General features: G+C 35.7%; 1 long non-coding RNA gene across 1 annotated transcript; it reads right to left on the minus strand.

Moving 5' to 3' along the window:
* Positions 1-4286: 4286 nt before the first annotated feature.
* LOC135839107 (uncharacterized) lies at positions 4287-57115 on the minus strand. The gene is made up of 2 exons (XR_010557539.1): positions 56647-57115; positions 4287-4614 (listed from the first exon to the last, which is right to left on the minus strand). It is a non-coding gene; the product is annotated as an uncharacterized LOC135839107 (long non-coding RNA).
* Between the last annotated feature and the right edge of the window lie 14974 nt (positions 57116-72089).

Raw genomic sequence — 72089 nt, forward strand, 5'->3', positions numbered from 1 at the left:
ATGAAAAGTTGTACTTTTTGAAAAGATCTTTGCAATATAAAGCTTAAAAATAAGGAGAGAGTTTTTTCTTTTCCAATTATTGGACTCCTTAGTTTTGGTTCATCTTTTACCCCTCAAAACTTAGTATCCAATAATGTGACCATCTTTAAATCAGCAGAATTTTCGTAAGTTACTAAATCCAATGTTATTCATCAAATTTTCATCCCACCAAATTTCCCAACTAGGGTAAGTGCGCTGGTTTGTGACAGTGTACTGGTTTGTGACACTTTCACAGTTTAAGTCAAAAATAGAGGTAACACTGATTATTTTTATAGATTTTGGTATTTTTCTGTGAAATTTCAATTCATTTTCTATAAGAAACTTCTTATAGTTTCTTCTGTGATATACGTTATCAAACAAAAAATGCTGTCTAAATATTCGCCATGTGGAAAACATCAAAAAACACCCGTTTCTAAGAAGCAATCCCGCTATTACCTCCGATGAATTATGCCATTTTCAGTGGTTAAACATCAATTTAAATTATTGTGAAGTGAAAATATTGTGGAGTATTGTCTAAAGATGGCTAAGATTGAGTTGTTTTCAGTGAAATTTCTTAATTTATTTAATATTTTGGACTGTTACGAACCAGTACATCGAAATTGACAAAACACTAGTTTGTGACGTTTTGTCACAAACCAGTGCAAATTCGAGTCCTCACTAGTACTAGTTTGTGACGGTTTGATTTCTCATTATAAAAAGCGTATAACTGTTATTATTTTCAACCAAAGTAAGTTTTCTTCTATAAAATGACATTAGCTATCAAAAATAACTGGTATAAATATAATATATCTTTTTGAGAACAAAAATTCCAAACTGTCACAAACTAGTCTCTATGTACTAGATACATCGACACTCATCACTTTTACTCCTGATTGATGAATTGAATTCAAAAAAATACATTTTTATTTATAAATAAATGTGAGATTATTCATTTTAATCATTCTTTGCTAGTTCTACACCTTTTTTTATGCCCTGAGTGAGTTTGAAATCATTGTAACATTGGAAAATCATAATTTTGTATCATGTTACTTTAGACCTTATCAGGTATGTCATTTTGAATACTTCTTACGTGAGTTTGGTGGAGATGGATATTGACTTAACTTGAAAGAATAGTGTAGCCAACGTTTTCACTCAATTAAAATCAATCATACACTATCCATTTACTAAATTTATGCTAATTATTCGTTTGTTTTCAAGAGGTGTTATGCACCAACTCTAGTGGGTATATACTTGACTCTGAGGAGTATTTCTGTAATTAGATGATGAAAAAATATCAACTTCTATTCAAATTAAGAGAAAATACTGCTATATTCAATTTTCAGTTCAATAGTATGGTTATTTTGTTGAAAAAGTGAGCGTCACAAACCAGTACCATCTGTCAAAATAACTAGTGCTTGTATGTTACAAACTAGTTCAATTCTCATTTTTTATATTTTTTTAATTTAAAAAAAAATGTGATCAGATATAATGATACTAGATGATTTATTTTGATCACTATTAGTATGACTTACTAAAAAACCATCTCCCAAAATTCTACCTACTTTCAACAATGTTTGAGAGTGATTCAAAGTTGAAAAATGCTTAATGTGTCACAAACCAGCGCACTTACCCTACCAATGGTTTGGCAGAACAGGCTGTTCAAATTATAAAACTCAAGCTGAAGAAAATGGTCGACGTAAAACATACCTATCAAGAAAAAATTGACCACCATCTTATCGAGTTACCGCAACACGCCAATCGATAACAAAGCAACACCAGCGGAAATGGTCTTCGTATACAAACCAACAACATGGTTCAAAACTTTAAAATCAACTCCAAATTCACCAAAATCAACATCTATTCTCAACTCCTGAAAATTGTGCATCAGTGACCAAGTATTCAGCGGTGACTACCGTAAAAACCAATCAACAAAATGGCTGTATGGCACAGTACAAAACGTATTTGGAAATCTTCATTATGAAATCTGTCTTGACAATGGCTGTACTCTGAAACGTCATATTGACCAACTGAAGAAAACTCCAGTGAAACAAGTATCATTTGAGGAAGATCTGCCTACATCAATATGACATCAACGAAATGCAGAAGCCAATGAGCCGATAATCAATGTACCCAAACTAAATATCAAAGATAGAAACAAAATTGGTCAGCCTGGTAACCAACAGGCACAAACTCTGAGAAGATTGGCCAGAGTTAGAAAACCAACAGTTAAACTCGACTTATGAGTCATTATTCATTACATTCAAACTTTCATAATTAATATTATTTCAAATTATTTTATTCTAGATTATTTTACACAGAGGAGAGTGTAGTGTATCAAACTGGAAACAAAGAGAGAACTGGCTCAAGACACCAGAGTCATTTTCCTTGTGGAAAAATTGGTATACATTAATCAACCAGGTAAGTGATTTTTGATCATCCTGCAACATTTTGATGCTCCCCTCACTCATTTATACAATTTCTTAATTTTTTTGAGCTCTAAACAGAATGTTTAGTTTGCACAGAAATAATTTTTCCAGACTTTTTTCATTTTTCAGACAAATTTTTCAAATTTTCTCACCCAAAAAAGTTGAAGGGGAAGAGGGAGGGGTCAAAAATTTACCTAAAAATCACCAAGATTGTAAATGAACTCTTTAAACAAATCGATAATAAGCCACAACTCCATTTTTAGCTCGCCAAATTAATTTCCGCACATTCTGCAGACACAGAAAATTGCATTGGAGGCTCTAGAATATACCAGACACCTACAGACATACGAAATTTGGTTCAATGGAGTTGATATTAGTTTCAGAACTAATTTCCATCATTTTTACAAAATAAATAGATATATTTTTTGAAAAAAAAAAAAAAAAAAACTTAAATCATCGAAAAAGGTCAATTTTGGATTTTCAAAAATCACCCAAAAAATTGGAAAAGCAGAAATTTTGGTCATTAAGTTTTCAGTACATACCCTCTGCAAAAATCCATTTCCTTTCAAAACAGATGATAAAAAAATGAAGAACCAGGGGGAAAAACGGAGCAAAAGAGAGTCAAAAGCTAGGAAGATAAGATCAGTAAATGTTTTAACCGAGTTGATTTCACCTTATCCCATCTGTTAGCTTTCATTTTTACCATCATCTCTTTTTTTATTAACGAAGCAGCACAAAGCATTACACTATACAGTTCAGAATGAAAAAAAAAAACATCCTTCTCAGACGATGAAGAAGGTACATATATAAATAGGCATAATGTAGACTAATGCAAGGACTCGTGAGAGTATACATAAATACAACAACCAGCAGCTAGCAGCTAGCAAGCAGGGATGAAAAAAAAATTACCAAGAATTTCAGTAGTATGCAAAAGGGTATTGGTGGAGGATCTGGGGAGGTATATTCGTCGTGAAATATTAAAGCAATTATATTTATAATCACTTTTATTCTTTTAAGAGGGCGAAATGAGAAGAACGTATTATATAAGTGTACGAGTATATAACATGAACGTAAACCAGGTGAGTACGAATAAATGTTGAATTTTAAATCTTCGTAATTGCAGCGTTTTAATAATGCATAACTAGAATAGGAGCTTTTAATGGGGGGAACTTTATCTTTCATTCCAACAATACATTATCTTTTAAGGTAGGCTCTCGTCGTCGCCGTGGCTCGGCGAAAATAGAAAATTCGCGTAGAAAAGACATCTCCAGCCAGCGCTACGCAATAATTGCGCTGCAAAATATAGTAAATGGCGTCGCTTTTCTTTTCAAATGAGAATGAGAGAGAGTATCATAAGCGCGTCGAGTCGTCAATGAATTCGCAGTGCGGCGATGATGATGATGATGACGAGGACGACGGAGACTTTGGAGTTATGTAGGTATATACGATACTAGTTTTCCAAACGTCAGGTTTATTAAGTAGCTTAATAAAATGCTCGAAGGAAGATAGTGTGCTGTGTGCTAGTTCATCCTTATGAAAAGCAGCGAGAACAGAAGAGTAAAGATGTTGAAAAAGGAAACAGATACGATGTGTGAGAATAAGTAGGTACATATAAGATGAGGTGAAACCATCCGAAAGAGTGGGATGAAAACAATCGACTCGAATTGGCTTCATATAATATCTCATTTACAGTCATTCATGACTCGAGGAGAAATCGACGATTTTCAAAAATAATTTACCAATTTTGAAGAAACAATAATCACAAAACATTGATTTATTTAAATACCATAATTATTAATACCAGCAACTGCATGAAGACGATACTTCAACTGCACAAACGTCAAATCATGTTCTTAATTTTTCAAGTTTTTTTTTTTTTTTTTTTTTTTTTTTGATAAAACTATCTGATATTAAAGGGAAGTAAATTGCTCTAAAAATTGTAAAACTGAACTCGAAACCAGTACTCTGAGATTCTGAAATTACTCAGCATGAAAAATGTCGGAAACACAAAATGTTTTACCAATCATGGCACCGCAATTTACGTCACGATCGAACTAAAAGTTTGAAAAATCATAAGGTCGAATTATAGGAAAATTGCCATTTTGTAACTCACCCACTCGAGTTATCGTTTATATCGAACAATTCTTTACGGAAAATAATCAAAACTCACCTGAAACAAAAAGTTGAAATGTTGATTAGTGAATTGCAAAGTATTTCATTGTTCAATTTTTAGAAATAATAAAATGCATGACAATATTGAAACTTATAATTAATAACGAGTAAGATTATTTTTACAATTTTCTTACGGTACGTTAAACATATTTTCTGAGTTCAAGTTCGTGGAAGAATCATCCATTCTAGCCAGTTCGAAAGTTGAAAGGGAAAATATACGAATAATCAGACGAAAATTCAGCACATTTTCCCCCAAAGTATGAAAGGACTTTATTAAATGCAACACTGCTGAATTCGATTTTTTGGAATTTTTCGATGTTTTTGGGCTCCCTATTGAACCTCGAGGCAAGATAGTTACTGATTGTGACAAGAAACAACATTTTTGAGAGAAATACATAATAATATGTCAACATAGTCACTTCGTTTTTTATTTCATCTGCCTAATTGTGCAGTTTTTGAACCATTTGGGTGAATTCAAACACTCGGTGAGGGTCTAAATTTTTAGATGGAATATATGAAGTTTTTTTTGAGTTACTCCAAACTTCCACTATCGTTGTTAAAATGTTGAGGATACTAAAATATGAACAAAAGCTATCCAAATTCTTTTTCACGATCCATAAGGTTGTATCATTCCGCATTCAGGTGAGATCCAAATCCAAAATTTTGTATCATTTTTCTCATATTAAATTACAAAATATGTAGGTATGCTAAACAGGTTTTCTTTTTTTTGGAGGTGAGGAGGAGGGGGGAGAGGGCGAGGCAGGAGAAGGGTGGAGGTATCAAATAGTTATACTCGCAGTGCCTAAAACACATACTCGTATTTTAATACCGTCTACTGAATGCTCAAAAGTTGACAATTTTGAGTTTTGTTTCTATTTATCTAAGGATTAGTATTTTGGACTCCTTTTTATTTTTCAAGTGAAATAATATCAGAAGCTCAAGACAAATCCCCCCTCCCCCCCCAAAAAACAACATAGTTGGATACCAAAGATGCTATTTTTGGAAAATTTTGAGATTTCATCTTTTCTGGGAGATTTTTGACTTCTGCCTCCCTCTTTTTTGGAAACCATTTTGGATTTTTTAAACAAAATAATTTATCAGAAGAGTTTTTAAGGTGTCAAAAAACATTTAATACCTAACCATTGAATTTTTGACAATTTTGAGTTTTTTTTCCTTCACTTCTCAAATGGGAATCTTGTTCATTCGAGCAATTATTCCCAAGTTTATTTGTGTTTTACAGAAATTTCATCAATTTTTATAGTTTCATCTCCATTTTACAGGTTTTGTCAAAGTTTAGATTCCAATTTAATAATGTTTGATCAATTTTATTGCCAAAGTTTTATAATCCATGGGATTTTCATAAAAATTTTCCCAAATTTTGAGATATTTTATCAAATTTTTAATGTAGGTATTTTTAATTGTTTTTAGCAATATTATTTCAACAAGTTTCAACTTTATTTCAGGCAAATTTCATTGAATTAGTAAAAATTTCAATAATTTTTTAATAGATAATTTTATTTTCTGCAGTTTTTTGTGCCAATTTTTTAGATTTTTGATGATTATTCTTGTACGTGCTTTATGAAAAAAATTCCACTCAAATCCAATAACATTTGATCAATTTTGTTTGTTATTTTCGACTATTTGTTTGATATTTCAATAGAATATTTTACTCAAATTTCAAGACATTCCATCAAATTTTCAATTTTTGGTATTTAAATGAAAACTAAAAGTAAGTAAGTACATCTTATCAACTCGAAACCGGGAAATGAAAAACATGAAATGCAATTTGAAAATTCTGAAAATGGAACCGAAAATTGAGAATTTGAGAATTGAATCAGAAACTAAAGGGTCATTCCATGCCAAATCGGCGGATTTTTGCACGAGGGTTCTTCGATTTTTTTCAAAATCAGATATTGTGTAGAGGTCATCAAACGATGACGAATGACGCAAACCGGACATTTTTTCGATTTTTTTTGACGGAGCTGTGGCGCTTCAAAGTTCTCTAAAATTGCCGAAAATGGAAAATTTCAGTTGCGAATTGCTCCAGTTGTACGTGGTATAGAATTTTGAACTTTTTTTCAAATTGTAGTACTTTGAGAGGGTAATCGACGAATTATGTCAAAATCAGTGTTGCCACTTTCTGAAACCTAAAAAACTCGATTTGAAAACTTATAATTTAAATATAACCACGATGTCCACCAGTAAAAATTCTGAAAAAATTCTCAGTTTTAGTCCTTTTTATGTAGAATAACATATCAAAAAATTGGAGGGGCATTTGTTTTCATTTTCGATAAAAAAAAATTACAAGTTTTATTTTCATTGCAAAAGTACCATCAGAAACCTAAAAAATGAAAATTTTTGAAATATTTTATCAATGTGTAGACGAATATGTGAAAAAAATCCCCCTCACCCCAATTTGTCAACGAATTGACATTTGTCGTGCTATAATTTTATTTTAAGAGTGAAATGTATTGAAAAAATGTCGTCGCCGTTAAAAAATTGGGGTGACGGGGATTTTTTCACACATTCGTCCACACATTGATAAAATATTTCAAAAATGCAAAAATTTTCATTTTTTAGGTTTCTGATGGTACTTTTGCAATGAAAATAAAACTTGTAATTTTTTTTTATCGAAAATGAAAACAAATGCCCCTCCAATTTTTTGATATGTTATTCTACATAAAAAGGACTAAAACTGAGAATTTTTTCAGAATTTTTACTGGTGGACATCGTGGTTATATTTAAATTATAAGTTTTCAAATCGAGTTTTTTAGGTTTCAGAAAGTGGCAACACTGATTTTGACATAATTCGTCGATTACCCTCTCAAAGTACTACAATTTGAAAAAAAGTTCAAAATTCTATACCACGTACAACTGGAGCAATTCGCAACTGAAATTTTCCATTTTCGGCAATTTTAGAGAACTTTGAAGCGCCACAGCTCCGTCAAAAAAAATCGAAAAAATGTCCGGTTTGCGTCATTCGTCATCGTTTGATGACCTCTACACAATATCTGATTTTGAAAAAAATCGAAGAACCCTCGTGCAAAAATCCGCCGATTTGGCATGGAATGACCCAAAGATAAAAAAATTGAAAACAAACAATCGAATGAAAAATTTTAAAAATGGCCATAAACCAAAACTAAAATCGTAAACTCCATAAACAAATTCAAAACTGGAGTTACATGGTTGAAAAAATTCTGAAATTTAAATGAAAAATTGAAAATAAAATCGAAATAGAACTTTGAAAATTAAATCAAAAACCAACTCAAAGTAAAATCGAGAACATTGAAATTGAATTTATAAGAATCTAATGAACATCGAGTCTCCAAAACTTTTACTTCAAATACTGTAAAAAATTCGAAAAACGAAAGTAAAGACTGAAAATTTTGAATAATAAAACGAAAATTCTGGAAATTGAATGAAAAATTGAAAAAAATTCGAAAAAAGAACGTGAAACAGAAAACTTTGACATTGAAATCGAAAATATGACGGCAAAATTCAAAATCTGGAAATGAAAATCGAAATTAAAATAAAATCCAAGACTAAAAATTAAATCGATAAATCTGAAAGTTGGATCGAAAATTGAAACCCAAAAACAAAAGTAAAATAAAAACTACAAAATTGATGATACCAATTTTCTGTAATTTTTCATAATTCAATCCATTATAATCAAACACTTGATTAATTCTTCGTAATTTCTAATACTCATTTTTTTTTGGTACATTAAAGCAATTTTGCAATACTTCGTTCAATTTTCCTAACATTTCATGTACTTACTTAATACTCTTGAAATTGTATTCTTAAACATTTTTAAATAAATAAAATGAAATTTCCCCAGATTTTAGCTATTATTTGCATAACATTTTAACAAAATTTCAAGCAGTTTTCTCAAAACTTTGCTCAAGCCAACACTGATTTTTTATCAATGTGGAAATTTCTAGTCACTGAAAGGTCAATTTTACAACTTTTCGGCTCATTTTCTGAATTTTTGACAAATTATCATTCGAGGTTAAGATTCAAGTATAAATCTTTACTTCTTTCATAATTCAGAAAAATAGCTAAAACCTTATCAATTCTTTAATTTTTTTTCTAACAGACAATAATGACCAAAATTTGGCACCACTGTGTTCCAAAATATTCTCCATGTAGCGGAAATTACATCTTTTGATGTTTTGATATGTATATAATCAAGGAAAATTTGAGAAGAAAAAATTTTCGAAACACAAATTTACCCTAAACTAAGTCATTTGCAAATTTCCAATCAATTACTAGAACTCAAAAAAATGATCTTTGATTTTGATGGCAATGACCTGGGGATATGTAGAATTTCAATACTTTCCTTTGGAACTGGACCCTTTTCCCAAAACAGATTGGGTGGGGGTTAGAGCGAAAAAAAAAACGTAATTTTTTTTTCAAAAATGCTCTCTCACTCAGGACTTATGGTATATCTCTCCTCCAGGGGCACTTCCGAAACTAAGATTTTTTTCTGAGAGACTTTCTACTCGAAATGAAGGCCTCTACCAAATTCGGTCAAAATTCTCTTACTTTTTTTTTGCAATCCATTCTATTCAAAATGCATCCGGAAAAGACAACGATCATCACATGAATTCATTGATTTTTTTCAACTCGATCTCAGTGTCTTCTCACGCTCCAATTTTGACTTTGTGCGATGAAAGGGCAAAGAAGGAGAACTGAATCACCCACTCGTACTTTCCGCGTAGAAACCCCGACTAAATTGCAACGCTTTTAATCATTCGCGAGTACAGTAGTACACATAAGCATAATTTCTTTTCATGGTGAAAAAAAAATTCTCGTACAAATTTCACCTACATTTGAATTCCTACCAAAGTACACAAAATCGATCTACTCGACGTAGGTAAAATTTAATTACTAGATTGAAACGTGAAAAAAAAAAAAAAATTTAAAAGATTTCATTTCATTAAGGAGGAAGAAAAAAAACACTCGCTATGTTTTTCACAACTTGGCCGAGCGAATATTCAACAGAAAAAGCAGCTATGTATATTCTACGTAGGTAGGTATAAAGTCTATGAAATATACGAGTCTTAGACTTCCGTTCTTTGAGTTCAAAACGAAACGGCGCGGCGCAGCGCAACGCGACGAAAAAAGCAGAAAAAATCGCTTAAAATAAAATCGCAATTAAAAAAGACGTATATATAAGAGAGAAAAAACAAAAAAACACGAGCCGGGCGAGCTCTCGAAAAATGGAAGGAAAAAAATGAATACATAGTACTCCGTATACCTTTACCTACCTTACACTACTAACAGGTGAAAGGCAGGGTAGAGGAGGTACTCGTTGTTGCATCGAGTTGAATAACTCGATGAAATTCTAATTACACCAACATTTATATTTCGCAAATTAGTAAAAAAAAAGAGAGAAAAAAAACGAGTAGTACACTGTAAAAAAAAAAAAAAAAATAGAAAAAAGACCGTACAGAGAATTCAACGAACGGAGGGTGGTAGGGAGGGCAAGGTGTAGAGAGACGAGAACGAACACTATAATATACGAAAAACCCAAACAAATTCCCGGTACATTGTTTAACTACATTTTTAACATACGATGCTTCGGCAGTGTGAAAAAGTTAACATTTTGCTCTAAAGCGCGACGACGCGAACAAAACAGGGAGGAAAAAAACACACAAACGAAAAATTACGCCAAGGGGGAAGGTACGAAAAAAAAAGACAAGTGAAATTTATGCTTACCTTCGTACCGAGATATATATCAACATCTAAATTCTTCGGGGTTTGTGTTCGTATATATTATGTGTGTGTGCTGGGGTTGTGTACAGTTTAAAGCTCATAGCTTTCGCGAGCCCTTTGCCCGCCTCCCTCTACATGTGGCAGTCCTCTTTATACCATATCGTGAAGCGAAATGCGAAAAAAAGGTTATAAATTGCCGTTATGTACTATAAATGTATGTATATGTAAACGTCGGCGGTATGTTTAGACTTTAAAAACGCGTGTTTATGTATCGAGGTAACTACCCACAGTAGGTACCTCCACCAGCGACGACGATTTCCTCTCCCTCTCATCTCTATTGTAACTATTTGCTATATAAAATGGCAAATATTTGTGCTGATAGAATAGCTGCTGCAGATCCTCCTGCTGCTCGAGGGGAATGCAAAATCAAAGCAATAAGCAATCGGATCCGAGCTAGGTACCTACTTGAAAAATTACGCTGACGAAGCTGACGCTGGTGCTGTTGGTCGAGAATAATTAACCCGCAAGTTTATAGTGTACTTATGATCTCAACAGAGGGGCCAAGGTTCAAATTAAAACTTTTATTCGAGAGGTGGCACGCAGATTTCGGCTAATAAACCAACAATATAGATTTAAATTGCGTTCGAAGTTGAAAAATTAAACTACTCGAGTTTAATTAGCATTCAGTCGAGTGCCCTTCGACTTCGCCTTTCGCGGTGCGAATTCATTAGCGGGTTGATAATGAAAAAAAAAAAAAAGTTTCGAGATTTCGGTTCATTTGAAATTATAATATAATTACATCGTCTCGTATAATATAATGTTGTTTTATTTTCGCGGGTATAATTGTATTTGAGGTGAGAGGGTGAGAGGAATAGGGGGAGGTGGAGAGGGTGGTTGGAATGTGATCAGTGATGGGCAGAGGCGTGCTGAACGGGAGGGGTGAGGAGGTGTTCCACCCCAAGACAGAAAAATGTAGGCGAAAAATTGGATGAGTTGGGAAAAGTGGAGAAGAAATTGTGTGAGTAAGCAGAGAAAATCAGAGAATTGCCAAAAACCATAGGTTTTTATTCCTTGAATTAAAAAGTTTTAGCACTCGCTTCCTTCGGGCCAGATCATTTTTTTCCTTTCTCTGATAAAAGTTAGAGAGTAGAAAAATTGACTTCTCACATATGTTGTTCTACTTGAAATTTTCCAAAAAAAAAGGGCTTTCCAATGCATTCTAGTCAAAACTGCCCGAAAGTCCCAACTTCTGCTGAAACACATGAAAACCAGCTGTTCGCATCATCAAAAATTCAACAGGGTGTCTAACAAAACCCCCCGACAAAAAACTCATTACTTTTTCATGACCGATTTTTCACACTTTTACCGCATAAAAATACCCCCCCCTCCCTCCCTCACCGAAAAAAAATAAATAACTAACTTAAGACTGCGAGGAAATTTTATTTGATTTAAGGTGCACCGGGGCAAGTCAGAACGATTTTTCGCAATTTCAACTTTGACCGGCGGTTACTCCCCTTCTAATGAACCAATATGGATCAAATTCATTATGTAGGTTCCCATAAGGGTTCTTAACCTATGGTGAAAATTTTAGCGCGATTGACACAGTAGCTTTCGCTCAGTGGAATAAAATATAAACTGTTCTGAGTTCCCCCAATTGGGGGAAGTCAGAACAGGCTAAACTTTGCAGAGGCGTAGATCACAAACGGAGCGTCCTAGAAAAATTGCACGGAAACAAAATTGTAGAGAATTTAATTCTCTTTGAGATCACTCTCATCAGTTTTTCACTAGGACGCACGGTTCGTCCGCTATATGCAAAAAACTAAGAAATAGAAAGTCTGTATTTTAGACCAAATTCAAAACAAGTTCAAAACAACAACAAAATACAATTGAACCAAAGACATCTAAAATGAAACTAAACCGCGAAAATTTTTATGCCGTGATGAAGTAGGGGTAGTACCCTCAAGACACCTTTAGCGGCACTTCGCCAGATACAAACCTCTAGGCGCTAGAGCAAGTTTTCTAACTTACCCCAAATTCCAACTTCCCCCAGTGCACCTTATAGAAAAATGAAAGGTAGGTTAGGTACCTACTCGTATTTCAATTTTTTCATTTTTCTGATTTTTTTTGAACAAATTTCTCATTTTTTAATTTTTTTTTTCATGTCATGGGCTTTTTCAAAAATTTTCAAAAATGAAAATCAACTTTGAAACAGATCATTAAAAAAGTACCAAAAAAAAATCAAATTCTTGGCCTTATTGATTTTTAGAAAAAAAGAGATATTGCTTGCCAAATCAACTTATCTAAACAAAGAGAAAGTTGGAATAATTTCATGTTGAGCATCATCCAAAGCACATCTACAAAAGAAATGTGGAAAAAAGTTCAAATCCTTAAAGGAAGTTATATAGGTACTAGAGCTGATAACGGTTACACTACCTGTTAACCGGTATCTCCGGTATCTGGTTAAAATACCAGCTACACCCGCTAGTGGTTGTATCGGGTTGATTCGGATATAGATAGTAGCGTATAGCGAGTACAACCCACATGTTTTTGCACTTGGTCTGAGCACGCACCCCAAAATTTGATAATGCGTAAGTGGGAGGAGTTATGCTTTGACACCTGTCGTTCATATGTGTGATTGACGTTTGACATGATTGATGACAATGATGATGTCATGCCGGTACACTGGCTACGCATTCAATGCGCTACTAGTTATATTGTGAACTGGTGCGACATTTTTTCAACTTGCTACCCTCTTGAGTACCTACCAGACATCGAACTTGCAGCTTAATTCAGTTCGCTTTATGTTCACTTCTTAATAGACCAACTGTGCAATGGTAATGAAATGGCACCAACATCTCACCACTACTAACACAATGTTTTACAAGAAGTGTAAGGTACTGGGTTTGGGAATGGAAATGGTCATGTGCCAGTTACCCTAGGTTACCCGCTCGGAGAAAGGGGAAGATAACCAACACAACAACATCAACTACAACGACAAACCAGATGACGCGCCTCCTCTCGCCTGTTCTTCTTAAGTCACACATGCGCATTGTCATTCCCAAACCCAGTACCTTACACTTCTGTAAAACTTTGTGTTAGTAGTGGTGAGATGTTGGTGCCATTTCGTTACGTTAGAATCCATATACACAGTTGGTCTATTAGAGGAGGCAACAAGATTATTTACAAGGTCGATGCTACCAGAGCTAGAACCGGTCCGAATACCAAATATACCCAGCCCTGGGTCAGGCAACCCCAGGACCAAGTACTACCCTGGTATCCGCTTTAACCAAGTACAATACCGTACCTACTTGTATTTGGTTCAATTTTTGCTGACAGATACAGTCGGTAACCAAGTAGTCCATGGTACTCTCGCTAGTGTATTACGTCACTCAATGCATTCATTCATTCATTCATTTCTTTTCATGTACATCACACAAACACTTACCCAACACACACACACACCCATACAAATTTTCATCTTCGATTCTAAATTGAAATGAGTCATAGCTGATGCGTACGTCGTCAAAGGCCAACCTGGGACAGGATAGTCCCAGTCCTGGGTTCCTCTTCATCAAACTGGGTACCAGGAGTACTCGGTATTCGCTTCAACCAAATATGAATACGAGTATACCTGGGTACTACTCTGTCCCAGTTCGAGCTCTGGTACCTACTAAAGCCCGGAACGATGTCGTTAGTGATGTAGTTATAACAGCTATCGCATCGTTTAAAAGCGATACCCGTTAGTAATCGGTATCGCCAAATAAAACCCAAACCTGTTAGTTGTTACAATCACTTTTCATAAAACGATTATTTCAGCATCGCTTATGCATCGGCACAGAAATCCTTATCTGTTGCATGAATATATGAATGGTTGCGCACGCTTATATGAGCGCGGGGGTGTGTGAGTGTGTGTGAGTCATATTCAAAAGCGTTAGCGATAGCGATGCCAAAAGCGATACTAACGACATCGCTTCAAATAAACTTGTTAGAAAGCGATGTGAATAATTCACTGATAAGAAAAACCTGTTACTAACAGTATCGTTAACAGGTTTGAAGCGATGTCGTTGTAACGACTAACGACATCGTTCCGGGCTTTAGTACCTACCTACTGAAATACCCTACTTAGTAGATGGCAACACTGAAATAAACTCAATAGATGACATTGCAATCACCTTAGCTACATAGATCTCTTGCAAAAGCTTCTGCAACTGTCTCTATAGCTCTGTGTTCCAAACACTAAAAACACAAATATAATCCACCCCCTTAGACTTTTCACCTCAAAATCTAGAACCATACAACTCTCTTTTTTCTCTTGAAGAGCTAAATCATTGTTTAAGCTACAACATTATAAGATTCATCCCCTGGACCTGATGAAATTCACCCTCACATGTTAAAGTACCTTTCAGACACTGGAAAAGAAGACTTACTTCAGTTAAGTATATAACAACATTTAGACTTCTGATTCCTTCCCAAAAATGTGGAAAACTGCAACAATCATTCCAATATTAAAACCTGATAAAACCACAAATCTGGAATCTAGTTATCACCCCATCTCCTTAACTTCAGTTCCTTGCAAAATACTTGAAAAAGTGGTTACGGTATTAACCATCTTCATTGGTAGTAGGTATATTGATTCCTCAAACTCTCTTAGCATTTATCAAAGTGGTTTCAGAAAGAACAGATCTACCCTAGACTACCTCTTTAGTCTCCAAAAAGAAATTAGTACAGCCTTCCAGAATAAAGAAAGTGTTCTTTCAGTCTTTTTTGATTTTGAAAAGGCATTTGATAAAGCCTGGCGTTATAAAATTCTCCAAAAAATACATTCCATTGGAATTTGAGGACATTTGGCCTACTTTATTCAGAATTTCTTAACAAACCGTACTTTTAGAGTGAGAGTTAACAATACATAGATAATTAGACATAGGTATAGTCCGCTAACTATGAGAATGCACTCCTAGTTTTGTTGCCAAGTGCAAGGGTGGCCTAAACTACTGTAGGTGGGCTCTCAGGTATGCGCGTCATGCTAGTTAATAACACAGGTAAGGGTTAAAAAAATGGGCCTGTTCACAATAACAACGTTTAGAACTCCTGATTCTACATAAACCAGTTTTTGTAGCATCTCTGTACCATAACTCTTTCCCTTTATACATAAGCAGGTGTCTTTTGTAAGCAGCTGTTTCATCTCCAACAGAGCACTGTAGTGAATCAGAAGACGATCCATCCTCAGAGAGTGAAGATGACGACGATTCTGAGGATGATTTGGCCACCCCCCCCCCCTTCATCAAAAATAGTTTATTTCAAATTTGTAATTTTATTTCCTCAATTTATTGATTTTACCTACCTATGCAGTATGCATGTTGTAAAATAACAGTGATTTTGAGCTGTTGGCCAATAGTGACATTTTGTTCTCGTTACATATTTTCATACCCCCTGAAAAACCGGTTGTCGTGCGTTCAAGGACATTTAACGAGTGCATTCTCATAGTTGGCGGACTATACTCAGAATTTTTTGAAATTGAAAATGGAGTCACCCAAGGTTTAGTTCTTAGCACAGTTTTATTTATACTTTTGATTGATGACATTTCCAATGTTATTCCTAGACCCATTTCGCTGAGAATCTCTGCTGATGATATAAACATTTCCTTTAGTTCAAATAATATTCAACTAGCTCTTCAAGTAATTCAAAAAACCTTTGAAAAAATTGAATCATGGGCAGATTCCAATGGTCTAACCTTCTCAGCTCAGAGTCAAAAACACACTGTATACTTTTCACCAAAAAAATACTCCTCCAGATCTCATTCTCAACTTCAAAGGACACTCTTTAGAATTTAAAACCACTACTAAATATCTTGACTCAACTTTTGATAGAAAACTAAATTGGACTCCTCATTTCCTAAAAGTAAAATCAGATTTCATGAAACGCCTAAATCTGTTGAAAATAATCAAAAATACTAAGTATAATCCATCCCGCAAACTATTACATTCACTTGTATAAATCTCTAATTCGCAGTAAAATTGAGTAGCTATGGAAGCCCATGTTTTGCGAATATATCTCAAATAAGACTTCTAATATCTTAAAAACAATTCAAAATTCAGCCCTAAAGATCTGTATAGGAGCTCTCTATTCCTCTCCAATAGATATCATTTATTGTGAAGTAGCAGAATTACCCCCAGATTTTAGAAGAACTCTTATAACAAACAAATTCATCTCAAATGCATCCAACAACCTTTCCCATCCACTCCAAAACTCAAATAAACCACCCAACCCTCAACATTTTGATCATATAGAATGGCCCATTTCAAATTTCATCACAATGTTGAATGATCTTCAAATCAATCCTAAGACACTCATCCAAAAACCAATATTATATCCTCCTTGGCTCCTCAAACCTCTAATTCAATCTCTGCTTTACAGATGGATCAAAAATACCAACTCTTCATTCAGAGGGTATGCCTACTCCATTAATGATAAAATTTCAAATTTTAAAATCCATCTGGCAAAAAAGTGGGGAAATTTCACTCACTTCAATCGCTACGGAAGGGCAAAAAATTGAACTTTAGTATCATCTTTTTTCGGATCACGATGACATTCGTTTCAAATTGAGTCAAAGACTAATTTTACCATATTAGTATGAGGGGAGGCTCTTTCAATTGTATAGTCCAAATTGAACTAACGTAGTCCTTTTTCCAATCTGTTTGAATTAGTGCAAAAGTATGCCTCGATTTTTTGCCAATTTATTTTTTTCGAAGTTCTTTCATCGCTGTACCTACTACATACAACGAATGATTGGAGTGCTTTTCCATGAATTATTGGCATAGCGTGTTTATTCTATAGGTACAGTACGTCTTGTAATAATAAAGAATATATAGGTAGGTCGAGGAACGTAGCCTAAATTGTCAAATTAACTTTTTATACTCGCGTAATTCTAGTCAGATTACGTATATACGCTCGTTTCGGTAATGTTATTGTTGAAAAACAGGCACCTATATCTTCTATATTATGCATACATCGTGGATTTGTGGTAGGCAGTACAGGTTTGCACTACCTATATACATAGAAGCATACACAGAACGAATTGAGGATAAAATCAACATTAATTTATAGTAATAATACGAAAATTGTCGGTAATTTAAAACAAATATTTATTTAGTCGACGAAATAATAATAAAAAAAAAAAAAAATGAAAAAAGAGAGTAAAAGTATAAAACCTGCGGTTATAGTATTTCATTGATAAATTTCTATATGTGCGAGGGTATGGTTATGGTTAGGTATAGTTGGTAATACGCGAACATATAATATTTTTTCGATATCCACGATGAATAATTAAAGACCTGTTAACAAAAGCGTCGCGCCAGTTAATTGAATTCATCAATGGCGTGCGCTCGCGAGCTCCAAATATACGTTACTAAGGTTACCTTTGGTTTGAGAATCTCAAAACATTTATGAATTTGGTTGTGATGTTTCAAAGAGGGGGTATCTTTTCCAGGAGGTAACTGATTTAAATCCTGTTTTCAGCTTTTACATTAACTGGTGTCGGTTTCAAGTCGTTCATGGAGCCTTTCAAACCTACAAGTTTTTTTTGATGAAAAAAAGAATCTGAACTTGGTAATACCAGATTTTGAAAAATTGGATTAAAATTATTTAAAAAAATATAAGGAATATGTTAATGAAAAAATTTTGGGGACTGAATTTCATTCTTTTACGAAGTTGAATGAAGAATAAAAAATTCAAAAATACACTGAAAAGGTACATTATATTTTTTTCAGTCAAAATTTTAAACATGTAATTCAAGGTCAAAGCAAAGTGGATTAATGGAGTTTTTTGCAACGCATTTTACATACTTTTTCAACTGGTGGCCATGTGAGAATATGGGTAAGTATTTAAAATTTTTGGGGAGGTACAATAGGGAACTGAAGTCTCAAGACCCCTATTTTCCGAAATTGATGGGGAACAATTTTTTAAAAATTCAATGAAGATTGAAGGGAACTCATAAGAGTTTGGTTATGTATTTTTTTGAGTGGAATCAAGGCACAATTACGTGCTACGGCCCTTTAAATGCCATTTTTGGGGAATTTCCTTCATTTTTCGTAAACCCCCCTCCCGCCGATTCAATATGGTTGTCTCCACCTTGTGACCAATCAAGATGAGTTAGAATTTGGCGAGAAAAACGAAAATGCTATAGATTTTCGATTTTGACCTCTTCTGAAAAATTTTGAGCTCAAAATTTTATCTGAATCGAAAAAAATTGATAGACCATCACGTGATCGACTCATCAATGTAGGTTAAAATTTCTCGAAAAAAATGAAAATGGAAGTGATTTTCTTTTTCGACCATTTTCAAAAAAATACTGGGCCCAAAATTGCATCAAATTTTGAAAAAATTGAAAAATCAACACGCGTCGCGATCTATTGACAATACTGGTTGAAAATAATTGAAACTTGGTGTGAAAAACAAAAAAACGAGTAATTTTCCTAATTATTGATCATTTCCCAGAAAGTTGGGGCCTAAAATTTCAGTTAACGTGACGCTGATCTGTGTAACACTGATTCGCGTCAAGTTGATTTTGGGAAACTTGAAAAAAAATTCAGTAGACGCTTTGGGAAAATCTGACACCGGAAATGAATTCGCCATCCCAACCCCCCCCCCTCCCCCCAAAAATTCAACTCGATTACGCCCAAATGTCGATGAGTCATCTTTCGGCTCAAAATGCAGCTTTTTTACTCAATTCGATTCAGGTGTTCAAAAGCCCAGACGAAGCTTTTCTTCTACTCGAAAATAAATGCACTTTTTTGAGCTCAAAAATTACGTTGAAAAAAACACCAAATTTTGTACTTTTAATGACGTTTTCTGACACATCCGGGCCTGTTGGATTGAAAAATGAACGTCATTTTCGAGTTCAGCGACCTCAAATTGATCAGAAAACGTCATATTAAAAATGCAAAATTTGACAACTTTTTTCCAGCTCATCTAGAGCCAAAAAATGGCAAATTTTCAGTGGAAGGAAGCGTTGCCGGAACAATCTGAAACCGGAAATGAATTCGCCGTCCCAAGAAACACCCCTACACGAATTTTCAGCTCTATTGGTGACCTAAAGTGTTTTTGTCAAAAAAATTGCACGACCCATTTTCGTTTTTTTCTTGGATTTTTTTGATTTTCCAAAAAAATCGAGTAAAATGTCGTTTTTGACTAATTCGAGGTCGCCAAGTCCGAATCTGGTGTGCATTTGTGTCGTGGGATGCTGCATCACTGAGAAATTGCGACTATTTCGCGGAATACGAGTCCGATCGCAAAACGAACGTCATTTTCGGATTCAGCGACCTCAAATTAGTCAGAAAACGTTAATAAAAATGAAAAATTCGACGACACCTTATTTCCAGCTTATTTTGAGTCCAAAAAAATGGAAAATTTTCAGTAGAAAAAAGCGTCATGACGTTCTGAAATTATGTCAGATTTTTGAAAAATTTAAAGAGAATAAATTGGCTATAATACTTTGAAAATTAGTAAGTACGAGTATGTCACATTTTCAGAAAAATCTCGAAAATTCATAAATTAACAGGGTGTTTTCCCTGACTTTTTCAGGTTTTCCAGACCATTTTTTCCAATTTTCCATACTTACCACATACATACTTTAATTGAAGAATAACTTTGGGGAGGGGGGGGGGTGTAATTTTTTTCATATGTTTCTCTTCGAACTGGATACTTCTTGGGGTATAAAAAATAGCTGAACTTTGAAAATAAAAGAAAATAAAACATGCAAGAGCAGTTAGTGGTGTAGCGGTCCAATTTTTTTGGTGGAGGGGAGAGGGATGTGAATTTTGAGTGCAAAAATTCCGAATTAAAAACCAAAAATGGAGAATAATTCTTACTGACAGAACTAAGAATAAGTACAATAAGAGCAATTATACGCTTTACTTATTCCAGTATGAAAATGACAAAAAAATAGCAGAGTAGATGCGTGCCTGGGACAGATACATGTTGGGCCCCATATCTAAAAAAGAAGCTATTTTTAGGTTTTTGAGAGGGGGCGGTGTCGAATGAAAATTTGTGGATTGATGTGTAGCGGTAGAAAATGAATGTTTCTATGTAATTTTACAAGATAGTCGTCACGTCATACGCATTTTATTTAAGGTATTCGTGACGTCAGTCACCGGTAATATTCGCGACTCATCAACCCTTCCACGATACCACCACCAATTTGCTACCGCCAATGAGACCTACGCAACGTGCGCGCCGTTATGACCCTACTTTCACGCAAAATATTTGTCATCCCTGCTACTTTTACATTGAACTTTCACCCTTATAAGCTCCTGCACAAGCGTTTTTTCCTCAGTTGTTAGTTCCAACAACTCCTCACGCTAGCTGTTCCAGTTGTTGTACGCATTCCTCCTCACGCTTTCGACTTCTTGCTTCCCAGTGGAATACCTTGGTGATCAAGAATTAAGAATTTGAATTTATGCTGTGGATACGCTTTCTAAGGACGCTTGGAACTTATCCCATTCATCATGGACCAACACATCGAGTCACGCCTTACGCGTTCTTATATCTCCACTGTATTGTGGGATATAAGTCATGAAGGATCATAAATGAGGAACCGTGGAATGTAACTAGCACTCGGGCGTCGGGGTTAAAAGCTTGTCAGTAGACACGGCACTCCAGAGAACGTGATGTCCTTAACCAAGACCCCAACAGGGGGTTGTATATGAGCTTTTCAGTTTTGGGCTCAATATGCAACTGAAAACTTGAAAGCCTGCCACCACAATTACGCATTCGATTTATTACGTTTTCTACTAGAAGTTTATAATTATCATTTAATTATAGAAGTCTCATTCATGTATACGATTTGAGCAACCTGTGATATTACCTACGAGTTTACATTATAAATACATGAATTTATCATTTGGCTAATTGAGATGTCATAATTTCCTTCGTACACTTTAACCCTGAGAAGATCTACCATCAGGGCTTCCTACCTGAACAATTTATGACGTTTTCTACTATTTTATGACTTCGCGCTTCACAATATCAAGTTCGCCGTTAAATCGTGTATCTGTTTCGGTTCACGAGGCTCCTTAGGAAAGAGTCAGAGGACATAATGTTGGTGGATAATTGCGTTTATGCGAAGAAATGCAATTATATCGAGAATCAACAAAAGTAATGCGTTCAAATATGCAATCCACTCCCCCTACATTGCGGACGAGGACCAGATAATTACTTTCTCCCCCAACAGATGTGGTAGAAAAATATCAACTTTGGCCAATTTTATACAATATTCATATGACGTTTGAAAATTTTTCTTTTCTTTTTTTTTGGTTTTGTGTGACCCCAAAATGTGAAATTTTTTTTTTGAAATGTTGAAAATTTGCATTTTGAGAGACATAAAACGAGGTTTCTTTATGTGAGGGTGGGTAGTTTTTTTGGCTTTCAAAATATTTTATAAATTTGAATGATGTTTTTTTTTTTGAAGGATGTTGATTTTGAGAAAGAAAACAGAACAGGCTCAAGTGAGTGCGAAAGCTCTTGTGTGAATTTGTATTTCGAGATGCATAAAAACGATATTTTTTGGCTTTAAAACTTGATTTATATTATCTTGAAATTTCCATCTAGCCTTCGAAAAAGAAAAGAAAACAAGATTGATCGAAGCGAGGGCAACAGCTTTTGAAGATTTGAGTGACCAAATTCCCTGACTTTTCCATGTTTTCCAGGTTTTCCAGGCTTGTGGACACCCTGAATAAACGCAGGTATAATACGTCAGTAGAGAAATGAAAGCTTACACAAAGCAATTTTCACATAATCCCCCCCCTTTCCACACACCAATTTCTTCCCCATCTTCGCCAACTTCTCTCCAACCTAAATGAAAAAAAAACACGCTACACAATCATAAACCAATTAGCACCCTCATCATCCATTTTTTTCCATCCTTCAAAATATAGTATAGACCATATACAGTATACACACATTGTATCGAAATTTTGCCAAAACTTTCAACTAGCCTATTAACAACAACCACAAAAAAAGCGCTATCATCATTCATTTAAATTTTTTCTTCCCTATACTCCGAGCATCCGCATAATTTCTATACACATTCACCTGTTGATTAGACTATATAATCTATCAAATTAACAATTAGGCTGGTCGATGTTCAAAAAAAAAGAGCAAAAAAAAACAAAGAAGACCCATATAGAGCTTGCGGGAAAAAGCGAAGAGGAAATATTTCCCGATGATTTTCAATAATATAATTTAAATCGGGGGTGAATTGATGGTACGAAAATTACACGCGAACGGAATATTCCGAAACATTAGTTCCATTAATTGATGACATCGAGACCGACGATGAGGCAGCCTGGTGCGGCGTTCTTCATCATCATCGTCGTCATCGTCGTCGTCGTTGTTCTGAAAACGACACCATTTTAAATCGTGCTCGTTCGCTGAACAAAAAAATGAACACAGCTTTTCTGCTTCCTGCTCGTTGCAGGTCCTTTTTGCGCGCATTTTTACTCGTACCTATCTCAAGTTCAACAGGAAAATTTGCCGGAAATTGATATACTCTCATAGCCTTTGTGTAGCTGTAGCTGTTTACATATATACAGAGTCGTCGTCGAGCTCGCTAGACGAACAAATTGACCAATCAAGAGCTACGATGCTAAAAAGCTTACGTTCGTATAACAACGTGCGAAATTCTGGAAACAGATTAATCACCTCGTCTACGAGTATGACGCGCGTTCCAGGAATGTTAATACGCTACCGTGCACCATACACGTCGACAACGAGCTTTTCCAAGGAGTCGTAGGGGAAAATGGAAAAAAGAAAGAAGAAAAAAGATATATAACCGATAAATAAAAAACACCGCTGGAGTGTGCGAGCAAGCAGCGGGTGTAATAATGTCTTTGTTAAATTATCGAATTTCACCTTTCGCTAAATAGGTAGCAATTGAAACGAATAACGAAACTAGTGAGAATACTTTGTATTTTTCCAATTCGTGTACCACACGTATATCGTCTCGTGCTGTGCGAGTCGAGTTTTCCTTTTCCTTTCCATCGTCATCGTCCGTCGTCGTGTGCTGTTCGACTGTTTATATAAATACGAGTAGTAGGTATGTAGTATACGCACGTAAGATAGATATTTCCAAAATATACTTACACCGGAAACAATTCGTATATATAAGGTAATATATGCGCGACTATTTACCTATAACAACCCTCGATAATGTTCACCCTCGCGCTCACGATGCTGATGTAGGTATTTGGAGTGAGTGTGTGTAGGGGTAGCATAGCTATGTGTATGTATATTCGATAATAAATCCTCTTTTCGTGCATATACCTACTTGGATTCTTTTTACACGACTATACGATGAGACGCGAAGTTCGATTTATGCTTTTAATAATAGGTATCTATCTACACAGTACCTACGTGTATAGGTATTTGGACGAGGAGTCGAATCGTGGCTTCTTGATGTTCACAAAAAAACCTTCCCTGTTTGCCTCACATACCATATCGTGCATTCCATAGAGCGATTTTCTTTCGCCCTCGATCTCAGTCAGCTATGGTGGGTTTTCGTAAGCTTAAAGCAAAGGCAGCAGGCGTCGTCGTATGCTTTTACGTTTTTAGCAGACCTACTCGTAGTAGTAACTCTATATAACAACGCCACCACCAACGAATGCCTAAATTATTAACTCACCCCTTGTTAAACGTTTCCTCGGAATCGCGTATAACAATAAAGGGACCGAACACCAATTAATGTGTACATTTAGAGCTAATAAAGTATAACGCTGCTAACCCAACCCTAATATAACACTCTCAGGGTTTTCTCTCGGGCCGCCGCCATGCTACCTAATATATCTTCCATTAATTATGAAAATTTTGCTAAAAATAATTTCCAAGCTATATTGTACACGTATCAAGATGGATGTTGGGTGAGTTCAAAGGGGCCCAAATAAGCTATACGAATTGTTCTCCGCGCGTTTTGATTATACACAGATATGGAAGGGCAGTGTTTCGGTGTATAGTTCCGGGCTAGGTAAGTATACATATGATCTATGAGAGAGGGATAATTGAAAAAATATTCATACAGGGTGTCCGCGTGTCGTATACGGTTTTATCAAGGTTTAGGGAAATTTAAGAGGGGACCAAGCAGGGCGTTAGAGAGACAGAATCATAAAAATAAGTCGTATTTTATGTTCCCAAAAATTTAATAAGCCATGTCATAATATGTCATTAGATATTTTCAGTTTTCATGTAGGTAGGTATTTTGCACCCCCCGCCAATTATCAAAAAATCTAAAGACCGATGAAGGGTTTTGGAAGAGTCGAATCAAAAAATGAGCTGATAAACGCATTCAGGGCTTTTAAATACCTAACAAATCGTGGCCTATAAGACGTGATTTTTCAATATTTACGAAGGAAGGACTAAATAATGCAGCTATTGCAGCTGTTGAAGTAAAATGAGATGATATTTCGTGTTCAGCATTTCCAAAAACCTAATATGTATAGTTAGGTAAACCATACGTCGAACGACTTTTTTCAATTTTTACGAAATTTGGGAGAAGGATCAATTGCAGGGCTTCGGAGGAGTCGAATCATAAAATTGAGAGAATATAACTATAGTGCATGTCCACAGCGTTCTTAAAAACCCACAAGTAAATCATATTGTTACACGATTTTCTCAATTTTAGGATATTTTGCGAGTGGGCGAGGGTCGAGGGATGGGTTTGGGGTCAGTATAAGGTGTTGGAGGGGCCAATTGTAAAAAAAAACTTTTGAAACATTTGTACAGCAACAGCAATTGATCTGTTTACAATTGAATTGAATCATTTACGAGCAATTGGCGATTAAGTGAATAAATTGATTGATTTCTTGGTGAATCATTCGATTGATTTGTAGGTGAATCATTCGTGAACGAATTGATTCGTATTAGTGACTCGTTCGCGAACGAATCGATTCATTTACTCAAATGCTGATGAATCATTCGCGAACGAATTGATTCGTATTAGTGATTCATTCTAGAACGAATCGATTCGTACAAGTGACTCGTTCGCGAACGAATCGATTTGTACAAGTGACTCGTTCGCGAACGAATCGATTTGTACAAGTGACTCGTTCGCGAACGAATCGATTTGTACAAGTGACTCGTTCGCGAACGAATCGAATCGTACCAGTGACTCGTTTGCGAACGATTAGATTCGTATTAGTGACTCGTTCGCGAACGAATCGATTCATTTACTCAAATGCTGATGAATCATTCGCGAACGAATTGATTCGTATTAGTGATTCATTCGCGAACGAATCGATTCGTACAAGTGACTCGTTCGCGAACGAATCGATTTGTACAAGTGACTCGTTTGCGAACGATTAGATTCGTATAAGTGACTCGTTCGCGAACAAATCGATTCATTTACTCAAGTTTTGATGAATCATTCGCGAACGAATTGATTCGTATTAGTGATTCATACGCGAACGAATCAATTCGTTCAAGTGACTCGTTCGCGAACGAATCGATTCGTACAAGTGACTCGTTCGCGAACGAATCGATTCGTACAAGTGACTCGTTCGCGAACGAATCGATTCGTACAAGTGACTCGTTTGCGAATGATTAGATTCGTATAAGTGAATCATTCGCGAACGAATTGATTCGTATTAGTGATTCATTTGCGAACGAATCAATTCGTACAAGTGACTCATTTGCGAACGAATCGATTCATTTGCTCAATTTTTGGTGAATCATTCACGAACGAATTGAATCATTCTTTGTGCATCATTCGCGAACGAATCGATTCGTTTTAGTGACTCATTCACAAACGAATCGATTCATTTGCTCAATTTTGGGTGAATCATTCACGAACGAATTGAATCATTCTTTGTGCATCATTCGCGAACGAATTGATTCTAAAAAATTTAAATCATGGATATGTATCGAAATGACACAAAAACAATCTAGAAAGTTTCAAAAAAATTGTAAACACGTAAAAGGTGTCTAAAATATCGTCCAAGTTTTTTATCATTCATGCAAAAAAAAAATTGTTTTAATTAAAAATGGAATAGCGAATCAATAACCAAACTCACCCAGAATGCTACAGATGAAAATATGTTCCTTCTAATAGAACGAACACTCCATTGAAGTAATGAAGCACTCTCGAAGCACCACGCGAACAAATATCATTTGTCGAATAAATGTAACAACGTACGATAATTTCGTAGGTAAAAACTATAAAACCGAAAATTATTTAGAAAAAAAAAACGGAATCGAAGACGAAATAGTACACCGAGTACCATACACGAACGAGTTACTATAGGATCTACGTACTTATTTTAACCACGACGACACGATTAACTACTCCGAATGATGAACACGAATATTTTTGCAATGAAAAAGCCTTGAAAACCTTGCAAGAAAAATCCTCCCAGCAAACAAGCCTATTTGTGCATATATTTAGCTCGACTCGAGTAACGTAAAACTCTTATCTCATTTATCGCTAAGCGATAAAGCGACGTAAAAACCAGAACAAAATAAAATGCAGAATGTTTCAAGTACAGAAATGAAAATAGTCTACGCACTTTCGTACTAATTTTGACCGTTTTTCGAGAAGCGAATCTTATAAAATGATCAAAAAAACGTGTTTCGATCACACTACCCACTCTATAGATGAGCCCAAAAGATCGAAATATTTTCTCATCATCATAAATGGATTCAACGAATCAAATTATTCTAATTCTCACTCGCTACGTGATGATTTCACTCCTCGTTTCATTCTAAAATCCAAACTTTTTCACGAAAAATCGAGTCAAAAAATGCAATTCTGAAAAATTCACTTTGTATTCGGAGCGAGCTGAATTGCCCTAAAATGTGCTTTCTCGCAAATTATAGCACGTATTTTGCTTCATTTTTCGAAATTCGATTATTCATGAAAAATTTCCGATTCCAGGTCGAAAAACAAAGGGTAAGATTGCGTATTTAAATTTTAGCGACATCATCACCAAAGAAGTGAGAATCGAGGTAATTTGACTCGCTGAATCCAAATATGTACTTAATTAAGTACAGGTAATGAAAAAAATTTCGACCGAAAGGAAATCACATTTTTGAGCCCCTCCACCAGAAAATTGCAACGATGGAATCTAATATTAGATACTTAGGTAGGTATCTATCTTTTACCACCACAACTGATTCGCCTAGTTTATTTCTAGAATTTCACAGAACAACTACAAAGAGAAATATTTCAAGCATCTCTCCTTTCTTGAAAAAAATGTCATGAAGTGACATTTCCCTCTCTTTTTTTCGAGGGAGGAGGGGGGAGGAATAAGTCAAAATATACGTTTTCGTTCAACAAATTTTCAAAATTTCGAAACATTTAGATTTTTCAAGGGAGTAGAACCCTGACTAGAAAAGTTCAAATTTTCATTAGGTACTTACATCTTTTTGAGATGACTTTAAAAACGATTTCTCGTGAAATTATGTCAACCCATCCTCCGCTCTCCCCCCCCCCCATCATAAAATGAATGAAATCGAAATGGGGTATATGCTTATTCGTTCATTTGAGGAATAAGTCTCTTTTTCCTCAAATTACATGATTTCATTCACCAACAAAAAAATCCCAAAGCATGGAAGTTTTTAAAAAAAAAACACTTTGTTCCTACTTAAAATAAAATTTTGAAAGATTGAAAAAATTTCAAAAAATACCTATATTTTGAAACAATTTAGCTCGTTGAATAATAATCTAAGGCAGATCAAAAAAGCATGCAAAAAAATATCACCAGCCGCCAAAATTTCAGATTCTAGATGAATTTTTGACTTTTGGTAAATTTTTCAAATCCAGGCTGAAAATGGAAAAAAATCAGAATTTTGTCAAATTGACCTAGAAAGCTGAAATTCGGTATGTTGTCTATTTTCGACCTTCCAAATTGATTGGAAACTGTTTCGAGTGGGTTTGAGCTGTTCATGAAGCCTCCAGCAGATTTTCGAAAGTTGAAGTGGCCACAAAATTTCATCGAGTGCAGTTGGAAAGCCCAAAATTCGTTCTGCAAACTGATTTTAATACGCTATGAAGTCGACTGCGGGTGGATTTTGAATTACTTTGGAGCTTCCAGCGACTTTTTGAAAATTACTGGAGCCTCCAGTAAATTTTTGAAACTTGGAATTTCCGCAAAATTTCATCTATAATGGAGTAGAAAAGCTGAAATTCACATTGCACAGTACGTGCTAAAGTTTATTCGGGCACCTTTTTTTTGACATTTTTTCAGATAACCGAAGTTTTCAAAACGTCGCTGGAGGCTCCGAAACGGATTGTAACTGCCTGCAATCCATGAAGGGTGGATTTTTAGAATTTTCAAATGAGTAAGTGTGAATTCGATGAGCAAAAAAAAAATGTTTCGAGCTGGAATAAACCGATTTTGAAGAAAAAAATAAGGGGTACCTCATTGGACACGAAGGTCATTAACAAGCACCGAACTGGAGCATGCGTGCTTAAGATTATTTGAACAGGTTTCATGGCGTTTTTTTTTGGAAAACTGGAATTTCCAAAATGTAGCTAGAAGCTTCAAAACGTCTCGGGTCATTCCACGTCAATTGGACCAAGAAGTGGTAGGTGGGTTGGGCGATTTTTTGAAAATTTGCCTGTGGAAAGACCTACCGAAGGGACGACCAATGGCGCAAATCGCAGCCCTCTACCCCATTTTTTAACGGTAGCCAGGGGGTGTCAAAGTTTTCAGCTAACCTAAAATATCATCCATTTCAGCAGTGGATTACTCGATAACCAAGATACCTACCAAAATGAACTTTTCTCCATAGTTAGGGGTTTTGAAAGGCTTTTTGGTGATATCATAAAAATCAGTGTTGCCACTTTTTTTCGTACAAAAAATTAGCTCAAAAAGTTTCAAAATGCAGTTTTAATATCGTTCCGACTCTCAAAAATTCTGAAAAAATATATATTATAGACAACTGTTCATCCTGAACAACATATTAAAAAATTGGGATGGTAACTTGTCGCAAAGTTGATTTAAAAAAGTATAAAGTTTGCGAAAAAAATGCAATTTTTTGATTCAAAACATGAAAAAAAGTTTTGATTGGTGAAGTTGACCCATTTGACCCCTATTTTTACGTATCTGTTGAAAAAGTTGAAAACCCCCTCTCACTCGATAAAATGAACTCATCACCAAAAAAATCAAAATTTGAAAAAAAATCAATTTTCAATTCCAAACATTAAAAAAAGTTTAAATTTATTCGGTTGTCTTATTTTGACCTCTTTCTGACGTATTTCATGAAAAAGTTAATAAAAATCACACTTACAGCAAAAAAAAAATAAATTTTGTTTATTTTTTGAATTTTTTCGAATTTTTACTTTTTTGTGATGAGTTAATTTCACCGAGTGAAGGGATTTTTTCAACTTTTTCAACGGATACGTAAAAATAGGGGTCAAATATTGGTCAACATTACCAATCAAAACTTTTTTTCATGTTTTGAATCAAAAAATTGCATTTTTTCGCAAACTTTATACTTTTTTAAATCAACTTTTCGACAAGTTACCATCCCAATTTTTTAATATGTTGTTCAGGATGAACAGTTGTCCATAATATATATTTTTTTCAGAATTTTTGAGAGTCGGAACGATATGAAAACTACATTTTGAAACTTTTTGAGCTAATTTCTTGAACGAAAAAAAGTGGCAACACTGATTTTTATATCACCAAAAAACCTTTCAAAACCCCTAAAACTATGGGGAAAAGTTCCATTTTGGTAGGTATCGCGGTTATCGAGTAATCCACTGCTGAAATGGATGATATTTTAGGTTAGCTGAAAACTTTGACACCCCCTGGCTGCCGTTAAAAATGGGGTAGAGGGCTGCGATTTGCGCCATTGGTCATCCCTTCGGTAGGTCTTTCCACAGGAAAATTTTCAAAAAAATCGCCGAACCCAACCATCACTTCTTGGTCCAATTGACGTGGAATGATCCTCTCGAAACCACATGCAGTCGAGTTCATATTATCGTATTGAAATTAGTTTACAGAGTAAATTTTAGCTTTCTAACTCCATCCATTTGATAAAATTTTATGAAAATTAAAAACTGAAAAATCTTCTTGAGACTCCAGGAATTTTCAGAAAGTTGCTGAAGGCTTCAAAATGACTCGAACCCACATGCAGTCGATCTGATAGCTTGCTAAATTTGGAGTACAGAGTGAATATGTGCTAAAATTTCATGGAAATTTCGAACATTGAAAATCTGCTGGAGGCTCCAGAACTACTCAAAGTGGTTCGAAACCGTTTCCAATCGATTGGACAGGTTGAAAATAGGATACATGCTAAATTTCAGCTTTCCAGCTCGATTTGGGAAAATTTTGATTTTTTTCTCATTTTTGGGCTAAATTTGAATTTTAAAAATTCACCAAAAATCGAAAAATGCACTTCAGCATTTCAAATTTTGGCTGGTGAATAATTCTCGTGTGAGTCCTATGTTGAAAAGCAAAGTCTGCAATTTCGGCTGACGTGCCAATCAAAAGTCAAAACGTTCGTCATTTTATTAATAAAGCCAACTTTTTTTCAGCAAGTTTGCTTTAAAATGTTCCTTAGAATGCCGGAGGATCGGTGGGGGGGGGGGGGGGGTAGTGCAATTATTCCTATTGTCATACGCCGAAATAAGGAAACTGCAAAAACAGTGTGAGAAAATTCACTACAGAGTGATTCGCCTATCTCATCCTGCTACAGAGATTTTTTGCACGAGTAAATTTTCTCCATTCTTTGTTAGTACGATAGGATCAGGGATAATGCCACCATCGGCGTCTATTTCGATTGGAAAAAGCTCCCCTATAAACCCTACACCTAGACCTCATAGGCAACGTTATAACAATAATAAGTAATACCAACGTGCGTGAAAACTGTTGAATTACGCGGGCGATTTTTATAAAAATAGAAAAAGTGGAAAGAAAAAAGAAAACGAGGGCTTTTATCGAGACTTTGTTCAAGTTTTGATTAACGTGAACGGGTACACTACACACTCCACTACCTACGATGCCATGGTGCCTTATTATTGTCGTCGTATATATATCGTATAGAGAGCTCGACGAAGACAGCGATATATGTGTCAGCATACCGGCGAAGAGTTTGAAATGTGATGGCATTTTGGTGTATAAGGAAAGGTACACAACGGGGTAAAAGGTGGAAATACATATAAGGCAACGAAACGGGTAGACCTATTGATAAAACGATGCAATTTCACTTTTTCCGGTTTCGTAGTAATCTTTTCTCGAGGTTTACTTTAACGCTGTCTCTCGTCTCCTTTCCCCCTCCCCCTCCCCCTCTCACTATCACACGGATCGCGTTATCCTCGAAATGAGGAGAGAAAAAAAGATGGAAAAAAAATCAATACACGTAGAAAAAGGAAAAAAGAATAGCGACGACGATAGATACCTATAGTTATACATACAAGGCACAAAAAAAAAAAGATAGCTAGAGACGTAAAATTCATAAAATCATTAGTCAGCTTGTTTGCTATATATGGATTGTTTACAAAAGGGTTGAATTTAGGTTATCGAGAAAGGACATCTGTCAACACGTAGAATAACGACGACGACAATTCAGTTTAATAGAGGTATAGTGTGTAGGAAGGGCTGTGCAAGAAGAAATGAGGAGAGAGGTGATAGAAGATGAACGTTTCCTCTCACCAGCCAGTCTTGTTAGAGTGAATCTCTGCAAGGACCTTTTTTTTCCCTCCTCATGTGCTGGTTATATATGTAGGAAGGGAAGGTATATTTTAAATATTTAATCGTACGATGGTCATGGCTTTCTCGTGTCCATCGTCGGACGTATACGTAAGTATATATAAATGTAGATACTTCACGATCGTGAGACACTGTGAGACAGTCGAATAATTGACATTGCGAGATTCGTCAGCTATATAGGCATCTCTTCTTCTTTTCGTTCTGGTGAGAAATAAAGGCTACCTATCGGTTTATTTGAAACGAGAACGTCTCCGGTACCTATATGGTTATATAGGATTCGTAATTTGGTGTTCGATCGTACCCGTCGTACTCGTATTTACCTTTTGGGAAATACATATAGCGGTATATATATAAGAAAAAGTGACGAAGAGGAAGAGGAAGAGAGAAAAGAAAACTCCACGATTCGGAGCCGCGCAACAACGATGAAGGAAAGACGAAACATATATTTTTCAGTCACGCTATACGAGTGCGTGATTTAAAAGTTAAAGGAATTTAATTTGCCGAAACTCGGTTACCGACTCACACACCTCCCTTCGCCCTTCAACCCCCTCTCGCGGCTGTATATATAAATAAAAGAGAGAAGAAGAAAAAAAAGAAAGCGAAATTTACTCGAGAACAAGAAAGACCCCCGTGTGCTGAGAGAGCGAGAGAGAGAAAAATGTTAATTCTGTGTGCGAGCTCGAATCGATATAGATTGTAGAAAAAAAGAAAAAAACTCGAGCGGTATAATCTTATCGTCGAATAAAACGTAATAATTATTAAGTAACTAGAACGTTTCAGCGCGTTATAAAAATGCGAAACTATTTCCTTTTTGTTCGAGTGAGTATAAAAAATAATGTAGGTTTTTAGTAGCGGTCAATGCCATTGCCCCCTCACCTTTTTTTTTTTTTTACTACGGAATTGTTTTAGTTTTTACCTACCACGCCTTGGCCCCTTTTTTTTCCTCCTCGAGATTTGAAAGGTAGCCCGTGACCGTACACGCAGCCTGGACTGATAATCAGATGTTTCGTGGAATGTGTTCCAAATACGAAATATGTACCTACAATAACACAATAATAGGTATCGAATATCGATGTACTGGGAATGATGTTTCAGTTCGAGCAGAAGGGGTGTGGAAAATTGGCGGAAAAAAGAGAAAAAGCTGTCGAAGTAATTGCAGTAGGTAAACTTGAACAAAAGAATGTCATTTTTTGACCACGGGCCATTCGATTCGTCTTAATTTATCCAACAAATGAGAAAAACACAATGTCTCCATCTCTGCATGTGGAGGTGAAAAAGCTGCAACTGGAACCATTTGTTTGAATTCAAAAAATGTACCCGGAAAGAACCACAAGGACTTCACAGAGAGCTTGATCAAAATTCCATTTCGAGAAAAAAATGTGAAAAATTATCTACGAGTACTTACCTACATATTTTTTTCAATTTTTTGAAATCGGTTAGGTATAATTACAAAAAAAAAAAAATTGGCACGACTTTGTTTCAAAATATTCCTCCCGTTTAAAAAATAATATCATCCCATGTTTTTGGTTGATTAATATGAAATATTTTGAGAAAAAAGAATTCAAAGCATGAATTTAACTCAAATTTTTAACCGTTCAGTGGAATCCTAAAAGAGGTTTGAGATTTTGGTGTTAATAGCTCAAGTCGACGCACAATCTCAAGTAGATCCAATCGTTTGGGACTGCTTCATTTTTCCAAACAATATATTGGGTAGAGGCCACAGTAAAAAAAACATGATTTTTTCAAAACAAAAAAAAAACTTTTCGAAGAGTGAAAACTTTTTCTGGGTGACTTTCAACACAGAATGAATGTCTTTTCATTAGAATTTTGTCAAAATCCTCTTACATTTTTTTCGCGATCCACCCTCAGAAAAAATCATCAGCTTAAGTAGATACAAATTGCTGATGACATCATAAATGAAATCCGGCCCGGAGGACCATAAAAAATCGGAGATGGATTGCATTGCTGTTACATAGAGTACGATTCTCTCAACTATTGCAAGAAATAACGGATTTAGCAAGCAACCTCCAGCAGAATCAAAAAAGCCTCCCCTTCCCCCTCCTTTTTCAAAAAATTCTTTCAACTGATTTCTTTTTTTTTCAAATTTTCTTTACAATTTCGATTTTTTTCTACATACAATAAAATATTGGGAATAAATTTGGAGAAGAGAAGGGGAGGGGATAGTTATTCTCGCATGTTACCTATATTGGCCAATTACATACCTATACATACAAACATGACATCTTGAAGAAATTGTTTGAAACAAAATTTTCAAATAGTCCCTAAGAAATGGAGGTTGTGATAAAACACCATCATAATGTTAAATTTCACGACTGAGACTATAAATTACATACAATCTATCAGTTTTTGTGAATTTAAAAATTTTCAATTTGGCTGATGAATAATACCTTATCTGAATCTGATGCAACTGTCAAATTTTCAGAAGCTTAATTTGATAAAGTTTTAGAATTATGTACTTCTCTATTTAATTTTTCTTTCCTCGCAAATATGATTATTAGAATTTCAGAACTCCTCCAGTGAAACGAAGACAAAAGCTGGGGAAAATTTAGGTAGGTATGACTTGAAAAGTAGTAAAACAAAATCACTTTCAACAGTTTTCTAGCAATTTCCATTCCAAAAGAGAAGAGAAGTAAATTAATCCACACAAAGTGAGAATACGTAAACGCACAAAGGACTTCAAATTTGAAAAAAAAAAACAAAACAAAAATTGAAGCTTTCAAGAATTTTTTGAAAAGTCAAGGTTGAAAAAAAATAGATGAGAACTAGTGGATCAAGTGGATTCAAAACATCTCACGCAAGCTCGTACTCAATTTTCTCCAAAAAAAAAAAAAAAAAAAACACATCAACTTTAGTACCTAACCAAAAAAGCTCGAAAAAGTCACCAAAAAATATCAGAAAAAGTGACAAAATGTATTTTATGTGTAAAAAAAATCACAAAAAAAACAGAATTCTGGTTTTCAATTTTCAGAAAATTTGATGGCTTTTTGAAAAAAAAAACGAGAGACTTTTGGGCAATTTTTTTATAACAAGGTGATAAATTCCTGTAGTTTCTGGCAAAAAGTGACACTTCGACAATTTTAGCAAACAAAAAAAAAAATGTTCAGCAATTTTTGGAAAAAAGTAATACCTGCTTAGGGAAAATTTTTGCAAAATTGCAGAAAAATTGTCATCAGTTTTTGAGAAAAGAAAATTTTCAACAACTTTAGGAAAAAGCAAAACTTGAGTATTGAAAATTATTTGTTTTTTAGACAATTTCAGGCAAAAAAAAGAGGCTTTTACGTAATATAGACTTCTTACTGGCTAATTTTGCTTAAAAATAAAAAACAAAATAAAAAAAACGAGAACTATGAAGCAAGCCTTAGAGTTGAGGCATTTGCGACTTTTTGATGAAAAACGAGACTGTGGGTAATTTATGGCAATTTCTGATCTAAAAGAGCAAGCAAGATGTCTCAATTTCGCAATAAAGCGAGAATTCTTGTATACTTTTGGCAAAAAACAAGATTTACAATTTTAGCAAGAATCGGTCCCTTTCTTTCTGACAATTTTTATTGATACGTGCCTTTATTCCATACTAGATAACAATGAATTTTCAAACGAATCATTTATAAATGAAATGATTAATTTTTTTAATCGTTCGTGAACGATTCACACCAAATGAATCAATTCGTTCGTGAACAATTCACTAAAAATGAATCAATTCGTTCGCGAATGATTCACTAAAAAATGAATCAATTAGTTCGCGAATGATTCACTAAAAAAATGAATCAATTCGTTCGCGAACGATTCACCAAAAAAATGAATCAATTCATTCGTGAACGAGATTCATCTAAAAATGAATTAATTCGTTCGCAAACGGTTCACTAAAAAAATTAATGAATTCGTTTGTTAACGAGATTCATCAAAAAATGAATCAGTTCTTTCGCGAATGATTCACTAAAAAATGAATCAGTTCGTTCGCGAATGATTCACAAAAAAATGAATCAGTTCGTTCGCGAATGATTCACTAAAAAATGAATCAATTAGTTCGCGAATGATTCACTAAAAAATAAATCAGTTCGTTCGCGAATGATTCACTAAAAAATGAATCAATTAGTTCGCGAATGATTCACTAGAAAAATGAATGAATTCGTTCGCGAATGGTTCACCAAAAAAATGAATGAATTCGTTCGCGAATAGAGATTCATCAAAAAATGAACCAATTTTCCACATAAACAATTCGTTAGGGCTTGAAACCACTTGAACCAAATCGATACTTATATCTAACCTAAAATTTCCATAGATTCTTCCCTCCCTCCACCCCACCCGCCAAAAAACGAAAACTTGAAGGAGAGGTGAACGCAAAAATATCGCAAAAGTAATTTTTACACTGTAAATTGTAAAATTTGATTTTCGATCTATTTTCATTATTTTGAAACCACCTAAAATGTCAAAATTTTAAATTATTTTATTTATTTATAGGTAAACATTTTTCCTACAGCTTTTTTTTAAATGAAGAAAACGAAGAAGAAGAAATTTCAAAACAGTTTGAAAGAAAATTCACCTGTGGTTGGAAATTTTTGCAAGTCTTCATAGTATTCACATTTGACAGGTACTCTGGAGAGAATAAGTTGAAAATTTGGAATAGGATGAGTAGGTAGTTTAACTTGGACGAATACCTAATTAACTAATAAATAGTAAAAAATGTACTACATACTTTTTTTGTTCTTCTTATATTTAAATATCTTGTTTAAAATTCATTACTCACCTGAAACAAATAAACAAAATTCATTTTCAATTAATTGCTAATAAGATTACATAATTCCTACACAAGGCATTTATGAAAAGTATCACATGGGGGGGGGGTGTCTCACATTGAAATTCCCCTCTATTGCAAAGTTGCACATAATTATATGGAGGAGTTGGCTCTATCATACCTTCGTATCATCAATTTCTAACACAATTTTTAAAATTATTAAATTATTCTACATTTCATTTCACTTCATAGGGTGTCTGAAAAATACAGTACAAAATTGGGGTTTCAAAAACTTGAATTTAGAAATGAAAATTCAAAGATTCACTAAAAATCAAAAAATCAACTTCAAACCCCCAAAACTCGATTTCAAAGCTTGGTGAACCAAATTCCAGATCGATCAAAGTAGGCAAGTTTCAAAGTTCCTCCTTCAATCGAAGTTTATAATTAAAATAATTCTTGATATTTTTACAAATGGTGAAGAATCAAGAAAATAAACCAATTGTCGAGATTTCCTGCAAGTTTTCCAATCACACAACACTCACACGAATACAAAAAAAAAAAAAACGCATACCTAAGAAGTATACAAAACATCTCCAACTCTTCCATTCTCTCGTACAGGCCTAAATCTCGCAAACTCGACGCAGCAGTAGTCAATTTACCACCTCGACGAATATCTGCTCATAATCAGCTCAAAACTCGTCCGCGTCTCGACAAATTCATATTTCTTCCTCCGACGAAGAAAAAAAAATTTTCTCATTTCGACGATAAAAACTTTATTTTAAAGCGATAAAACACACCGATCGGGTCACCCTCATCCATCGTCTTACACAGTTTTCCATCTGTGCAACACGAGGAAAGCGAGCAGGAAAAAAACACGAGAGAAGAAAACATACCGTAATGAAACTTATCAAGTAGACATACACCATAAATTTGCGTAAAAACGCAAACTTTTTTACTTCGTTAAAATTTGCAACAATTTTCGCAACTTTAATAATATCAAATGAAATTTACAAAAGTTTGTTTTTATTTTAAAAATATTCGTAATTTAGTATCTTTCTACGTCCTATATAGAGTAGGTAGGGGGAGAACGAGTATAGCAGTCGTCTTCGTCGCTGATGCTTGTATTCGTGCAAAAAGAAAAGCTTGCATTTTATTTTTACGATTTTGTATCGGATGAGAGGAGTGAGAAAAAAAAATAAAAAACTAAGAAAAGAAGAAAAAAATGATGAGAAGAGAAAACACGAGACAAAACACTCTACGGGCTAAACTACGCCGGATAATTCATTACTTTATTTTTCTCGAGTGCTACTATTACTTATAGAGTAAGTATAGGTAAAGAAAAACAGCAAAAAAAAAATCCTTATCCCTTCGGCCTTCGTGTTGCGAGTATTTTCTATATAAAAAAGTGTAAAATTTTTTTTTAGCGACAATCGTCTCTCGTTTGTTTCTCTTGTTCTTTGTTTCAACCTGTATCTTATTCGACTGTGTATTGGAATAAGTTGAAAATCACGATGAGCTGCATCTTTTGAGACATTTATACCAGCTTTCGATCCCCTTTCCTCGTATACGAGTATTTCTTTTCATCTTCTACTCTCACACACACCTTACAAGAGTGTATCAAAATCAATTGTCGAGGGTTCTCGTTGCTCTTCTGTAATAAACCGCGATCTTCATCGGCGTTGAAGAAGTTTGAGGAAATTGTGTTACGTGTATCTTGACGATATACATATAAGAGCCAAAAACGGGTACCAGCATAACCACCTTATCCCGAAGCGTAAAAACAAAGTGATTCGTCGAGATTGCGATTTAAAAATATGTCTTCGTCGATTGTTGTCGTTGCTCGAGCATCCACAAAGAAACATATGTGCTTTTTAAACTATTCCTTCAGGCTGAAATCGCATCCTCGTGTGTTGTTGCGAATTCCTTCGTATACAAATTACCCAGGTTCAGGTATTCAAAAATACGACAGTCTCTTTGTGGCAAACATTACGCGTGTCAAATATACTTATACCTACGTAGAGACTTGCTACACTAACTCTGTATTTCGTAAACTTATAAGTAAACGTACAGGTAGGTAACAAAAAGCAAAAATAAATTACAAAAATAACCATCCATTCTAATGGTAATTACTCGACTACTTACGCATATATACCTACGTTCACTACTCATTAGGTAGGTAAAGGTATATAGCATACTTAACGCCTTATACACGATTCGTAGTCGTATTCGTTCTTCGTGTACACCTTTTTGCCGTTCATTATACGAAGGCATAAGGGCCCATTGCGTGATTGCGAACCTAACGTTAGGTAAGATCTCTGCTCCGTCTCCTAATTACTTTAATTTACGATAAATTGAAAATAATCTACACTATTTTCGTGCATATATTCCTTTATTCCCGAGGTAGGTGGGTGGGTTGGTAGGTAGGTAAGTAATGTACTTAGAAGGTAAGGTAGGTACGTAGGCACGTGAAGGTGAGGTAGCCACCAGTGGAGAAGGATTTTTCACCTGTGTACCTTACCTACAGTCCTACACTTTATGGGGAATGCGTTTTTTCACTTCACCTGAGTTGCGGGTTGAAAAAGCGACTATACGAGTATGCTTCGTCGTCGGCACGTGTTCTTTTTAATTACAAGGTGCCTTTTTCGACGCCCTCCTTTGGCGATCGTGAAGATATATTACCTTTCGGGGTGATCTAAATAGGTGCCATTTTGAATGGAATATTAAGTGTTTCGAGTTACAAAACATTTTGCCTTTTTTCATCGAATTTTTGACGTCGAAATGTATAGTGAAACTGGTTTCTAATGTCACTGATTTGGAGAGGAGGGGACAGAGGAGGGGAGGGGAGAAGGTGATTTTAATGTATAAAAAAGTTTAATATTTTTGGAATTGATTTCAGTCTTATGAAATTTTAAAAAGAGCAAAAACCTCAAAGAAAAATGAATACTCGTATTACTGAAAATAAAATGAAGCCTGAGAACATTTTCAGCAAGGAACAAAAGTAAGAATGAGAAAAAATGGAAATTCTTCTTGGAATTGGTAATATAAAATTGGACTTCATATTCGTTTTCGGGGTATATAAAAAAATCTGAACTTTCAATATACTTAGTGAAAATTTAGTTGGGGGCAGAGGCACTGGAGGGGTGTGGATTAGGGTAGCATAAAATTGGACTTCATATTCGTTTTCGGGGTGTTCGATTCATATGAAAATGACACCAACATTATGAAAATAGCTCGACTCCTAATATAGGTATGTAGTAAAAATTGAGGTGAGGGCAGGAGCACTGAAGGGGTGTGGATGAGGGTAATAAAAAATTGGACGCCATATTCGTGTTCGGGGGGTTCGATTCATATGAAAACGACACCTCGTTTACCAAAAACAATAATTTACACCAGAATCCATTTTTACCCCCTCTGTAAGTTTTTTCAATTTTTGACCACGGTCCACCTCTAATTTTTTTTGAAAAAATATATGTTTTTTAGGGGTCAAAAACACACTTAAAAATGCTATTCCCATTTTTGTGCCGAATCACGGTCATCGCTAAAACAGGCAAACAAAGCTAAAAAACACCATTTTGAAAGGAAAATATGGGGGGAGGGGAGTGAAAATTTTTGTGGGGATGTCTCTTATGGATGTTTACAACATACTGAAAAATTAAAAAAATTTGTTCACATGGGGCTGAAAAAAAAATTGTTATTGTTATTTCAGAAGAGGGGGGTTTCTCAAAAAATGGGGGGGTCTGAAACTTTCCTTACGGTAGGTGCTCCAGAGTACCCACCTTCCATGCAAATATCAACCCTGAAGCTCTCGGGGGCAAATTCACATTACTTATCCACCTATAGCATTTACAGTGATTTCAAATAATTGTTTTTTTTTTTAATTTATATTTTATATCATTTTAACATGCCAAATTTTATTAAAATTTAATTTTGTTGGTAATTTTTAGCGATATTCATTTCATTTTATTTATTTTTATATCATCCGATAGATTTTTAGCCATTTTTTATGCAATAATTTTAAATTTTCACAACAGCTTAATTTTTTTAATAATTTTTATTAGGTAGTTTTGATTTTTTTAAAAATTATTTCAACAGGTTTGTAAATTGTAACAATGTTTTATGCACTTTGATGTTAATTTTCACTGTGATTTCATTTGTTGGTAATTTTGATGTTTTTTTTGGTAGTATTTTTTACATCATTTTAAGAGGTTTATTTCAGCAAATTTTTACAGAAATTGCAAACGTTTTTGGTAAGTCAATGACCTTAGGATTCCAGACAGACGACCTTGAGAGGTCATACTGAGCGTTCAATGACCCTAAGAGATCAGACAGGCAGGTTTGTAAAATCAGTCATAGGGATCAATGACCTCAATATGTCAGGTTTTTTTTTTTTTTTTTTTTTTTGTTAAACCCCGGTCGCACTAGGCGCCGAGGGTTTATTTTAATTAAAAAGAAAAACAATCTTAATCTTAAGGCTACTAATATTACTATTTTTAATTATCCTAGATTATAGTTATACCTTCACCCCAAGATTAAGATGAGGGACGGGAAGGGGAATGGGAGGGAGAGTGAGACGGATCGTCCACCCTGACCCAGACCCCTAGGCGGTTGCCTAAGGCTCGATCTCTGCCAAGCTCCAGGAGTCGTTATTCACGCGTACCTGTCTGACAGCAGACCAGGCCCCCGACCCGTCTCTGGGGGAAGTTTGAAGGGGGAGTGATTTCGCCTAGGGGTGATCCCAACAAGTTGGGGCCCCTAGATAAAAGGCCGTGAGTACATGGGGATATTTGTGGGGCGGTCAGCGCACTAGCTGCTTGCTTCTCGCCGACCGCCCACATGAAAGATTGTTAAATTTTCTATACTAAGATTAGGCTATTCTATACAATATTACATATCTTGAATCCAGGATTGTCTTGAATCGCGACTTCTGGATGTTTTGGTTGCTTCTTGTATTACGTTTGGGTAAAAATGTATGGGGATTTATAGCAAAAGAAAGAATATATATAAAGAAAGAAAAAGTTTACAATATTTACAGTTATTTATTAAGTATTTACGTTAAATATTTTTGTTTATTGGGCCATATCTATACAAACTAAATTACATCTGAAACCCTAATTACAAACATTTACATGAAACATAGATATAAGGTGGAGGGTGTCTATTTATAATTTACCGGCACCAACCACCTCTGACAAATTAAATATATAAAATGAAAACTAAAAAAGTAAGATAAAAACTGAAAAATAAAAACATAAAAGTAAAAAGGTATATAGGTAAGTATATTTACATCTTAAATCTAGAGACTAATTCGGGATTCGGTTCCTTCACATGGCACTGGCTACACTATCTTCGCGATTGGGTGCATACTCTGACTGTGATATGGGATTTCTTAAAGAACTCAATGATTGAGTGTCTTACCAGATCCCAGTTCAGCTTGTCTCTTCCGCACCCCAACCTGGGTATAGCCAGCTTTCCAATATTCAGTTCTTTACATTTTACAACTAGATTTTTAAGAGTAATTAGGAAATCTCTCTCTGTTGGTTTATGGTTGTAGCGTTCTTTTGTAACCATATATAAAACGTAGTTTTCGACTTTTTTACCGCTGAGTTTACCTGTCTTTTTGATTTCGACTATTTCCCAGACCAATGCCCCCCTGCCCTTTAGATCGTCTTTGGAGCCAAATTTTCGGGTAATCTGTTTCGCGACGCCTGCGGACATTTCGAAATCCGCACTGACACAATGTGCCAGTGCGTATTCCGGGAAACATACTAGAAGGTCTTCTTCAATTTCCTCCAGAGTGAAGACTCCGTTGGAGGTCGTTACTAACTCCCCCCAGCTTCCCCTCTGGAGTTTCTCGTTCAGCTCCTTTTCTTTCCTATCTAACAAGATCTTGACTTCGGCTGGAGTTGACGGTGCAGCTTCCATGTACTCCTTGTATGGGAGAAGGGTGGCCACGGCCGCCGGCCCAGCTGGTCTAAAAAACCTCTCTTTGACTGCCCTAAGGACTAGGTATTGCATTGGTTCAATAAACTTGTGGTGATAGAAAAGTAGAGAGAAAGGGTGTCCCAACTGCCCACTAACTAGTAGTTGCTCCAGGGCCCTATCCACTATCCTACTGGCATCGTTTTGATGGTCAATATCGTCAAAATATTTTCCTAATATCGATTGGGGGCTAATAGGGTTATCTGTTTTGGTTGGTTTTCGAGCATGGTCGTAGGTTTTTTGGACTGTTGTTATCCTATGGAAGATGTCCTCCAGCTTTTCGGTGTTTTCGTGCGGTCCTTGAGGCATGTATATTTTTCCGGCAACCAGCTCCCTTGAGCCCCCGGCCTCCGCTGGATTTTCTCTGACCACCGGTCGCGAAGCATCATGCCTTTCGGCACTTATCAACACGGCGGTCGTCATGGCGCCATTGGATTCCGGGTTGGTATCTCGGTCATATTCAGAGGCCCAAGCTGCATCTTCGTAAGTGCTCTGGATTCCATCTTCCGTTAGGGTCAGGTTTCCAACGTTCGGGGTATACTGTATGTGCTTGGTAGTTGGTTGTTGTGGGGTTAACTCTCTGCTGTCGGCGTTTCCTTGGTCCGCTGCGGTAGTTTGTTGCTCCTCTTTCTTTTTTGTCAGCCTTAGCGCCCTCAAGGTGCTTGAGGCGCATTGAGACAAGGTTGGTTCATTGGATCTGCTTTTCTGGCTGTCGTTTTCGGGTATTGGTTGTTGATTTGTTGGTGTCGCTGGGAATAGCTGATAGTTTGGTACTGGTCCGCTTGGTATAAGGTATTTTCTATTCGCGTCGCTGGAGTTGATAAAGCTTACCAGCGGATTCACGTATTTGAAACCTATCGGGGTTGGATTGTATGTATTTTGGGATGTTGTAACGTTTATTCTTGTTTCGTTGGTTTCGGTAGGGTTTATGGGGGGGTTAATTGTGGGCGCCGGTTTTTGCACAGAGGTCCCTGTACTCCATGGGCCCCTGTATTCTTGGAAGGTTTGGTTGAGAATTTCGGGCGACGATTCGGATGACTGGAACGAAGATGTGCTGCTTTGAAGGTCTTCCTTTCGAAAGCGCAGTCTTCTTGCGGGCTTAGGAGTCACGGTGACTTCGTTGATTGTGTTGTTTAGCCATTCGGGTCGAAGGTTACTTTGTTCTTCTTGTTCTTCTGCCACCTCCTCGACAGACTCTTCTTGTTCCTCTATTTCTGTTTCAGGTTCAGCGACAGATACCCCTTCTTTCCACCTCAGTTCCTCCCTGAGTCGGAACAGTTCGGCGGTGAACTGGGATATCTGCTTCATGTTTTCTTCTTCGGTGTTATAGATTTCGATATCGTAATTTCTTCTTATTCTGGTTACTTGGTTGTTTTTACACTTTTCACCAAGGTGTATAAACGTCTGCTCTCTGCCACAGAGACAGCGTTTCTCCTTGATGACGAAGAACCTTTTGAGATACGAGGAAAAGAATCCGTGCTCCGTGAGAGCTTGAGTGGTGTAGAAGTTTATAATTAGGTTGGACTCGAGTCGCTTTTGAATGTTCGGGATCCACTTATGCGTCACCCATCCAGTCGTATCTTCGTCCCATCGCCTCTGCCAGATTTCAGTGATTACTTCATCCAGCTTGGCGCTTAGTTGTTTTTTAGTTAGAACATCGCCATGGTAGTTGTAAACGTTTTTGTTGTTATCCGTTGGGTGTTTGTAAATCAGCGAGACCACGCCGTACAAGTTCGTGAGTGCGGCATGTGGTCTCACTTCAATGTCCAAGGTTCTTTTGATCGCAGTTTTCTTTATGGCCAGATCGAGTGGCGGCAGCCCGGCCAAAACCGAAGCAGCCGCTCCTGACACTGTAGAATATGCTGATATGATCTTCAGACAGTACAGTCTTTGGACCTTTACGAGTAGATCCTGGTTTTTCTTCAGGGTAAGACCGGAATGATGGGCAGCAGCCCCATAGTAGAACAAGGAGTTGATCAGGCCCATCGACATAATCCTACGAGCTTCATATCCGTAGCCGAAGGTTCTGCCGAATAGTCTGTTTATGATGTTTATCGCTTTCATCGCCTTGCTATGCATCGCTGCATAGTGGGCTACGAAGCTTAGTTGATTATCGAAAACTATGCCGAGGTACTTCATCTCATTTGACGGCCTTACTACCTGATTGTTAACCAGGATCTCGATGTTTGGTACGTTTTTCCTTGTGAACACTGTGAGTTGGGTTTTCGCTTCGTTCAGCTTTAGCCCGAGGGCTTCAAGCTTCCCGATTAACTGCTTTATGGCTTGGTAGATAGACGACCTTGAGAGGTCAGACATATGTGCCAATGACCTTAAGAATCCAGACAAGAAGATAGTTAGACGGCCTCAGAAAGCCACACCAACAGGTCAATGACCCTAAGAGACCAAACTAACTACTTTGGGAAATCAGTCATAGGGGTCAATGATCTCAACTACCTCGAGATGTCAGGTCGGTAGATAGGCGACCTTCAGAGGTCAAACACATGTGCCGATGACCTTGAGAATCCAGACAGGACGATAGTCAGACGACCTTAGAAAACCATACCAACAGGTCAATGACCCTAAGAGACCAGACAGATCGCTTTGGAAAATCAGTCATAGGGGTCAATGATCTCAACTACCTCAAAATGTCAGGTCGGTAGATAGGCGACCTTGAGAGGTCAGACACATGTGCCAATGATTTTAAGAATCCAGACGAGAAGATGGTCAGACGACCTTAGAAATCCATGCCAACAGGTCAATGACCCTAAAAGACCAGACAGACCACTTTGGAAAATCAGTCATAGAGGTCAATGATCTAAAAAATACCTCAAGATGTCAGGTCGGTAGATAGGCGACCTTGAGAGGTCAGACACATGTGCCAATGACCTGAAGAATCCAGATGAGAAGATGGTCAGACGACCTTAGAAATACATGCCAACAGGTCAATGACCCTTAGAGACTAGACAGGCCCCTTTGGCAAATCTGTCACATGGGTCAATGACCTCAAGATGTCAGGTCGGAGATAGACGACCTTGAGAGGTCAGATACATGTGTCAATGACCTTAAGAATCCCGACGAGAAGATGGTCAGATGACCTTAGAAAGACATACCAACAGGTCAATGACCCTAAGAGACTAGACAGACCACTTTGGCAAATCTGTCATATGGGTCAATGACCTCAAGATGGCAGGTCGGAGATAGACGACCTTGAGAGGTCAGATACATGTGTCAATGACCTTAAGAATCCCGACGAGAAGATGGTCAGATGACCTTAGAAAGACATACCAACAGGTTAATGACCCTAAGCTACCAGACAGACTACTTTGAGAAATCAGACATAGGGGTCAATGACCTCAACTACCTCATGATGTCAGGTCGGTAAATAGGCGATCTTGAGAGGTCAGACACATGTGCCAATGACCTTAAGAATCCAGACAGGAAGATAGTCAGACGACCTTAGAAAACCTTCACGACAGGTCAATGACCTCAAGTGACTGGTCAGATGTCAATTACTCAAGAGGTCAGGCAGAAATATAGATACGACCTTGAGAGGCCAAATTGACGTGTCATTGACCTTGAGAAGCCAGAATGCAGGCAAACAACCTTGAACCGTCATGCAGCCAGGCACTAAGACAACCTCGCCAGGTACATGGGTCAATATAACCATATCTTTCACCCTTAGAATCGTTCGAAAGTAGTTTCGAGCTATTTTGAGCAGTTCATGAAGCTTCCAGCAAACTCTTGGAAATTGAAATTTCCACAAAATTCAACACATAATTGAGTTGAAAGACTAAAATTAAGCTTATATCGTATTTTCGACATGCTGAGTTGGCTGGAAAAATTTTCGAGACCTTTTTAAGTCTCCAAAAAAGTTTTAAAAATTCCAGTTCTTTGAAAAAAAATCCCTAAAATTTGTCCAAATGAACTCAAGCAGTTGAAAAAATTTACTCTAGCCAGTTGTGGTAGTTGAGAAAAAACAACAAAGTGTACAGTTTATTTTTCCTATTTTTAAGATTCCTAGTCGACTGGAGATGATTTTTAGCCATTCTGGAGTTTTCAAATACTTTTTGGAAATTCCAGTTCTCCAAAAAATACCCGAAAATTTGTCTAATTATACACTTGACGATCAGTTAATACCTTCAGCAAACTTATCATGTCAAATTCAAGGCATTAAACTGAATTCCGTCTTTTTCAGTTGAAATAACTGAATTTTTGTAGAAGTTATAAGCGACCAGAAATCTGCTAGAGACTTCAAAAATCCGTTCAAAATGACTCGAAACCACATTCGATCGATTTTGAGAGTCAAAATCAGGGCATTGACCCAATTTTACCCGTCTACCTCGATCTAGTGAAATTTTGATTTATTGCTTTTTTGAGCCCAAGTTTGATGTTGAAAAATTTTCCAAAACTTGAGCTCTTGAAATCTGTCCAGAAAAGTATTATTGTACTCTCTTCCGTTCTAATTTCGTCCCATTCAATGATTTCTCCATTGGTTGGGATAAACACCCTTTTTCTCTAATCACTCTAACTTATCATTCTTCTGCATCAATCTACTTCCTGGCGCAGAATCCGCCACACCACTAGGTAAATCATGTTCGTACGTAAATTAACGCACATCAAAAGATCAATTCACATCTAAAAAGCTCTCGCTGTCGTCGCCTCGTCGCCGATGACGATCTCATCAAGGTCATCACGGCGTGAATTCCATTCTACCGCACATCGGACGCCCATTTCGTGCAAAATCGAATATCAGCTCGGCGGCAAAAAATTAACCATTATAATTAATCACCCCGTAAAGTTTTTTTTTTTCCTACGCTAATGATATAACAAACATTTAATGCCGTTAATGACGTCCTCTATGATCGATACGTTAATTAATTTAACCCACTCTGGTATATGACGAGGGAGAGAAAAAAAAAGAAGAAATAATGATATACGCGAAAATACCGCACATAAATTTTTTTCACTGTTCCAATTTCCAATTACTTTACCGAGTCGAGGCAAAATTTCAACCAGTTATTTAACATCGTGCAGCACTTTTTTTTCTAACCAGAGATACGTCGAAAAAAATCTACCACCGCAAATTTCACGCCTGTAAAACCACAATGACTCGATATTTTTTACCAATTCGCTAACCGATACCAGCGTATTTTTAGTCGACGATGAGACTCGATTTTAGATTATACCATTTCTTTCCCGTTTTTTCTAGCTATCTCTCTCTCCCTCATTTTGCGAGCATCGGATACGAGAGAAAAAACAAATTCATTTTTTTGCATTACGATGATAGGGAAGATGAGCAAGCAGAAGGAGGCAATCGTAATAAACTTTGCTTACTTTCCATAATAATTTATTTCTTTTCGATTTTCATTTTTCTCGATAATTTCACTGTCGCGGAAAAAGGTAAGTGGCGGTGTCCCTCATAAACTTTATAATTCGTCCATTCCATCCTTCCTCCGCTGCTTCGCTGCCTTTTGCAGACAAAAAGGAAATAAGTTACGCTAAGAGATTTTTAAATAATATTGAAATTAACTGACTTTTTCTTCTTTTTCAGATCCAAAAAAAAAAAAATGAAAAACTTTTCCCCTTTTGCTATAGTTTAGCGAGGCTGTAAAAAAATATATTTATCTTGAAGGGAGTATAATGAGAGGAGTCGATTGAGTAGGTAATGTTTCGAACTAAATTATGCGTCAAGTTTTACTATATTCTTTTCGCACCAGGTAACCCTATAGGCTATATGCAATGCCCAATGCAATTTATAACTTTTTCCATTATTGATGAAAGAAAATACGAGCGAAATTAACCGAAACATAGAGTAGATTTTATTAAAAGTGAAATCATATGTAGGTATCAGAGGGGTGGAGGGGGGGGGGTTGGAGCAGATGGGGATAAGTAGAGAAATAAATGTTTTTGGCATTGAAAGAAAACAATGTAATGCTATTTCAGGATGGTCATGGAAAGTTTTAAAAACAACTCGATGAGATTAAATCCAATCGTTTCTATCAAATAAGCTCGTTTAAAAGCCTTCGGGCTTTCAAATTAACATAAATAGTGAATAATTTGCAGTTTACCAAAATGCTAAAAATCGATTCACCATTATTCTTTTAAAACTCTTTTCTACTCGAGGTCGGAGTTCTCAGTGATATTGTATGTAGTATATCAGCAGCCATTTTATTGCAATACCTACCTATTTTCACTTTTTTCCAGCAGTTTACTTTACCACTCTTCATAATTTCAAAATATCTACTCAGGTTCATTTTTTTCCCAAAACATGAAAAGTTTTATTTTCATTTCATTTTTCTGCATTTTTTTTAAAACAGAGATTTTTGGATTGAAATTTTTAGCAAGACACTGTTTACAACATCTACATATTTCATAATCACAAAAAAAATCAAGACAATTTTTAAAATTTCTGAATTTTTTCTCAATATTTTTAGATTTTTAAAAACAGACCGAAAATCGAGAAATTGACTTGGATAGCTGAAATTTCAGTTCTAGCTTCTTAGGGTCATTGACCCATCTGACGGGTCTTTTAAGGTCAATAACCTGTCGGTATGGCTTTCCAATGCTGTAGGTATGTTTGCCTACCTGTCTTCTCAAGGTCATTGACCCATGTGTCTGGATTCTAAAGGCCATCTGCCTGCCATCTTAGGGACATTGACCTGTCTGTCTGGGTTCCTAAGATGATCTGTCTGCATGTCTGTTCTTTAAGGTCATTGACCTATGATTCTATCTTCTCAAGGTCGTCTGGATGACTTCTTAAGGTCGTTGACCCGTGTGCCTAGCCTCTCAGGGTCATTTTTATGCCTATCTGACCTCTCAAGGTCGGCTACCTGATTATTCACCCGTCTGTTTTGGTTTTCCCAGATGACATGTATGCCTATTTCGCCTCTTGAAGGTCATTGGCCCATGCTTCTGGCCTCTCAAGGTCGTATGTTAGGTTTCTTAAGGTCGTTGACCCGTTTGTCTAGCCTCTAAATGTCATTTTTCTGCCTATCTGACATCTTAAGGTCGGCTGTCTGATCATTCACATGTCTGTCTGGCCTCTTAAGGGTCATTGACCCATGCTTCTGGCTTTTCAAGGTCGTCTGTTAGGCTTCTTAGGGTCGTTGACCCGTTTATCTAGCTTCTAAATGTCATTTTTCTGCCTATCTGACATTTCAAGGTCGGCTGCCTGATCATTCACATGTCTGGCTGGCCTCTTAAAGGTCATTGACCCATGATTCTGGCTTCTCAAGGTCATCTGGCTGACTTCTTAAGGTCATTGACCCATGTGTCTAGCATCTCAATGTCATTTTTCTGCCTATCTGACATCTTAAGGTTGGTTGCCTGATCATTCACCGGTCTTTTTGGCCTCTTAAAGGTCATTGACCCATACTTCTGGCTTTCCAAGGTCGTCTGTTTGGCTTCTTAAGGCCGTTGACCCATGTGTCTAGACTTTCAAGGTCATTTTTCTGCTTATCTGACCTCTTAAGGTCGGCTGCCTGATCAGTCACCTGTCTGTCTGGTTTCCCCAGATGACCTGTCTGCCTGTTTGGCCTCCTTAAGGTCATTGACCCGTCAGTATGGCCTCTCAAGGTCGTCTGTCTGTCAAGCCTCTTTAACACACCATCGGTTTCACTCGAGCCCCAACGAGGAGGGATTGGAGAGGAGGGGCTCCATTCATTTTCCCCAATGTTTAGTGGTGGTCAGTAATATTTTTTCATCGTTTTAAAACTGGTTAAAATTTGATACAGAAACATTCATAAAAGTTTTTAAAAGTTCAATCTTTCAGTTGAAAATTTTATAATGAAGACCCAATTTTCAAGAAGATGCTGTAAGCGCGAAGCTAATAAAAAAATTCCAAAAATTGCCACAGACGTTACTTTTGATACCTACTTTTTCGAAGAATTTTGTTTTTGAGATGAGGATTTCTAAGAATAAAGTGGCCACCCTCTTCCAATTTGGGTAAAAATTCAAAATCCCCCCCTCCCCCCAAAATGAAATGGAAAGTTAGATGAATTGAACGACATATTTTTGAAGGTGCTGGACATGAATATTACTTCAGAAGAGAGATAAGTATCCAAACTGCAGATAAATTTCAGATGCTGAAGTGCATTTTTGAATTTTTCTGAATTATTAAAAGTAAAATTTGAGCTCAAAGCATGAAAAAAATCAAAATTTTGCCAAATTGTCCTATAAAGCTCAAATTTTGTTGATGAATACCCTATTTCTGACCTCTCAAATGGATTATAAATGAGTTCGAACTAATTTGAGCAGTTCTGGAGTCTCCAGTAGATTTTCTAAAGTTGAAATTTCCATAAAAATTTCACCAAATACAACCTAATTTCAACGTGCTGAGTTAAAAGTGTTTTCAAGCGATTTCGAGGCTCCAGCAACAATTTGGAAATTCCAAATTTCCAAAAAAAAAAAAAAGGAATAAAATGTAACGAAATTAATTTTAAATGACGTGTGATCGGTCAATTAACTAATAATTTGATCAGATTTCCTGGTGTTTTTTGGGGAACTGGAATTTCTAAAATGTCACTGGAGGCCGGCCAAAAATCTCTTGGAGGCTCCGGAACTGCTCCAAAAACGGTTCAAAGCCATTTCTAATTGATTTAGGGGACTGAAAATAAGGTTTATCTAAGATTAAAAAGTTTCATTTTCAAAATTATCGCACATTTAACGACCCTATGCAAGCTTTTTTCTTCAAAACACTATTGAATTGTTCATTAACTGACAAATAATCCTCAACGAAACAAACTTCGAACCTTTTCCTGTGAAAAAAAGTACAAACTCACCAACGAACGTTGCATTTAACTACCACACATCGTAGGTATATAACCATAAATAACCACACCATGGCAAATAAATCCACATCGCAGCCTTCATCACCATTCATATTTACCATATAGGTATAGGAGATTGATAAAGAGGATGACTTCTCGCGACAGCATGGAAAAAGGTACTCGTATACAAACAGCAGCCGACGACGAACGGAATTTTCACCAAGGTCTGAGCAGCGTCTCTTTTCGCGGTGACGAAAGGTACACATTAGCTATCCTACGTACGTATTCGAGGGTGAACGACTGAAGGCTACCGGGGTACAGGAGGGTTCTCCAGGACACACGTAATGTAGTGCGAACGTATATCCTTTGCGTGCGAAACGTTTATTTATACAGGATGTTTAATAAATTCTAATCGTTTAGGAAGGAAAATGTAAATAAATGTTGAAGACGTTCCGTTCATCGTTTGCCGGAGCTTGGAGCTGTAAGCTCGAGGCGCGCAAAGAGAACTGTTATTTGCGGAATTTCGCAAATTGATTATGTTATACCTCTTCATCCCCCCTATCCACAGTTCCCCAGCCATTGCTGTTGCTGTAGCTGTTGCCATCTTCGTATACGCATTCCACCGAAGAATTCGTTAACTTTGTCAATTTTATTCCCTGAGTAAAAACAGGTGCGTAGGTTGCTCGTCGAGCCCTGAGGTAAAAAAATTCTCCAGCACTTTGACAAGGTAGGTACCTAATAAGTACACATAGATGAGCTAAGTAATAGGTAGTTAAGTATTACCTACATTTATAAAGGCAGCCTATTCCCAGGCCGAAGCTGTTTGTTCCCCATCCTCGAACTCGTCTCGTCTCTCGGTAGGTAGGTAAGGTATCTTATGGGGTAGGTATATTATGCGGGAAAATTCAAAGCCCACGATGCGTTCGAATAATATAAACCTTGTCCTTGGCTGAGTTATACTAAACTTCAAAAAGTTTTACAGCATTTTGATGAATTTACGAATACCGAATTTTATGCTACGACGTCGAGTCGCGAGTCGAACCGAGCCACTTTTCAAATTATACGTCAGTCACGTGGATTACGTTTTTCAAAAGTGTAGAGAAAAATTTCACGTATTCGCGTAGTACGTAGTAATTTTACACGACGAGGAATTATTCAAACGCGTGCCTTGATATCTCTTTACACGACGACGCGATGCGACGTTAACTACCTACGTATATATTTTGCCAGCGTATTCGAAAATGGGTGCAAGTTTATTCGGAACTCTTTTAATTACAAATTTCATCAAATTTTAGCTCATTTTTTTCTTTCTTTTTTTTTTGGCTACGAACAATTCTTGTCGAGAAAATTTTTAATGTGGAAAAAAAGTCCTCGTGCGAGTATTTTTTCATCACACGTTGTTCTTCGAAAGTCATTTTGATACTAAAAATGATAATTTTAACGTGTATCGAAGACCTTTTTCACAGAAGTGAGTAAAAAACACGCACGCAAAGGCAAATTAATAATAACTTTTAACAGCCACCAGAAAATAACATGATACCTCTACCAAGAGATACACTGTATATTTTACGATGTAAAAAATGATACCCAATTATGCCATAGAGAGGCCACATAATGAGCAATTTTTTCACTTTTAATCACGAGCCAATTTTTTTAACTGTGGGAGATATGATACCAATAATAACTGGTGACCGGAGCCAAAAACATTTTATGGGCTAGTACTGAACACTCCCTTCAATCCGAGTACATGTTATTGTGTATTTTAGCTAATCAGTTGCACGATGGAACGATATATGAGTCCCTCAAGGGTGATTTTTGGGCAAATGTAGTTCAAGAATGGTTATGCAGGAGTTATCAAGTCAGGGGCCCAAAAAATTCATATAAAAAACGACTCGAAAAATAGGGAGCAGACGAATTTTGATTTTTTGAAGAGTCCCTACAATTTCGAGTAAAAATGAAGAATTAGTTATTCGAAAGAGACCTTTTCCAGGCTTCCAATCAATCAAAATGGGTTAAAAGGCCATAAGTAGATACCTATATAAGTATAGGGTGAATTTGCGTGGTCTAAAAAGGGGATGGATTGAAATTAGCATAAAATTAGATGTCATATTCACGTTGGGGGGGGGGGGTCGATTCATACGAAAACGATACAAATATTATGAAAATAGCTCATCAATTACTATAGCGAAAATTGAGGTGGGGGCAGAGGCACTGGAAGGGTTTGGACGAGAGTTTAGGCGTCATATTCGTGTTCAGCCGGGGGGAGGGGGGTCGATTCATATGAAAGCAATGCTTCGTTTACCAAAATCAATCATTTACATCAGAAACCTTTTTACCCCCCCCCCTCTGTAAGTTTTTCCAATTTTTGATCATGGCCCACCTCGAATTTTTTTCGTTGAAAAAAATATTTATGTTTTTTAAGGGTCAAAAACGTACTTGAAAATACTATTCTCATTCTTGTGCCGAATCATGGTCATATCGCTGAAGCAGATAAACAAAGCTAAAAAAAAAACTCCATTTCGAGGGGAAAATATGTGTTAGGGAGGGGGGTGAAAATTGTCATGGGAATACCTCTAGTATACCTCTAGTATACCTATAGATGTCTACAACGTACCTACTAAAAAATTGAGGAAATCGGCTCACATGGAGCTGAAAAAATGAATTTTATAATACATTTAGAAAAGGGAGAATATCTGAAAAATGGAAGGTTATGGGGGGAGGGTCTGAAACTTTCCTGATGGAGCGAGGGTGCTCAATGGTACCCACCATCCATGCAAATATAAACCCTGAAACTCTTGGGGGCAAATTCACCCCACTTGTACACGTTTGGCCTTACGTGAGAAATTCAAATATTTCAACGAAAATGTTTTTGAGCATTTTTAAAGAATTTCGAGCCCAAAACTGGTTTTTAAAAAATGTTTTTTCGAACGTTTTTGAAGAATTTTGAGCCCAAAGATAAGGAGCAATGCCATCCATCAAATTGAAAAAAATGTGGGAAAATGGAAATTTCCCATTAAAATTATTTCGAGTACTTTTTGAACAATTTTGACCTTAAGATTGGGTTATGAATTCCGAGGCCTTTGAAAAAAGAGTCGTGAATCATCAAAAATAGGTTAAAAACTACAGAAAATCAAACACGTACCTGTTTCAAAACTTTTTTGGGGGGAATTTTCGAAGATTTTAAAACCCAAACTTTGGTTAATGATATGATTTTTCAGAATTTAGACAAAATGCTATGCTCCCTATCAAAATTGGTTGCAATCTCGGAAGAAAATCTAAAACTTTCATCAAACATTTTTTTTTCATCGTTTTTGAAAAATTATCACGTTTATTTGGTATTGGAAATGCTTTGGAATCTTGTTACAAATTATAAAATCAAGTAATATAACATCCCATTCAAAAAAAACTCCTAAAATTACAATGTCAATAACTTGGTGGAAAATCACACAAATAAATGAAATACTTTTTGACAGAAATTATTGACATCCTCTTAAAATTTCGTCTCATTTCGATAGGTCACATCACATGGGGAACTTTTCTTTTCAATCCTGAAAATCATGGCCCAATTTTGGCCCAAAAATCCTTCAAAATTGCTCATTAAACATTTTCGTCGAAATATAGACGAATTCTTTGCGAAATTTCAACATTTATTGTGATAGATTGCACGACACTTTTTCTTGAGAATTCCCAGGATTATGAGCCAGGCCAACAAGCATTTTCATTGAAATACATATCTAAACTTTGAAAATTATCTCTCTTGAAGAACAATTACCGGAGAAATTGACTCAATTTTGGGCTCAGAATTCTTCAAAAGTGCAAAAAAAAATTTTGATGGAAATTTTACCCCATTTTAATGGATTGAATGACCCCATTTTTAAATTTTCCGAAAGTCAAAACCCCATTTAGAAGTTGAAATTCTTCAAAAAAAAGCTTATAAACCTTTTCCTCGAACTATTTGAATTTTTCGAACATTTCAACTTATTTCAATACGTTGTAAGGTCATTTTTCAAATACATAGTTATTCAGAAAATCGATTCAATTTTCAGCTAGAAATAATTGTTCAAAAATGTACAAAAAAAAAACATTTTAATCGAAACATTAATTTGGATTCTTTGCAAAGTATTAATCGATTTTGATAAGTACGTCTCATATCAATTTTCAAAATTCACAAAAGTCGTGACTCCATTTTGGTGCCTAGGTACCTTATCGAAATTCTTGAAATTGTTCTAAAAACGTTTTCGTCGAAATATTTGCATTTTTCACAGAATTTCAACCGATTTAAACAGTTTGCATGATTGTAACTTTTGAAAAAATTCCTAAAAAATCACGACCGAATCCTGCGTTGAATAATCTTGAAAAATTCTCAATAACAATAAAAAATCTTTTTGAAATACATACTTGAATTTTTCGCAAAATTGTAATCCATTTTGATTGGACGCTAGACCTCCTTCCGTAAAAACTCATTTTTAATCGATTTTAATTTGAGAGGGGGGAGGTGGATTGTTTCAAAATTCAACTGCGCCCTATTGTGCTAGCTGTTTTTTTTTTGTGGTGAAATTTGGTTCCATTGACGTGAAGCAAACTTCTTTATGCAAATTTTAGGATTTTTTTGGGTCTACGACTTAATGCTGACATATGTGTAACAAATTTTGAGCCAAATTTTCAACAAAAAAAAAAAAAATCACATTTAAGGGGCACTAGGATTCCATTATGCTGTTGGCCAGCTTGAGTAAATATACATTTGGAGTGAAGGGACTGGGGAGAGTCCAGAACAAACTACATACGTAGGTATGTACATACGTATACAAATCCATTAAATAAATATTGTGTCTGAGCAATCACCTTAAATAGGGGGTTGAGTGTAGCAAATGTTACTGATCATGATCGAACGTGGTTCAGATTCGAATCAAAATCAAACTTGAACGTAAACTGGACGGAACTGACTCTAACAAGAGAATCCGTCAAAATGTCTTAGTAAATGACCAAAACTAACAATAAGACTACCTACCTACCTAACAATTCGTATTTTATTCGTACCAAATTATGACCTAACCAGTCACCAAATACACTAAAATGATACCACATTTAAGTAAAATATTGAAGAAAACACTCACCAGACCAGACATCAAAATTGATACCTGGAAAAACTCCTCAACACCTTCATTCTCGGAACCGAACCATACCTACACCTTAATTTACCGCACGAAGCCGTAAATACGAGTAAATCAACGCGAATTTTTCGCCCAACCCTCGAAAAATCGCGAAAAATTTCACACAAACGGTTCGCGAATGAAATTTAGACAAAACTACGACGGCATTTGATTCGATCATCGAAAAAAAAAAAAAAAAACTTCAAAAATCCACGAGCCAAGAACCGGAGAAGTCATACAAGAAGGTTTCGTATTCGTACACTTCTCGACGTGTACGCTTTCTCGAAACAACAACATTTCACGATGCGATTTCTTCTACGAAGTACGAATTTCGATAATGATCAACCTCAACCGAGAACTACAAGTACGATTAGTTACGGACATGAAATTGAAATGAAATAATATTTGCGAACGAAAAACCCACACATTGTTCGGGACGCCTTATCTTATCGCTCTAGCTGATGAGGATCGAAGATAAGAACTTTGATGCACTAAACCAACGATTCGTATTTCGTGAAAGGTAGAATGATGTGAAACAGGAATTCGAAAATTGATTGAAAATGAACGAGATTTAACATGACACTAGAATTCATTTTACTCAAATATTAAAATTCTATTTCGTATCTAGACCTAGAAGTTTGAGTGGAATCTCAAAAAATTTTCTATTTCATTAAAATTTACCGATGTAGGGTCACGGGTGGTTAGTTGTCAAAAAAAAATGTTTTTTGAGGTTTCTGAAGCCATTTATGAATATTTCTTTGCGGTTTTGGGCTCATTTGAAAGCTTGATTCTTTGCGCAAGTTTTCTTTTTTTAAAATTGAATTTTGGTTCATGTGATGAATAGTTAATGGTGGATTTAGCGAGGAACTTTTTTGTGACAACTAACAACCACCCCTGTTGTAAGTTGTCAAACACGCATTCACTATTGATAAAAAAAACTTACAATTCAATTTTCGAAAATTTTCAAAAAGAAAACACGTGAGAAGGACTTAACTTTTAGATAAACCCAAAAACTTGAAAAAATATCCATGAATGACTTAAAAATTGACTGGTCATTCTTTGAATTTTTTTTGCATAGGTAAATCGATCAATTTCAACTTTTTATTCGTTTTATAGAATGAAATGCAGAAAAAAAATAATTCAATAATGCAATAGATAATTTTCTGAAAATATTTTTCCACTTTGATGCATATTTTGGTAAACTGTCTCATTGACAACTAACAATATTCCCTTTTTTGACAACTAACAACTTCTCGTTTTTCATCTTTGTACCGAAAAATTTTATTCATTTTGAAATTTTTTGTAAATGAACATGTGATTACTGATTACTGAATCCGTGATAAAATTTCCTTTAAATTGATGTATAATTTATTTACTTTTGACAAATTTTTGATGTTTAAAAACGAAAAGTTCCAATTTAACACGTGTAACTTCGCCCCTGTAAAATCACTTTTTTCAAAACTGTATCCCCAAATAAAAAGCTATGTTGCCAATTTTGCATGTTGGAACATCAGTAGGTATAGCATGAAGTTATTATGAAGGTTTCGTGTGGATAGCGTTCATGTATCCTTTTAAAAACGCAATTTGACAACTAACAATTATTGACAACTAACCACCCGTGACCCTACGTCTTATACCTTATTGATCCAGAATATTTTTAGATACATATATTTATGAACTTTGGCATGAAAAGAAGAAGTTTTCGGTACATTTTTTTTGACTTTTCTGCCTTCGAAAATGATTTTTGAAATTTAAAAAATATCTTCCATACTGGCAAATTACGAGTTGAGAAAAATTCTTGCAAATATTTCTCTCAGAGACCATTCTAAGAATTTTTTTCAGCTACACAGAATACCTACAAGAATCTAAAAATTATTATGACCAATCCTCCCACCCCCCTCTAACTAAAAAACCATAATCTGCTCAATAGAAAATTGAAATATTTTGAATAATTTAGCTGAATTTAAACCTCCAACTCCGAACCAGTCTTCGAACGATTTTTGCCCAAGTCGTGATAACCTGCGCTCAAAACTTGATTTCACTGAAACGTGCATATTCTGGAAATTGAAAAGGCAGTTTTTACAAAATTTGACATTTCTGACCAAAATTTTTGATTCAATTTTTTAAAACAAACAAAAAATGTCTTTTTGTAAAATAGCCCACTTTTACATAGGTACTTACATGATTTTCTCTATTAGTGCCTTTTTCGATATTTGGCGAATTTTCAAAAATCAAATTTTGGCCAAAATGTGAGAAAAAATCAAAATTTTACCAAATTGACCTAGAAAGCTGAAATTTGGGATATAGCCTATTTTCGACCTGTCAAATCGATTGGAAACGGTTTCAAACTGTTTTGAGCAGTTCTGGAGGCTCCAGAAGATTTTTGAAACTCGAAATTCCCACAAAATTTCATCAAAGGGAGTTGGAAGGCCGAAATGAATTCTGCAAACTAATTTCAATACGCTATGAAGTCGACTGCAGGTGAATTTCAAGTCGTTTTGGAGCCTTCAGTGATTTTTTTGAAAATTACTGGAGGCTCCAGTAGATTTTTGAAACTCGAAATGCCCACAAAATTTCATCAAATGGGGTTAGCAAGCCGAAATTAACTCTGCAAATTAATTTCAATTCAATAATATGAAGTCAACTACATGGTGGTTTCAAGTGGTTTTGAAGCTTCCAGCTACTTTTTGGAAAGGAGGAGTTCCGATAAGGCCACTTTTTAGCCCCAGCCCAGTTATCGATCGACCACTCTTAAAATGTTGTAATAAATGTCCCAAATACGAATCCGCAGTTAGTTAACCCAAAACGACCATTTTTTTGGGCTCCAGGGGTTCCCAAAGTTGTGAATAAAAAAATGATTTTTAGAACCACTGAGTATTATTTTCAAAAACTTTTTTGGCGTAAGATATCTGTTTGAAGCCGATAAACGTTATGCGAGGTGATTTCCCCATTTTCGACCGTCGGGGACAAGAATTGGGGGTTTATAATTTTTTGAAAATTTTGGAACCACCATTTTGAACTTACCCCTTTGAACCTCCCTAAAAAGCTTTTTACAGTTTATTAGTATCTGAAAGACTTCCATTCTACCGAATTTTTAGCTCAATAAAATTTTGCGCTGGTACTCAAAAATCCAATTTTCCAATTTTTCGTAATTTCGATATTTTGGGAATCCCTGGAAAGCTATAAACCAGCGATTTACGCCAAACGTAATGTTTTGAGGTATATATTCGATTATATAGATGAAAAAGTTCAATTAAGCTCCACCTAAATTCGTAATTTTGAACCCTTTTTTTTTAGAACCCCCCACTTCAGGCACCCCTAAAAAAGTTATTTAAGCACATTTTTTCAAATAAATTGAAGAATTTACATTTGAACCATACTGGCAAGTGGTCGATAGTTTTTCATTTGATTTTTCCTGTAACTTTGGAAATTGAGCTTTTTTGGGCCAAATTCTGAGATTTTACTCTTAGAAAAAACGCCAGAATCACTTTTTCACGATTTCAACGAAGTAAAATCTCAGAATTTGGCCCAAAAAAGCTAAATTTTGAAAGTTACAGGAAAAATCAAATGAAAAATTATCGAGCACTTGCCAGTATGGTTCAAATGTAAATTCTTCAATTTATTTTAAAAAATGCGCTGGAATCTCCAGTAATTTTCAAAAACTCCTGGAGCCTCCAAAACGGCTTGAAATTTAGCTGCAGTCGACTTCCTAGCGTATTGAAATTAGTTTGCAGAATTCATTTCGGCCTTCCAACTTCATTTCATGAAATTTTGTGGAAATTTCGAGTTTTAAAAATCTACTGGAGGCTCCAGTAATTTTCAAAAAATTGCTGGAGCCTCCAAAATGGCTTAAAATTTACCTGCAGTCGACTTCATAGCGTATTGATATTAGTTTGCAGAATTCATTTTGGCCTTCGAACTCCATTTAATGACATTTTGTGGGAATTTCGAGTTTCAAAAATCTGCTGGAGGCTTCAGAATTGCTCAAAACAGTTTGAAACAGTTTCCAATCGATTTGGCAGGTCGAAAATAGGCTATATCCCAAATTTCAGCTTTCCTAGGTCAATTTGGTAAAATTTTGATTTTTTCTCATATTTTGGCCAAAATTTGATTTTTGAAAATTCGCCAAAAATCAAAAAAGGCACTTTAGCACTTGAAATTTTGACAGGTGATGAATTCTTGCCTGCTTTTTCGATCTACCTTTGTACGGTTTAAAAAATATTATGCTAGTCCTATGTTGGAACGCAAAATCTGCGTTTTCGGCTGACCTGTCAATCAAAATGGCCGCCATTTTGTAAGTAGGGCCACTTTTTTTTTGAGGGCACCGGCTAGCAATATCTCCTAGGACTCCCTCTTTATGAAAAACAAGCAAAATGACCCGCCCTTCGGGCAGGGAATAAATCTCACAAAATACCATATACTCGTAGTTACTGAGAAATTTTAAAAAAATGATAATTTTTGACATTTTTGTCATTTTTTGGCTACACTGTTAAATTTGTGATTTCATCCTAAGGTCCATTTCTCCTGGACGAATCCCGAATTTGGATGGCATTTTTGAAAATCCAAAGTCCAGTGGACCATATCTACCTTCCAACTTGAGTCTATGGTTAAAATTGGAAACTGTGCGATTCGAATCGCAGAAATGAATCGCGAATCAATTTTGAATCGGATTCATTTCAGAATCAGACTCTGAATCATACTTATTCAAAACAAAAGTGAATCGTTGCAGTTGAATCGCAGCATCGCGATTACATTTTTTTCATCAATTTACCCATCTTTCCAATCGGTGGGTTCAAGTCATGTTGTAGCCTACATCGATTTTTTTTTAATTTTTAGATCTTTCAGCAGATTTTTGAAATTTGAAATTCCCACAAAATTTTATCAAATGGATTTAGAAAGCCAAAATTCAATCTGTAAACTAATTTCTGACCCTATGTAATCTAGTGCAAGTGCTTCCAACTCGTTTTGAAGCTTCTAGTTACTGTTTGGTCCTTCAAGGTCGACATACACGAAACTTAGGGTAGGGGATAAGCTATATTGATTATAGACATCCCTCCCCAAATTTGTTAAATCTTGAAAACGTTCTGGCCGATTCGACAAAATCGTTAAGTTTTGTAAATTTTTAGTCTTAATGAAGGGATTTATTTACCAGAAAAAAAATGTTTTTTTACTTCTCGAAATACAAAATTTTGAGAGCTTTTGCCCTAAACTTGATTGGGTCGTTTTGCTTATGTTTTTTAAAACTGAAATTTCTGCAAAAAATCACTCAAATTTTCAAGTTTTTAAGCCAAAAAATCGAATTCTTCCCATAAAAAAAACATCGTTCTCTCAATCTCAATTATCAAAATGAAAATGTTCAAAAGATTTTGCCCTCGCTATTCCTGGCTCAATTTGTTTGATTATTAGATTTTTATTTACAAAATGAAAATGAAAATTTTTTATAAGTCATAATAGACTATGAATATAACCTAATTACCCACATAGATGTATCAAGTATCAATTTTTAGTTATAATAAAAGGATTAAATTGCCGACTTTTTTTGAACTTGAAGCACATTTTTGGCTCAGGCCTATTCGTTTTTTTGTTGTTTTTTTTTTTCAAAATCAAACTTTCTAAAAAATAATATAGTATTTATTCAAATTCAAAAAAATGGATAAATGAACTTCTCACATAGAACTTTTTTTACTTCTCGAATTACAAAATTCTGAGAGCATTTACTTACTTACTCTCACTTCGTTTGGGTATTTTTGCTTTGGTTGCTTAGAACTGAAATTCTACAATAAATCACTTAAATTTTGAAATTTTCATGCCAAAAAATCAAATTCTTCCCATAAAAAAAAATTCGTTCTTTCAATTATCAAAATTAATATTTTTAAATTCCATCTTGCATCTTTTCTGCCATGTATAGTGGTGCACCTATACGTAAGATGAGGGCAAGATTACCATTTTACCTACATCAAGGCAACTTGGTAATTTTTGATTCAAAATTCCCTGGATTTAAATTGATTTTACACTGGACATTCAAACAAATTGAACCATTCTGGATATATTTATCAAATTTCTTGTATTTGAACTGATTTTATGCAAGGTGCAAACATTTTAAGTTGACAATTTAAAAAAAATCTAACCATTTTGGATACATTTCTCGTTTTCAAACTAATTGACCAAGTGAAAAAAAATTGAAGTTGAAAAGATACATATGATTGGCCAATGAGTTCACCCATACTTTTCGAGTTTCTTCAGGAATAGATCCACCTTCGATCGATCTCATTCTCTGAGACTTAAAAATTGAAGCTTTGATGATTTTGTAAAATGCTTAGCAAATAGGAAATATTCGACTGTGAAATGAAAGCTCTTGATGACGTCATCTTTGTGACGTCATCAAAACTTTGAAGCTTAATTAGAGCTTTTTAAGGCCTCTAATCGCGAAAAAAATTTCAGTACAACCATCTGCGCATCACGCTGAACATTTTGAGTATTTTTTCAAAATTTTCCGTCCAGCCGTTTTGCAGTGATGGCGTGACAAAGAAAACACCGTTTCAATTTATTAAGTAGATAGTTGTCCCGGAGGATCGGCAGGTGGTGCTACTGATCCTTTTACACCCCCCCCCCCCACAAAAAAAATGCAAAATTCTCTCTCCACACAATTCATAACATCGAACAACCGACTACGTCGAAATAGGGTTCATTTCGAGACATTTGGTCGTATCGTGCCGTACCTATCGCAATTCAACGTGGAAAAGGTGTCGGTATATAAATTTTTTACCCTCGTTCTTTAATTTCGAGGAGCAAATCCTGTACACAATCTGGTACTGGGTCGGACGGTGCGGGAAGTGGGCACGATTGTCTAAACGAGCATCATTACAAAACGCAAACGCGCCGCTTCTTCGTCGAGGTAGGTAGGTAGGTACCTACGTATAATATGATTAAGCGTATTTATACAAAGAAGAAAATAGCATCATCTGCGTAGAAATTTTTAACCGTCGCTGTTTACCTCTCTATCCTCTTTTACCTTCTCCCAACCACTTTTCGCCGCAGCATGATGATGATGATGCTGATGAAGGTATTGTATAAGTACGATGAATAAAGAGAGACGATGAGTAGCGGTCCTCCCCCCCCCCCCCCCGGTCGTCCGTTCCTCCACGATATAGTCAGACGAGAAAGAAACAAGAGACAGAGGAAAAGTACTCTATGACGTTTTTCTGTGCGCCGGTTATCTTTTTATACTCGGTATGTAGCTCTTAAAAAGCCGACCATTTGCTGGAAATAGCCTTAACGCGGCTTGTACAAAAGATATTGCGGTAGTATATAGCGAAAGCTCCAGTCTGCAGGGCTGGGCGAAGACCGAAGAGGTACGACGAAAGTCTCTTTGATGTGAATGCGGTGCGGTATATTTATACGTGGTGGGTAGCGGTACTGTGTGCTTAAAAAGCTGACGGTTTTCGCTTATTTTTCAACTTAGTCTTCGATGCCATTGCCAGCCCTTTCTCAATCCGAGGACGAAAACCATCATTTTTGACGAGGCATGGGCTTGGGCAACAACACCACAGACGACGATTCGACCGCAGCAACGAGGAAACATGTTGCAATTCTAGTCGAGTATCGTACACAGTACAAGTTAAAAAGAGTATCAAACAAAAAAAAACCTCGTGTAGTAGGTATTTTTTGGTTAAAAATTCATTTTTTTGCCTTCAGTCGAGGTGGTTTTTTCCTTTTAATGTTGTTGCGGTGCGGTACAATGCGCCTAGTTCGCGTATAATTAATTATGTCGTTAATTTGTTCCTCTTTTTTTTTCCTTCTTCGTTCTTCTTTACTGTATATATATAGAGTCTACTTTCACGTTCTAATAAGAACGATAAAAATTTTAATTGAAAGCTTTTCCTTATAATAAAAAATAAAACAGAGAAGAATATTAAAAGAGATAAAGAAGAAACCCGTGAGTTGCATTTGGAGTAGAAGAAGAAGGCGTTGTAGGGTGGGGGAAAAAAATGAGAAAATTACTAAATATAACCGAAGGCGGGAAATTCGCCTCGAGATAGGAAGTCATTTTGTTTTCGAATTAGACGTCGCGTTTCGAAATTGTCGTAAATTTTGACAAAATTTTATCTCTATAACGCGAGCTTTTTCTCACCACACAGAGCGTCGTCGTCATCGTCGTCGTATCTCTATACTTGGTTGGTAAGTATGGTTTGTATTATTTTTATTCTATGCTGTTGTGTGGTGACAGCGAATAATTATAATAGTTTGTTTTTTCACCCAGTTCAAGAGTAGGTAGAGGTACCCAATCGTCCATTCATCGTTCGTCAGGTCTCGCTCTTTATTATGCGGATTTTTTCACCCCCCCTCCTTCCATCTTTGTTCGTATAGAGAGCTGGGTTTTGGATTGGATTTTTTTTACGGTTGCTGAATACCCACGTTCGTAGTGTGAAAAAAAAAGGTGATGCGTATAAAAGTCGTGTTTTCACTATATCAAGTGTTTTTATTCGATATCGCGCAAAAATAGCGTATAAAAGTCAGCCAAAGCTTTGCCGCGTGCACCATGTACTACTAGGTATGTGTTTGCTGTATGAATTATGCATTTTACCGAGCCTTTCGTGCATCCTCTTGCCCCTATCGTCGTTTCAGCCTGTTCGTTTTATCTTTTTCTTGCACGTACGTACCTAGCTAGTAGACCTGCCTATATAATGTACGTGTATCTAGAACGTAAGCTTAATAATACTTACAGTACGTAAAACGTACTCGTGTAAATGTGTATCCCATACAGAGTGTCCCTGAAATGATGTTTCCATTTGTATGCGATTCTATCTCAATGTGTCATAGTAATAGCATGCCACACTGCCACCTCCACCACTACACCATCGCTCGTCTCACACTCTTAAGAAATGTATGTATGAGGTACGTATAAAGATGTAGCACCACCAACCTACCAACCAACCAAACCAACTTATATGTATGTGGATGTGCTATACATATGTAGAGCCATCTCCTTGTACCTTTATATATGTAGTTGGAGTTAGGTAGCTTTAGCTATATAGGATTAAATGTACGACATGCATCTACCTTGTGTACCTCTCCCTGCAGCAAAACGAACACCGCAAACCGCATTTAGGTCGAGTAGAGCAATTTTCACCGGATAGGGATTCGGTTACAGACGAGTCAGAGGGAATAAGTATAAGAGATGAGAGAGAGAGAAAGAGGGTAAAAAAAAAACGTGCGAAGTTTTGTCCTGGCACATGCGACATGATGTAGGATATAGGCCTATATATATAGGCCCATGTTGAACGTGCGAAATTTTTAATCTCGAGATGGCTTCAGCCTATTTTGGACGTAAAATATTGTACCTACACGTATAAATGATAGTGGACGAATTGTATTTCTTTCAGTTGACTAGAGAAAAGGAAAAGAAACGAGATGATAATTCGACTTGTTTTTTTGGTCGCAGTTTTTCTGGAAAGAAGAGAGAATTGAATTTGTGGTATTGTTTTTAAAATATATCACGAGTGCCTACTTTATAGCTTGGTTTGGGTCAGGCCCGTAGCCAGGATTTTTTTCAGTCAGGGCAGATAGAATTGTAACCAGGGCATGAAAATTTACCAAAATTTATGAGTTATTGGGGGGGGGGGTTGTCGCAAATTTTGTATTTGGTTAATAATTCAAGCAGTCATAGCTCTTGGAAATCAGTATTTCGAGAGGCATAAAAACGATGGTAGGTATTCGAATGATGATTTTTTTTTTAAAGAAAAATTTAAAATTGAAAAAGAAAATAAAATGGGCCCGAACGAAGCGAGGGCAAAAGCTCTCGAAAATCAGTATTTTGAGAGGTATAAAACAATGTTTTTTGTGCGATGAGTTACTCATAAAAAGTTTATCATTTTGCTTCAAAATTTTAAAATTTAAATGGTAATTTTTTTGGAAAATTTAAAATTCAAAAAAGAAAAGCAAATGGACCCGAGCGAAGCGAGGGCGAATCCCGAAAATTAGTATCATGAAGTGTATGAAAACGATGTTTTCTTGTATGATATAAATGTACATATGAAACTTTTGTTTTATAATTTTTAAAAATCCGAAAGATTATTAAAAAAAATTTCAAACTTGAAAAAGAAAAGCGAACAATCCTAAATGAAGCGAGACCAACAGCTTTCAAAAATTCAATCATGTTTTGAGAAGTGAAAATAAAAAGTTTCTTTATGGAGAGAGGAGTTTATTTTTCTGGTTCAAACTTTGAACATTTCTTGAATTTGAACAAAATACCTAAGTATTCTATGCGAGAAAAGAAGATGCAAACAGCACGAGCGAAGGTAGGGCAAAAGCTCTCAAAATTTGTAATTCAAAATCTAAAAAAGTCGACAAATGAGCCCTTTTCTACAAAATTTGTTCAGAATTCCAGAAAATGGGAAAAATTGAAAATTTGAAAAAAGTAGGACTTTTGGATAAAATTGTTGAAAAATAGGACTTTAAGTAGGACTAAAAGAACTTTTGAGAAAAATTAGGACTTCAGTAGGACCAGTAGGACCTGTTAGACATCTTGAATAAGGTATGCAATTATTTTGAATTCAAAATTGCAAAAAAAGGGGAAAACGATTTCAAAATTTGTTTGAAAGACGAGAAATTTGCGGATTCGTCCAGCCAGGGCAGAGCGTTTTGCCAGCCAGGGCGCCGCCCTGGCTGCCCTTATGCTGACTACGAGCCTGGTTTGGGTGTTATGAATTTTTATGATTTTTTTTTTCAATTTTTGTGGCCAATTTGTGAAATGATTGGGTATGTTTGAGGAGATTGTTTATGATTACAAAGCGATTAAAAATGACGAAATCAGGCTAAATTTTTCAAAAAATTATTACTCAATGGCTCCCAAAGCTCAAATAATTCCAAAAGTACTTACCTACGAGAAAGAGAACTATCTGATAATGTTAGGGAGGGCAGGGTTATTGGTTTTCTTCGATGATTGATGAAAGCGCAGCATAATGATTCACAATTAACGTTTTCAATGTAACTTTTTTGTGATCCATCGGCGAGTGTACATTGAGAGATTTCAAATGCGTCAACAACTGCTTTTTTGGATCATTGTAATGCAACAAGATGATGTTCCACGCCTTTTCATAATTTAATTCGGAGATGGTTAAATTTTTAATTAAATCGAGAGCTTCTTTTAATAGAGTTGACAAATAACTGTGTTACGTGTTTTCTCTTAGGTGGAATCTTGGTATTATTGTGGATGTTCTTCACATAGACACTACAAAAATTTAGCCTGCAATCTTTATCATCGCCATTGAATTCGGGTATATTGAGCTTAGGTAATTTTAAATCTTGAAGATGGTCATGTTTTTTCTGAATCAGCAAATTTATTATATTTGGATATTCTGCATTGAAGTTAGATCGAATATCTTCAATGTTACCGTCTTCACCAGAGTGTGCTAATAAATTTCTGGCGACCTCATCGAATTTGATTTCTAAGTCGTGTATGTCTCACAGTTCCGCTTTGATGATTTCTGGTATTGGTATAACTGAACCAATGTCAAGCTTTTGAAGATCACTGAGCAAGATGTTCAATATGTTTCTATTATTTGTGTACGTTGAAGTCGAAGTCAAGGAGCTGCTTGTACCATCATCGTCGGTTAAAATGTCATTGTTGAGAAAAACGTTGTCATTATTGTTGTCATTATCGTCGTCATTAGCAGGATTGCTGTGTCTTTCAGCAGATTCAAGGTAAATATATATAACATGTATTGTATATCACATCTTAACCAGTTGTTCTTATTTGAAGTTTCACTTTTTGAGCTCCTATTCCCCGAAGTTGTAGGATCTTATGAGAAAATGATTCCCTAAAAAAATATGAACCTCCCAAGAGTACCCAAAATTGAAAGAAAGAACACGAATCCAAAAATTTCTCATTTCTGCGACATAAAAATTTACTGAATAATCTCCACCTGGTCCCCCAACCTACAGATCTTGTATGGAGCCCTTCAAGTTTTCAAAAGTGTACCAAGAGTACTTACACAAAATTTAAAAAAAAAACACACAAATCCAAAATTTCTCATTTTTGCGTCATAATTCTTCTGAATAATTCCCCTCTGATCGCCCAAGGTATGTTGAAGCCCTTGTATGGAGCCCTTCAAGTTCCCGAAATGTTGGAAAATTCAACAAAAATGGAATAAATCAAACTGTAAGTACTTATATACTTATTTACTTAATTTTTTTGAAAGTTTCTATTTCTGTAATGAAATTCTTCTAAATAGCACCCTCAGCAAGAAAAAATCTCTTTCGGACCCTAAACCATGTGGTCTCCTTTTCAAGTTTAGATTTAAAAAATTTGAAGCATGCAATTTTTTTTGAGAATCTTCATTCAATGATCAAAAGTGTTTTAAATGAACCCTTTTCTAGAAAAAACTTCCCTCAGTTCTCCAAGCAATGTCGGACCTCTTGTATGAAGCCCCCCTCCCACGATATTGAAATTAAGAAAATGGAATAAATCAAGTTGGCACTTTTTTTTTTTTTTTTTTTTTTTTTTTTTTTTGAAAATTTCCCATTACCTATGCAATCTATGTTGGAATTCTGTAAATAAACTCTTCATTAACAAAATATATTTCCTCCCTTTAAATTGATGTGTACAAAATTTTTCAAAAATTTACTCATTATTTCTGGTCAAAACATCTGTGCATTTTTTTTTTAAAATTTTCCATCCATGTTCAAATGCCTTTTTAAACTTAACTGTGTGCACAAAACTTCAAAAATTCGCCAAAAATCGAAAAATCAACCTGAGCAGCTGAAAATTGGGGAATGGGTGTTGTTCGAGGTCCTCTTCCAACAGTCTAAGTTTCATTCATTCGATAGAAGGACCCTCACTGCTCTACAAATCAGAAAAAGCTGATAGTATTCTGATCATTATTCTACATTTTTTGTGAGGTACCTACGAAAGAAACTGCACGTCAGAATTAATTTACTTTTGAAACGATTTACTTATAATTTCGGAAAATTATATAGCTACATATTTTCAAAGAAATCCTAAAAATGCTCATAATGTTGATCCTAGAAAGATCAAGAGCTAAAGTAACCCAGATTTTGAATTCATTTCGCCATTTAAATCCAAAAAATATTAGTAGGTATTCGAAATTAGGGTCTTCTCTTAATTTCACTCGGAGAGAATTTTTTATGGTTTTTGAGAAGAACTTGAAAAAAATACGATCACCTACACTTTGACATCAAGTCGAATTTTCAACTCGTTTTATAGAAAAAAACATAACCATGAGTTAATCTTATTTTTTGCAGTGATGGCTTCAAACCAGTTTTTCAGCGCAGGGGAGGGGAGGTGGTACAATCATTTTTCATTTTTCACAACAAATTTATGAATTTTACTCTGAAATTATGAGTATGTTCATGATAGATCTGTAAATTCAGAACTCTATTTCGAGACTTTACAGAATTTCTACATCAACAAATCATTATGAGATTTAAAAAAAAAAAAATGCTGCTTCGATATAAGTTAAATAGGTACTCAGTAATCACTCACTAATACTTCTTCAAATCAAGATTCCATAATACGAAAGACCATGGTACTCACCTAAAACAAAAAAAAAAATACATAAGTTAATTGTAGGTACAACCTATAAGATAAGATAACATCATACACAGTAGGTAAATTAAGTAGGTACATGGACCTGAAAATTTGAATTTTTAAGAAATTCAAAAAAAGCTGATGGTAAGTAGGTACATATTCCATGTTTGCATTTTGTTTTGATCTTCAAAAATATGTAGGTAATGTAAAACAATTTTGAACTGTTTTAGAATCTGAACTTGATTTAATGATCCTCGAAGAAGAGAACTTTCTGAACTTGCTCGCTTCGAATTGAACAAAACCAAGATAATTCGAAAAGCCATGTACTATTAGGAACCCCGTATCCAAAATTTCAGGTGCTCGAGATCTTTTTTTGATTTTTGGTAAATTTTTAAAAATTTTAAAAATTCAAAAAAGCTGTTTTGAGGTCAATTTTTTATTTTTTTTATGAAATTTTAATTTTTTAAAAAAGTGAGCCGATGTGAATAATTTTTTTTTCAATTCATCTCCTAATACATCAACAACTACAAGTTTTGTGCAATTCTGGAGCCTCCGGCAATTTTTCTGTGATTTACAAACCCTGTTGTAGGTGCTTGAGAGTTCATTTTTAGCCCTTTCATAGCAACTTGGAGGTTTTTGGAAAAAGGTTAAAAATTTGCTGGATGCTCTAGAACCGTCCAAAATTAGTAGTTGTTGATTAATTGACGTTGATAGAAGAAATTTAAATTATTCATATTGGTTCACTTTGCTCGAAAAATTTATATTTCGTGAAGAGACTTAAAAATTCGCTTTCAAAACATTTTTTCAAATTTTTTAAATTGGCAAAAATCAATTTCAGTGTTTCAAACATTGGTTACAGGGATTTCAAAATATGCTTTTTCGATCTACATAGCTTGGTTTTGTTACAACCAGTTCCAAAGGTTCCCTCGTAAGTATAAAATTGGTACTGCTGCAAAACGAGAAAAAAATTAACATCAGCACTTTCTCTTTGTATATCTACTTACTAAGTACCAATCCTCTTGAATAATCCTACAAAAAAAACAAAAAAAAACAAAAAAACGAAATACATAAAACAAAAAACCCAATAATTACCCACTCACGCAAAATTACAACATAGGTACACGATAATTCTTTCTAGGCAATGCACAATGAACCAAGCCAAATTACGAGTACAAAAATCTCTTCCCTCTCGAATAATATTTTCTTTCCAACACTCCCTCACAAAAGGGAGCAAAACAAGGCAATTCACAACAACCAAAAAAAACACCTCACTTTGACATCCACCGCAGCATTCAAATCGTAAAAAAAAAAATCAAAAGAATCCCTGTCGGGAATCACCCTCTCCCTTCTCTTATTCTTTAATAAACATCTCATCTCATCGGTACAGCAAACCTCCTTCTCGCGATACACGATTTAAAAATTATCTCAATCACGACTCTGTAGCATCAGCATCAGCTTCAGCTTCATTATCATCGCAGAAAAATATACACTCAAAAGATGAGAAAAAAACACCACCTCTAGAGAGAGAGAGAGAGTAAGAGGGAGAAACACATCTTTCTCCAGTAGGAAAATATACACGATTTGACACGAAGAAAAAAGTTTTTTTGTACAGCGAAATTATAACACCGAGTTATTCGTATATCTTTCTCGCTCCGCACTGCTTTCTCAGTCACCATAGATCGTGTCGCGAGCTCGAGGTACCTATACCTAAGAGTATGAAATACACGCAATTTTTTGCTCGCAAAAAGAGACGAACGATACGAACGCGAAGCGAAGATGGAAGCAGAGAAGAAGTAGGAAAAAAAACCACGCGGCGTAACTACTTTATTTTACATAATAACGACCTCCGGTAAGTTTA

This window comes from Planococcus citri, chromosome 3 (assembly GCF_950023065.1).
Source record: "Planococcus citri chromosome 3, ihPlaCitr1.1, whole genome shotgun sequence".
Classification (NCBI taxonomy): domain Eukaryota; kingdom Metazoa; phylum Arthropoda; class Insecta; order Hemiptera; family Pseudococcidae; genus Planococcus; species Planococcus citri.